This window comes from Amblyraja radiata, chromosome 3 (genome assembly GCF_010909765.2).
Source record: "Amblyraja radiata isolate CabotCenter1 chromosome 3, sAmbRad1.1.pri, whole genome shotgun sequence".
Taxonomy (NCBI): Eukaryota; Metazoa; Chordata; class Chondrichthyes; order Rajiformes; family Rajidae; genus Amblyraja; species Amblyraja radiata.
The window spans coordinates 81,254,110-81,326,198 of record NC_045958.1 but is presented as its reverse complement, the minus strand read 5'-3'; the positions used below and the strand labels follow the sequence as shown (position 1 = coordinate 81,326,198).

Genomic DNA, 72,089 nt, shown 5'->3' with positions numbered 1-72,089 from the left:
CAGCTTCTCGTTTTCACCCAACAAACAGCTAACAACGGCCCATTTCCTTTATCATAGTTTTTTTTGTTGCATATCTTTCATTCATTGTTCTTTATCTCTCTACATCATCGTCTATATCTCTCGTTTCCCTTTTCCCTGACTAGTCTGAAGAAGAGTCTCGACCCGAAACTTCACCCATTCCTTCTCTCCAAAGATGCTGCCTTACTCCAGCTTTTTGTGTCTATCTTCAGTTTAAACCAGCATCTGCAGTTCCTTCCTACATTTAAATGTATGGTACAGCATCTGCAGTTCCTTCTAACATTTATACGTATGGTATATCTGATCTGTTTGGATAACATGCAAATTCCAGGAATTTAATCTATGAGGCTCAGATGACATTTCGGGTTGAGACCCTTCTTCAGACAGTCTGAAGGAGGGTCTCGACCTAAAACAACACCTTTTCTCCAGAGATGCTGCCTGACTGATCCGCTGAGTTACTCCAGCATTTTGAGTCTATCTTCAGTTCCTTCCTGCAGGTCTTCCTGGAGGGATGTGGGCCAAACGCGGTAAGGTGAGACTAGTGTAGCTGGGACATTGTTGGCCGGTGTGGGGGAATTTGGGCCGAAAGGCCTGTTTCCACGCTGTATCACTCTATGACTATGAAAGCAAACTCAATGCTTGCATTTATTTCGAGAGAGCTTGCATACAAAAACAGGGATGTAATGCTGGGGTTCTATAAGGCGCTGGTAAGGCCGCATTTACAAGATACAAGATACATTTATTTGTCACATGTACCAATTGGTACAGTGAAATGTGTGGTCGTTATACAGCCATATGAGTAATAAAGACCACATAACACAAACATCCCCACACAGCGGGATCAAAGTTTCCTACAGTGAGGGAAGGCTCCAAACTTCAGTCATCCTCCTGTGTTGTCCTCCCGTGGTCGGGGGGTCCCAAAACCCCCGCTGTCGCCGCTACGGGCGGCCCGATGTTCAGGCCCGCTCGCCGGGGTGATGAGACTGGAGGACGTCCTCAGCGGCTTGGAAATCCGAATCGGCCACCTCCTAGCGGAGTCTGCGGCTCCCGAAGTCCACAGGCCACGCTGGTCGGAGATTCAACGCTGGCGGCCCTCTGCAAAGGGTCCCAGGTTTCCACGATGTTGAAGACAGCGCCGCCCGCTCTGGAAGCTCTTCAAAACCGCAGCCCCGTGATGTTGGAGCAGCGGCCCAGCACTCCGGAGCTCCAAACGGCGATCCAGGTAGGCATCGCTCGCTCCACGATGTATCCAGCGTTTACAAGAATGATCCCAGGAATGAGTGGGTTAACCTATGATGAGCGTTTGTCGGCACTGGCCCTGTACTCGCTGGAGTTTAGAAGAATGAAGGGGGATCTCATTGAAACATACAGAATAGTGAAAAGGCTTGGATAGAGTGGAGTGGAGAGGATGTTTCCACTAGTGGGAGAGTCTAGGACTAGAGGTCTTAGCCTCAGAATTAAAGGACATTCCTTTAGGAAGGAGACAAGGAGAATTGTCTTTAGTCAGAGGGTGGTGAATCTGTGGAATTATTTGCCACAGAAGGCTGCAGAGGTCAAGGCAATGGATATATTTAAGGCAGAGATTGATTAGTACAGGTGTCAGGGGTTATGGGGAGATGGCAGCAGAATGGGGTTAAGAGGGAGAGATAGATCAGCCATGATTGAATGGCAAAGTAGACTTGATGGGCCGAATGGCCTAATTCTACTCCTATCACTTATAACCTGATGACTTTATATATAAAAGGCTTGTTGCAGCAGGAATCAAACCCTGATCGACTTCCCAGTCCTCATCCATACTGATAGAACACTGTCTCACTGCATTACCTGAAGGGAGGTCCAGCACTCCCAGTATCCTGGGTCAGTGTGGCCTCTTCAGATCTGGTCAATTCCAGCGGCACGGTGGCGCAGCGGTAGAGTTGCTGCCTTACAGTGAATGCAGCGCCGGAGACCCGGGTTCGATCCTGACTACGGGCGCTGTCTGTACGGAGTTTGTACGTTCTCCCCGTGATCTGCGTGGGTTTTCTCCCCGAGATCTTCGTTTTTCTCGGTTTGTGGGTTAATTGGCTTGATAAATGTTTAAAAAAATAGTCCCTAGTGTGTGTAGGATAGTGTTAATATGCGGGGATCGCTGGTCGGAGCGGACCTGGTGGGTTGAAGGGTCTGTTTCCGCGCTGTATCTCTGAGCTAGAGTGTGAAAACAGACATTCCAGACATTCTACAGAATGCCGTTCCCAAAAACATCCCAGGCATTCCTCATTGAAGATAGACACAAAATGCTGGAGTAAATCAGCGGGACAGGCAGCATCTCTGGGGCGAAGGAATGGGTGACGTTTCGGGTCGAGACCCTCCTTCAGGCAAAATTTATTTTTGCCCATCTGATTTTTCCAGTGCAGATGCAGATTAACATCTCACATGAAATATGAAGATGAAATGATTATTATCATCACCAAACCTCTCTGACAAGCTCCCATTACTTCTTACTTGATATTCCTGGTTTCCGGCATGATTAATGTTAATGGCCGCCTATACCACTCCCACGTGGGAATTCTTGTAATTATTATTTCTTAGCTCATCCTGATCCTTTCTGCATCGTGGTTTCCTAAACCTCTGCCTACTTTCTAAAATATCATTCATTATCAAAGCCCTCGAGCTTAATCCTAGCTTCCTGTCCTTAGTAAATGGATGTCCCTTTAATTTTGTCTGAAGAAGGGGCTCGACCCGAAATGTCACCCATTGCTTCTCTCTAGAGATGCTACCTGTGCCGCTGAGTTACTCCAGCATTTAGTGTCTATCCGTTAAATATTCATGTCCCTTCCGAGGTCAACTAGTAGCCTAGTCTCTGCCTCGACTGTCAGATCATGCTTATTTATTTCCATTTGCACCCTCACTTCACCTGTTTTGTTTTGGGCACTGCATACATTCAGAAGCAGAGTCGTCAGTTTTGTCCTTTCATTATTTTTTTAACCTCCTGCCTCAGCTACGCTTAATCTGAGATTTGTACTCTCTATTCTTTCCTGTCTCAGCCGGTTTATCATTGCACATACTAATGCCTTCCTCTTGAGCCCTGTCTCTCCACTCCTTGACTTACCACATCTTTGGAGCTTTAGTCCCTTGCCTTCACTGCTTAGACATGATCTATCAGCCCAGCAAATGGAGCCCAGTGACACCATTGAGAATGTCAAGGCCAAGATCCAAGATAACGAAGGAATCCCACCAGTTGGAAGACGGCCGTACCCTATCCGACTACAACATCCAGAAATAATCTACCCTGCACTTGGTTCTTCGTTTGAGGGGGGCAATTGGGTTTTTTTGTGGGTAGTGTTCTTGCCTCTAGCGTAAAAAATATGTTGATTAAAGTGTCTTCCCATGTCATTCAAAATAAATTTTAATATAAATAAATATTTTAAACTGGATTGAAGGGCCGAATGGCCTACTCCTGCACCTGTTTTCTATGTTTCTATGATAAATGCCAGGGAGGAAAGGAATGGCTCAGTGCTGGAGGGGTGGGTGGAAGGGCAGGGGAGTACACTCAGGGGGCCTTGTAGGGCCTCCACGGGCACAGCCTGGCAGTAGGAAGTTCCAATTGCCCTCTTCAGGTTTGAGAATCCCTCTCATAGTCATAGGGTGATACAGCATGGAAACAGGCCTTTCGGCCCAACTTGTCCACACCGACCAACATGCCCCAGCTACACTAGTCCCACCTGCCTACGTTAGGCCCATATCCCTCCAAACCAGTCCTTTCCATGCATCTGTCTAATTGTTCATTAAACGTTGCGATAATACCTGCCTCAACTACCTCCTCCGGTAGCTTGTTCCGTACACCCACCGTACACCCACTGTGTGAAAAAGTTACCCCTCAGGTTCCCATTAGATCTTTCCCCTCTCACCTTAAACCTATGTCCTGTGGTTCTTAATTCCCTACTTTGAGCAAGAGAATCTGTGCGTCTCCCTGATCTATTCCTCTCATGAATGTGTACACCTCTATAAAATCATCCCTCATCTTCCTGCGCTGCAAGGAATAGAGTCCCAGCATACTCAACCTCTCCCTATAGCTCAGGATTTCGAGCCCTGGCAACATCCTCGTATATCTTCCCTGCACCCTTTCCAGCTTGACAACATCATCACATCATTGCATAAATAATATTTATAGCCTCATAAAAACTGTCAGTGTGGGCCGCAAGCAGACCACTGGTGATAATCGAACAAGCCGTTTCAATAATTGGATCAGGGATGGATCTATCGATGCCTTAGAATCAGCAAAGCTGGACCATGTGAGGGATGGCCTGGGCTCTCCTGCCCAAATGGGCACAGGGCACCTTGATCTCAGGTCGGGACCCATCTTCAGACTGATTGTTGGAGGTGAGAAAGAAAATTGGAGGAGAGGTGTGGCCGGATGAAGCCCGGAGAGTGATAGGTGGATAAAGGTGGGGAGGAGGTAGGGGTTGTGTCGGACAAAGGCAAGAGGTGAAAATGATAAAAAACTGGGAGATAAGGATAGAAGAGGTGCAAATCGTGAAGCCAGAGGAAGGATGATCGGGTGAAAGAGAGAAATGGGTGAGAGCCTTGGTGGGGCACAGGGGGAAGGAAGCTATAATTACAGGGGGAAAGGAAATATATATAATATACTATACTAAGTGGGACCCGGTTGGTCCCAGCTTCACATGGGAGGGCTGGTCCCCCAACGCAATATTCCACCTCTCCATCAATTCAAATATTGCTGGCCAGTGGGGGGGTGGAAGCTTTCTGGAGCACTAGCATGGTGTTGTGGGCTGAAGAGACTGGTTTGCAGAGGGTTAGTATGGACATTGTGGGCCGAATGGATTCATGGGCTGGCAGCTCAGTCACTGAGCACGCGCGCGCACGCACGCACGCACACACGCACACACGCACACACGCACACACGCACACACACACACACACACACGTAAACTTTCTTGAATACTCACACTGGTGAGCGCGGCCTCTCCACTTTGGGACTTCCGCAGTCTGCGGTACTTCTGCAATCAGCGTGACCTCTGCACTTACAGGAAATGATGCAATCAGCGCAACCTCTGCACTCACCAGAAATTACGCAATCAGCGCGACCTGTCCACTAAGCGGAAGTCACAAAATGATCGGGACTATTGAACCAAACACAGTCAGACCTAATAAAGCATTTATTCCTTCCAAACACAGTCGGACCTAATAAAGCATTTCAGTTTCAAGCACAGTCAGGGCAGCAGGCCAAACAAATCATGGCATTGTCATTAAGGGCTAGCAAATCATTTATTGCAAGTGCATTGCAGACTCACAGTTAAGTTGATTCACAGCATAGAATGAGAGTCGTGGCCTCTCCCTTGCGATCTTGCAGAGTGACTGAGTCACATCCAGGCATCCGGGGTTTTATAGTCCCGGCCCCCCCCACCCCCCCCCACTCCCCCGGATTCACAGGCGAGAGGATCTCAAGGTTTTTTAAACACTCATAACTCTTTTATTTTTCATAGATGGGAAAAATCCTCGAGCCCTGCTCAGCAGAGGAGGACTGCGAGTAAGATGGCCAAAAATCATAGTGATATATGGTAGCGTTTTTTTCTAAAATCAATATAGAGCGCAGACAGGAAGTGGTCAAGATGAGACTTTTAATTATATAGATATATATAATGTTGTTTTTCTTCCTTCTCCCTTCTCTGTGCCCCACCTAGACTTGCACCCATTTCTCTCCTCTTCTGCCTATATTTCTTCCGCTGGCTTCATAACTCGCAATTCTTCTATCCTTACCTCACAGTTTTTTTGTCATTTCACCCATGGTCTTTGGTCAGTCATCGACGATACTATGCCCTGCATGGTGTCGAGCTTCTTGAGTGTTGTTCGAGCTTCACTCATTAAGGCAAATAGAGAGTATTCCATCACACTCCTGACCTGAGCCTTGGAGGTGGAGGAGACACTAGGAAGCACAGATGCTGGAGTCTTGAGCAAAACACTAAGTGTTGGAGGGACTCAGCAGGTCAGGCAGCAACCGGGGAGGGAATGGACAGCTGATGCTTTGGGTTGGAACCATTCTTTAGAAAGGATTTAGGGACTTTAAAGATGTGTTACTCGTTGGGTTGCCAACTTTCTCACTCCCAAATTAGGGACAAAATGTCAAAATAAGGGACAAATTCCCGATGGCAATTCGTTGACCGACTCGGCCGTGGTTGGGTGAATGATGAGTTGGCCCGGGTGCCGGACTGCACACAAAGCCAAGCCGGCGGGCCAGCTGAGGAGTTTTGGCCCGGGCCACGCAACGTCGCACGCAAAGTCCGGCACCCCATCCAACTCATGAACCGATGATCGGCCAAGAGAAGGAGGGGTCGGCGGTAAGCGAAGGTCTGAAGGTCGGACAGCTGCCGACTGACGGAGCCACGGGCGAGGCGCTGCTGCTGCTGCACTCCATAGGCTGCACTACATTGGGATGGGTGAGGCGGGGCCACACGCGCGCTCCAACCCAACAGTCCCCTCGACCCGAGTAGTAGCAGTCAAATACGGGACAAGGGCGGTCCCGTATGGGACAAACCAATATACAGGATGTCCCGGCTAATATGGGACAATTGGCAACCCTAGTTACTCACCATAGTAGTTGTAGCTTCTTACCTGCTCTACAACTGCACAGTGCATAAGGGTTCTGACCCAAAACACCAACCATCCTCCTTCTCCAGAGATGCTGCCTGACCCAGCGCTTTGTGTCCATCTTCAATGCATAAAGGTACTCCATTTCAGTTTCTGGTCAATAGTAACCCCCTCTTTTACCCCCAGATCTTGATAGTGGATGGATTCAGTGATGGTCATGCCCCTGAATTTCAGATGGTGATAGCTGGATTCTCCCTGGTACACAAAAATGCTGGAGAAACTCAGCGGGTGCAGCAGCATCTATGGAGCGAAGGAAATAGGCAATGTTTCGGGCTGAAACCGCTCCATAGATGCTGCTGCACCCGCTGAGTTTCTCCAGCATTTTTGTGTACCTTCGATTTCCCAGCATCTGCAGTTCCTTCTTAAACACTGGATTCTCCCTTGTTGGATGTCACAATTGTCTGCCACTTGTGTGGTGCTAATGTTACTTGCAACTAGTCTATTGTTTAATTTACCTGCTGTTGAATCAAAATACCATGAAATAAAGTTTTAAAACATCATTTCACTAAATGGGCTTTATTAATATAATCAACAGACTTTATTGCCCATCTACAGCTGTGTTGTATTTTGGGCCACTTTCACCGGCAAAGCAAGAAACAAATGAACTGCAGATGCTGGTTTACTCCAAAGATAGACACAAAATGCTGGAGTAACTCAGCGGGACAGGCAGCACCTCTGGAGAGAAAGAATGGGTGACATTTCGGGTCGAGACCCTTCTTCAGACTGAGAGTCTGACTCGAAATGTCACACATTCCATCTCTCCAGCGATGCTGCCTGTCCCGTTGAGTTACTCCAGCGTTTGGTGTCTATCTTCAAGTCAATGGGGGACCAGAGTAACAAAAGTAGAGATGGGCAATTGAGTGGAAGCAGATTTAAGGATATCAGCAAAGCTGTTTGGTGTTCACATCAATCTGGCATCTGGGCCTTGTTTTGAAGGCTGCCACTGACTGACTTTTGCTATCAATACTATCAATGAAAAGTAATGCAATCTCCTACCCTCTGCTATGGCGCCAACTATTCGGTGATTTATGTTCGACAGAGCTTAATAGGATTATTCATTCTGCATTCATTCAGATGTGCCATTACATTAAATCAAATGTGACACAACAATGCTACTGCATTAAGAGATATGATATTTATGCAGTTGAACTGATAAATGATCTGATCTTTGGCTATTGCACACACAGTGGTTTGGGATAACAGATATATTCAGCTAGGAATGCGAAGATGTGTAAGAATGATAGAAACATAGAAAATAGGTGCAGGAGTAGGCCATTCGGCCATTCAATATGATCATGGCTGATCATCCAAAATCAGTACCCCGTTCCGGTTTTTCCCCCATGTCCTTTGATGCCCTTAGCCCTAAGAGCTAAATCTAACTCTCCCTTGAAAACATCAATGTCTACAATGTACACTTTATAGACAATAGACAATAGTTGCAGGAGTAGGGCATTTGGCCTTTCGAGTCAGCACCGCCATTCAATGTGATCATGGCTGATCATCCCCAACCAGTACCCCGTACCTGCCTTCCCCCCATATCCCCTGACTCCGCTATCTTTAAGAGCCCTATCTAGCTCTCTATTGAAAGCATCCAGAGAACCTGCCTCCACCTGAGGCAGAGAATTCCACAGACTCACAACTCTCTGTGAGAAGAAGTGTTTCCTCGTCTCCGTTCTAAATGGCTTACTCCATTCTAAATGGCTTACTTTGTGTGCACTTTGCTCAGCTAAAACTATGTAAAGGTTTTACGTACCAAAGCATATTGTAGTGGGAGGCTTCACTATATTATGGGGACATTGCTAGCTTAGGAGATTTTAACAAAAAGATGTGAGTAAAGGAGAATGTGCAGAAGATGAGTGGACAATTTACAAATTAGCTCTGAAGAAGGGTCTCGACCCGAAACGTCGCCTGTTCCTTTTCTCCACAGATACTGCCTGACCTCCTGAGTTAATCATAATAATCATAATCTTAATCATAATCATACTTTATTAGCCAAGTATGTTTTGCAACATACGAGGAATTTGACTTGCCATACAGTCATCATATCATTAAAACACAACAAAACACACAAAATACATTTTAACATGAACATCCACCACAGTGACTCCTCCACATTCCTCACTGTGATGGAAGGCAAAAAAATGTTCAATCTCTTCCCTTCTTTATTCTCCCATGGTCGGGGGCCTTGAGCCTTCCGTTGACGGGACGATCTTGGCTCCCATAGCTGGCGGTCGAGCCCTCCGCGTTCGGGACGATCAAGCTCCCGCGTCGGGGGGGGGAGGGGATCTCAGCTTCCCCGCGCCGGGCGATCTGTCCCAGGGTCGGGGCAGGTTGAACATCCTGCGTCGTTTTCCGACAATGGTCTCTACCCGCGACTGCGAGCTCCTTGATGGTGAAATCGCAGGCTCCGGTTGGAGCGTCGATCCCAGGCAAGGGATCGTAGGCTCCGATGGTAAGTCCACGTCCCCTCGGTGGGGCTCAAAGTCAGTCACGAGCAAGGCCTCCAGTTCCATGATGTTAGGCCGCAGAGCGACTGGAAATACCATCCGGAAAACAATCGCATCTCCGGCAAGGTAAGAGATTGAAAAAAACTTTCCCCCGACCCCCCCACCCACCCCCCATATAAAACAAACCAGAGAACATTAGCACAAACTTTTAAAACACACTAAAAATAACAAAAGAAAGATGAAAAGACAGACCGACTGTTGGCGAGGCAGCCATGATGTGGCGCCCCCTGCTGGTATATACTCCAGAATGTTGTGTCTGTGGGCTGAAGAAGGATCTCAATCCCAATTGTCACCTATTCCTTTTCTCCAGAGATGCTGCTTGTCCCACTGAGTTACTCCAGGATTTTGGATCTATCTTCACAAATTAGTTACAGTGGGGAATCTTAGTTCCTACCGTCCCCAAACCCCCACAAAGAGTGGGCTGATGATCATTAGTGATGAATGATATTAAAGTAATGTTACTCATATGCACTTGACTCTGGTTCAGAGATGCAGGACGTTTGGTGAAAGAGACAATAGACAATAGGTGCAGGAGTAGGCCATTCAGCCCTTCGAGCCTGCACTGCCATTTAATGTGATCATGGCTGATCATCTCCAATCAGTACCCCGTTCCTGCCTTCTCCCCATATCCCCTGACTCCGCTATCTTTAAGAACCCTATCTAGATCTAGAGACCATCTAGACATGTTGCGGTTGCAATGAAATAAGCAAACATTGCTTCTGGACCAAAATTAAGGTGGCTTAGATTTAAAGTAATAGGCAGAAGAATTAGAGGGTGATGAGGAAAAAAAATTTCTCTAAGAGCAAGGCACGGTGGCGCTGGGGTAGAGTTGCAGCCTTACAGCACCAGAGACCCGGGTTTGATCCTGCCGACCGGTGCTGGCTACACGGAGTTTGAACGTTCTCCCTGTGACCCTCTGGGTTTCCCCGGGAGCTCCTATTTCTTTTTGGTTTTGTAGGTTAATTGGCTTCAATATAAATTGTAACTTGTCCCTGGTGTGTTGGATCGTGATCGTGCATGAGGATTGCTGCTCGGTCTGACACAGGGCCTGTTTCCGCGCTGTATTTCGAAACTCAACTAAACTGAACTAGGCATGATGGAGGTGAGTGGGGCAGGATCCCGCAATGTACTTGAATAAGACGTCAAGCTATGTAGTTGAAGAGCCATTATCTGTAGCGCTATGGATGTTGTGCCAGGGAACAGTGGTATAGATAGATGTTCCTTGCTCAGCACGCACAATATGAGCCAAATGGCTCCCTTCCAGATTAGTAACTTTACTATGATGTTTGTGATTCCAATATTGATTCCATCTTTGCCAGTATAGTGCTGTGACCATCAACAGGCATGGTGTGGGAGGCACGGTGGTGCAGCCAGAGATTTGCTGCCTTACAGCGCCAGAGACCCAGGCTCGATCCTGACTACAGGTGCTGTCTGTATGGAATTTGTATGCTCCCCCTGTGACCGTGGGGGTTTGCTCTGGTTTCCTCCCACACTCCAAAGGCATACAAGTCTTTAGGTTAAATTGGTTTTGGTAATAACTACAAATTGTCCCTATTGTTCCTAGTTTCTTCCCAGCTGTTATCAGGCAACTGAACCATCCCACCACAGCTATAACCATAAACCATATAACCATATAACAATTACAGCACGGAAACAGGCCATCTCCACCCTTCTAGTCTGTGTCGAACACATAATCTCCCCTAGTCCCATATACCTGTGCTCAGACCATAACCCTCCATTCCTTTCCCATCCATATAACTATCCAATTTATTTTAAAATGATAAAAACGAACCTGCCTCCACCACCTTCACTGGAAGCTCATTCCACACAGCTACCACTCTCTGAGTAAAGAAGTTCCCCCTCATGTTACCCCTAAACTTCAGTCCCTTAATTCTCAAGTCATGTCCCCTTGTTTGAATCTTCCCTACTCTCAGTGGGAAAAGCTTTTCCACGTCAACTCTGTCTATCCCTCTCATCATTTTAAAAACCTCTATCAAGTCCCCCCTTAACCTTCTGCGCTCCAAAGAATAAAGCCCTAACTTGTTCAACCTTTCTCTGTAACTTAGTTGCTGAAACCCAGGCAACATTCTAGTAAATCTCCTCTGTACTCTCTGAACTACTATCTACCTTATTGGTGACCCTCGGACTATCTTTGATCGGACTTTATCTTGCACTAAACAATATTCCCTTTATCATGTATCTATACACTGTAGCTTGCTTGTAATCATGTATTGTCTTTCTGCTGACTGGTTACTTTTCACTGTGCCTTGGTACACGTGACAAAATAAATCTTTACCCACTCACCTTAAACCTATGTGCTCTGGTTCTTGATCCCCCTATTCTGGGCAAAAGACTCCAATCCAAACTATTCCCCTCATGATTTTATCAACCCATCTTCAGATGATCCATCTCGGAGTCCTCCTGAAATGACCACTGGTGCACTCCCACTAAGTTCAACCAATTCATATCACTCCATGTGATATCAAGAAACGTCCAAGAGTAGTGGATACAGCAAATGCAATGGGAACTGGTCATGCAGCCCAACCGTGGTGAAGACGTCTGCTCCAGAACTTGAAGGAAGGTCGGCAAGTCCCCGCCGGGCCAAAGAAACATAGAAACATAGAAACATAGAAAATAGGTGCAGGAGTAGGCCATTCGGCCCGTCGAGCCTGCACCGCCATTCAATATGATCATGGCTGATCATTCAACTCAGTATCCTGTACCTTCCTTCTATCCATACCCCCTAATCCCTTTAGCCACAACGGCCACATCTAACTCCCTCTTAAATATAGCCAATGAACTGGCCTCAACTACCTTCTGTGGCAGAGAATTCCACAGATTCACCACTCTCTGTGTGAAAAATGTTTTTCTCATCTCGGTCCTAAAAGACTTCCCCCTTATCCTTAAACTGTGACCCCTTGTTCTGGACTTCCCCAACATCGGGAACAATCTTCCTGCATCTAGCCTGTCCAACCCCTTAAGAATTTTGTAAGTTTCTGTAAGATCCCCCCTCAATCTTATAAATTCTAGTGAGTACAAGCCGAGTCTATCCAGTCTTTCTGCATATGAAAGTCCTGACATTCCAGGAATCAGTCTGGTGAACCTTCTCTGTACTCCCTCTATGGCAAGAATGTATTTCCTCAGATTAGGAGACCAAAAATGTACGCAATACTCCAGGTGTGGTCTCATCAAGGCCCTGTACAACTGCAGTAGAACCTCCCTGCTCCTATACTCCTATACTCAAATCCTTTTGCTATGAATGCTAACATACCATTCGCTTTCTTTCACTGCCTGCTGCACCTGCATGCCTACTTTCAATGACTGGTGTACCATGACACCCAGGTCTCGTTGCATCAACGCTTCAAGGACAACATCAAGAACAGTCTGAAGAAATTCCACATCAACTGGGAGCACATTGCACTGCGCAGGGCACTCCTGGAGGAAATCCGTGCAGGAAGGAGCTGCACTTCACGAAATGGAACTACGCCATGTTGCAGAGACAAAGTGACAGCACCGTAAGGAGAGAGAGAAGGGGGCACGACCACTACCAACCACCGCCAGTCTCCACTGCCCACGTTGCACCAAGGTGCGTGGATCGCGGATTGGCCTCGACAGACATCTGCAGACCCACAAGTAGACGGCCCTATGGAGAGGAGAGGACAGTCATGCTCGTTTCGAGTGACCGCCGATGTTGACCCAGAACTGGACACATTTCTCATCGAGAAGACCTCATCAACAAGGATGAGCTCCTTCTCCAGAGTCACATTTCTCATCAAGTTCTCATTTCTCATCTCACCATAAAAAGCCGTTGAAACCTCCCCATCATCGAAGGGATTTACAGGGTTTTTCTGCCTCAAATAGGCAGCCGGGCATCATCAAGAGACTCACACCACCCCTGGCCACACTCTCATTTCACTTCCACCATCAGGAAGAAGGTATAGGAAGAGCCCAAATCTGTAACATTCAGGATTAGGAACAGCTTCTTCCCTACAGCCAGTAGGCTATTAAATACTGCAACCTCCAAATAGGCTCTGAACTACATAGACTTGAGGGGCATTGATTTTGTCTTTTTGTAATATTATTGTTTGCTTGCCTGATGGGAGAGGGGAGAAGTGGGAGTGGCCGGGGTGGGGCAGCATGAAGTGGCAGGTGGTGGCCCAGCGGTATAGTTGCTGCCTTACAGCGCCAGAGATCCAGGTTCGATCCTGACTACGGGTGCTGTCCCTGTGCAGTTTGTACGTTCTCCCTGTGACCTGCGTGGGTTTTCTCCGGGAGCTCTGGTTTCCTCCCGCACTCCAATGACATACAGATTTGTAGGTTAATTGGCTTGGTATATTTGCAAATCGTCCCTAGTGTGTGTGGGACAGTGTTACTGTGGGGATCGCTGGTCATCGTGGACTCGGTAGGCCAATGGATCGAAGGCGACTCCGGATTGTCAAAGCTGCCACAGCCAGACATAAAAACAGCTTTTATCCATGAGTCGTTGCCAAAAATCTGAAGCCTCCCTTTGATCTGGTATTTTGTTGGTTCACATGCTTGATCAATGGTGTTTTATCATGAATGTTTTATTATGATTAATGTTTAGTGTTTTCTGAGTCATTTGTGACTGTCACTGTATGTCATGTTGTTACTTGTGGGTGGAGCACCAAGTCAAATTCCTTGTATGTGAATACTTGGCCAATAAACTTACTTACTTAAAAATCTAAACCAAGTGCACATGGAGTCAATGCAAGGGAGGTTGGTCTGTGTGATGGTCAGGGTCGCGTAAACAATTCTCTTGCGGTCTTGGATGGAGCTGTTCCCAAACCAAGCTGTGATGCATTGTGCACCTTCTGCTGGGAAGCAGCATTCTGCTCAACTTCCTCTCTGTTTATTTCCTGACTGAGATGATTAGTGGGAGCTGATATCATCCCAGAGTGCATTTGCAGAAAGGATTTGCCGAGATTGGCTGCCAGGGACATGAATTAACATCCACGCGCTTAGCCACATACCCGGAGCACTTTAAGGATTAAAACAGCTTTCAGTGTTCTTAATCAAACTCCCTTGGCCTGTCATGTTCGATTATTCACTGCAGACAGATTCACCCTGCTCCATGACTTCATTTGCATTTGTGGTTTAGTTTAGTTTAGAGATATAGCGCGGAAACAGGCCCTTCAACCCACTGAGTCCGCACCGACCAGCAATCCCCACACATTAACATTTCCTTGCACACACTCGGGACAATTTTACATTAATACCAAGCCAATTAACCTACAAACCAACCCATGCAGCTCACGGGGAGAACGTGCAAACTCCGTACAGACAGCACCCGTAGCCAGGATCAAACCCGGGTCTCTACCGCTGCGCCACTGTTCAAAACATTGAACATTAGAGAAATTTGGAGCAATATTTTTAATTCTTACTGATGTTAAAGAGTTTTTAATGATGAAAACATATTTTTACGACTGTGAATTTATACAGTCCCACATATCAGATTAAATCGATATTCAGACGCGTTTTAATGTTGGGGTACAAAAGGGCATGATGCATAATGAATAAAAGAACTACCGTGCTGCATTTAGTCACTAAATAAAGGAAACAAGTACTTTGTATTATTTATTTGAGGAACAATGTGTCACAAAAACAATATATTTTTGTTTTTACCACAAACCAAACTAAGAATATTACCAGGTATGAATATTAAGCATCATAGTTGAAGCAGAGGTCAAGACTATAACTATAATCGCACTTTGAGCTCATTCGTAGCATCTTTGTTTAAAGGATGCTTATTTCATTAGTATTGAACACCCTAGACCATTCCAGTTAATCTAATTATCGCACCATGGTTTATTTTCATTGATACATCGATGTACGTTTCCCTGCGACATTAGCAATTCTGCATCCTTTCCATAACCCTCAGCAATATTTGTGCAGTCTTTGCACTTATCTTCATGAATGGTGCAAGGTACTTGCAGAAATACCCATCAGCTAATTAGGTTTCACATTAGCTACGCAATGTTCTGTGAACATACGTGTTCATTGGCCTTCTCCAGTTTCCCCGAAGGCACCGAGAATCAATCGCAGGGAGTGCAGAGCAGGTGCCACACGTACGCCAGACTGAAGAGAGGTGGCAGCTTTCTCTTAATGAAGGACATTGGAGAGCCAGACGGATCCTGTCGGCTTCGAAGCTTTCATCCAACAGGATGTCGGCACATCGGCAGATTCAATTAATTTAAATTGGCAAATTACCGTAATTGGACTCGAACTCACAATTTCCTAGATTGCAATGGCTAGTATCATGGGCACGGTGTTGCCACAACTGTTGTGATTGTGCAGTTGCCTAGCCTGTGATGATCGCTGATTCAATATCAGGGCTGGAGAAGAGGAAAGGGAGAAACCGTGACACCACATGATCGAACGTAAAGGGGATACAAAAGAAGCCTGGAACCGGAGCTTTTTACAATATCAAAAGTAATCAAGGGTGGTGTGGCGGTAGAGTTGCTGCTTTAAGGGCCTGTCCCACTTTCACCACCTAATTCACGACCTCTGCCGAGTTTGCCCTTGATTCATACTCGCAGCATGGTCGTCACGAGGTCGTAGGTAGGTCGTGATGCTAGTCGTAGGTACTCGTGGCGTTTCGGGTACTCAAGTAGGTCGGGGCGTTTTTCTAGCCTGATGAAAAACGTCCACGAGTAAAAAAAGGTCGAGAATTAGGTCGTGAAAGTCGGACAGGTCCAGAGACCCGGGTTTGATCCTGACTACGGGTACCGTCTGTACGGAATTTGTACGATCTCCCGGTGACCTGCGTGGGTTTTCTCTGGGATCACCGGTTTCCTCCCACACTCCAAGGACGTACAGGTTTGTAGGCTAATTGGCTTGGTAAAAATTGTAAATTGTCCCTAGTGTGCATAGGACAGTGTTAGTGTGGGGGGGATCGCTGGTTGGTGCGGACTAGTCAGTGGGCTGAAGGGCCTGTTTCCGTGCTGTATCTCTAAAGTAAACTAGACTAAACTAATCCCAGCATTTCTGAACCTTTCCAGAGAAATGGAAATGAAAAGCAATGTTGGGGTACAAAATGGAGTTTATGTCTAATTACAGCCCAGCTCTGGAACACAATGCACCACTAGTGGGAGAGTCAAGGACCACAGGCCATAGCCTCTGAATAAAAGGACGTAACTTTAAGAAAGTTAGATGGATGGAGGAATTTCTTTAGTCAGAGGGTTGTGAATCTGTGGAATTCATTGCCACAGACGGTGGCGGAGGATATTTTGAAGGTGGTGATTGACAGATTCTTGATCATTATGGGTGTCAAGGGTTACGGGGAGAAGGCCGGCGAATGGGGTTGAAAGGGTTGGATAGATTAGCCATGACTGAATGGCGTAGTAGACTTGATGGGCCAACTGGCCTAATTCTGCTCCTGTACCGTATGAACTTATGAAGACCCTGATTGCAGGGGTAACTCAGTGGGTCAGGCAACATGTTTAAAAAAGAACTGCAGATGCTGGTAAAATCGAGGGTAATACAAAATGCTGGAGCAACTCAGCGGGTGAGGCAGCATCTATGGAGAGAAGGAATTGGTGACGTTTCGGGTCGAAACTCTTCTTCAGACTGATTGTAGTTGGGATGTCATCTTCTTGCAGGGCTGCAGGGGTTTCTTCAGTAAAAAGAAGGGTTCAGACCCGAAACGTCCATCTATCCATGTTCTCCGAGATGCTGCTTGAGTTAGTCCACCTTTTTTTGCAAACCAGCATCTGCAGTTCCTCGTTTCTGCACCAGAGACTCCCCCCTTGATTTTCCAAGGAAAAGGCACTAAGCATCCCTCATTTTAATGCAAAGGAGGTCGATCGAGGTTTTTAGAAATCAGGATAGTATCCTAACTTCTGTCACTCCACCCCGACTCACAGTTAACTAGATCAATGAGGCACATCTTAACAACAGGAGATAATTCATTTTGAACCATCTGCACACTGAAAACTTAATTTAACTTCAAGTAACTTAATTTATATTTGAAAGAATCATAATACGTCTGCATGATGACATCAATGTTCTATAATTGTGGTACTCATCAGCATTAATTTGACCATATTTTATGATCTCAAACGTAGTAAAGATTACAAATAATTGTTACCTTTTAAAATGCATTTCATTTGCCCGTCAATAATACAGGAAACCAACTGCAGGATTAGATCACTTTTATGCTCTAGTCAAAAGTCTAAAATCTACTATTTGTACCTCCGACTTTGTTCCTGAACAACCACGAACAAGTTACATTTTCTTATTTTTTGGAAAAACTTTCTTTGAATGGAAAGCCAGTGTAATATTAGATAAGGGCACATTCGAATCATAAAACTGAATGAGGGGGCTGCAAAATCTATAGCTTAAGCTGACATTCTTCAGAGGAAAAATACAACAAAGGGTTACTCACCCAGCCATCCAGTGGTGGAGTTTTCTACGCACATATTTGTCTCGGCACTCGGCAGGACAAAACCCACCACAAACACTTCCACTCCATCAGCCATGAGGGACAATCCCAGCACAAGGAAGAGTGCCCACTGGAAGCGGCCATGGCCGCACTCCTGAATGATCAGCTCGTACTGTTGGGCCAGCTCCTCTTCGTCAGCTCTCCTCTCGGCGTCCAGCTCTTCGCGGTCCTTGTAGTCGTCCGAGACAAGTTGCCCAATGGCGACCTGGTTCTCCTTCCTCTGGCTGGTGTCTGGGATCCCCTGGTACTCCCCCTCGTAGATCTCATCCTCCTCGTCGTGCCCTTCTGTGGCATCACTGGAGCCCTCGTCCTCTGGTGGACCCTCTCCGTGAGTCGCTTTGCCATAGTTGTAGCCCTCGTCGTCTTGAAAGTTGGCGTAAGTTGTCTTGGTGTACTCGCCCTGCGCATAGTCACCGCCGGCATTGGTCTTCTTCACCGTTTGCTTCTTAACTTCTTTGGCAATGTCTTTGGCGCCCCTCACCAGGGTAGTCCTGTCCCTGAACGCATCATCCATCCTTCCTCCAATCTTAAACGCCTTCCACCAGCGAACACACCGAGTGCGATGAAACAAAGATTAAGAACCGCTGTCCAAATTTGGAGCCTTGAGTTTGGGGATCTGACATTCAGTTCTTCTTGAACACACACAAAAATCTAGTGCGTTTAGCAGCGGGTTTTCAGTGTTCTCGGTTGGTAATTGGGGACTTTATTTTGTTTATATTCCCATCGTCAGCACCTAGAACATCAAAAGAATGGAGAAACCACAATCAGGCATAAAACCACGATAGTTAAATAAACTAAACGGCAAGTGGAAGATAGTAATTATTACACTAGTTTGCTCAATAGTAATTAAAAATCATGATTGATCGATCGATTGATTGACTTATTGGTTGATCAATTGATTGATTGATTAAAATATACAACATGGAAACGCCCAACATAACCATGGATCAACAATTCACACTCGTTTCATGTTATCCCACTTTCGCATCCACATCCTACACACTAGGGGCAATCTTACAGTAGGTATGTTACAATACTTACCTTCAGCGGCACTGCAATTCTGCCACTGGCCGTGTGCGCGATTTTGGCGCATTTGAGGGGGGGGGGGGGGGCGGGGATAAAACGAGGTTTTATCCGACATGTTCCTGGATTATATTTGTTGGAGTGCAGGTTTTTGCTGAAGAATCGTTCCGACAGCCGTTCTGTGTGTTTTTTTTTTTAAATCGCCCGACAAGTTAATCGCTGGAATGATTTTAAAATCAGCTTCTGAAGCCATCAACGCCGACAACGGGGACGGATTTTACGTAGGGGACAGGTAAAAGAAAGTTGTTTATTTTTATGTATAAAAGTGTTTCTTAAGATGCATTTAATTCACATTTTAAGTAGCGAAACGGTGATTTTTTCCCCCGAACGAACCGGCAGTGTTTTTGCTGCCGATACGGGTTTAAATCCACCGCAACCGCAACATTCCAATTGATCGCGTTCCAGAAAAACCCACTCGCATGCTGATTTAAATGGCCATTAATTTACAGGTATTAAACATTAAATTCCTTCCATTTGACCTATAAACCCATGACAATGAGATTTAAAAATTATGTTATATTCTGAATTCTTGTGTGAATGTTATTTGGACACTTAGGTTATTTAAAAATGTTAATCTATTCTTAAGAAATGGATAGATGTTTAGATCTAGTAATTGAATTTTGTAATTAGCTACAATTAGGTAACTAACTAATTATATGCTTTAATTTCAAGTAATCTAAGTAAGATTGTTTCATATTTGTTTCAGAATGCTTCAATCTATAATAACTGAAAATTTCTTTCAGTTCTCTTAATTTTTAAGAAAATGATGGGATTTTGACTGTACTCGATCACAGCTTTTGTGTTAAGTCAATGAAAAAGCAATAGGGAACAAGATGCCAATTTCCGAGTATGAAAATGGCCATAACTTTTTTAATACTGAAGATATGAAAGTGAATTAGGTGTCAAATTAAACTTATTTTTATGCTTTATCTGATGGGATAAATTACAGACTTGATTTTTAAAATCTCAAAATGTTGTAACATTGCTACTTACACAGGTCAATTAACCCAGAGGAAACACACATGGTCGTAGGGAGAATGTGCAATCTCTGAACTAAAAGAACACTTTGAAGAGCTTTAATCATCATGTTTCTCCTTTGATTTCCAGTAATACAGAATTTGGATGAACTCCCAACAACTGGATAGAAATGAATAGTGAGACTGTTCCCAATATGAGGTCGCCAGGTGCTTCTGTATTCCTTTACGACATAGTAGGAGGCCATTCAGCCCACCAAGTCTAATGCCAATCCTATCCCTCACTTTCCCAATTCTGATATGAATACCCTGAATAAAATATATAAGGTAGGATTAAAGAACAAGGGGAAAGGGCAAAACAGAAGAGGGAAAGACATCTTCATGGAGTGCGCCTTGCCACTGAGTATGAGCTAGCACACTGATGCAATTATAAAGAAATCATTATCATACTTTATTAGCCAAGTATGTTTTGCGATATACGAGGAAGTTGATTTGCCACACAGTCATACCAATAACAAGAGACAGAACACATAAAATACATTTTAACATAAACATCCACCACAGTGACTCCTCCACATTCCTCACTGTGATGGAAGGCGAAAAAAAGTTAAATCTCTCCCTTCTTTGTCCTCCAGTGGTCACCTTCCGTTGACGGGACGATCTTACTCCCGTAACCGGCAGACGGCCTCTTCGTCGGGGCGATCAAGCTCCTGCATCGGGGCGATCTACCCCGGGTCGGGGCTAGTCGAACGTCGTGCGGCTTTTGGAGCTTCCTGATGTCGGTCTCTTACCCGAGACAGCGAGCTCCTTGATGTTAAAGTCCGCAGGCCGCGGTTGGAGCGTCGATGCCAGGCAAGGGATCGGCTCCGATGGTAACTCCACGCGGTGGGGCTCAAAGTCAGTCCCGAGCAAGGCCTCCAGCTCCACGATGTTAGCCCGCAGAGTGACCGGAGATATGATCCGGAAAACAATCGCAACTCCGGCAAGGTGAGAGATTGAAAAAAAGTTTCCCCCTCCCCCGCCCCCTCCCCCTCCCCCTCTCCCACCCCTGGCAGGGGTGAAATGAGTGTGTGGCCAGGATGGTTTGTGTCTCTGATGACACTGGCTGCCTTTTTGAGGCAGTGACTCCCATCGATCCGTTTAATGGTGGGGAGGTCAGTATTTGAGATGGATTGGGCAGTGTTCGCCACTAGGGTTCAGGGTTCCCCTTATTGAATTTGTGAGTGAATTATGAAAATCAAAACACTTTAGTCCATCAGTGCACATGTTCCAACCTAGAAACTTCAAATGAGGACAAAGACTTGACTGTGAGGACAAGACTATTATTGTTATTATTGCACTATTATTGTTTGTTGTGTGTGTGTGTGATATGTGTGTGTGTGTGTGTGTGTGTGTGTGTCTGAGTGTGTGTGTGTGTGTGTGTCTGAGTGTGTGTGTGTGTCTGAGTGTGTGTGTGTGTCTGAGTGTGTGTGTGTGTCTGAGTGTGTGTCTGCGTGCCTGTCTGAGTGCCTGTCTGAGTGTGTGTGTGTGTGTGTGTATGTATATATATATAATATGTGATCTATTTCCTTCGTTGCCTATTTCCTTCGCTACATAGATGCTGCCTCACCCGCTGAGTTCCTCCAGCATTTTTGTCTAAATATGATCTATATATATGTGTATTTGGATTCTCACATGTTTATTATATTGTTTATGGTGTAATATGTTTACATATTCTGTTGTGCTGCAGCAAGTAATAATTTCATTGTTCTATCTGGGACACATGACAAAAAAACACTCATGATTCTTGACTTCAACGGTCAAAAATCAGAATTTTTATCCAAATAAAATGATAAACTGATTTGCTAAAATACTTCAATGCAAGGTTCAATCAATGGTTCATTTGTTCTATCATAAGATCATAAGAGATAGGAACAGAATTAGGCCATTCGGCCCATCTAGTCTACTTCACCATTCAATCATGGCTGATCTATCTTTCCCTCCTATCCACATTCTCCCGCCTTCTCCCCATAACCGCTGACACCCGTACTAATCAAGATTCTACAGTACCTATCTGAAGAAGTCTGAAGAAGGGTTTCGGCCCGAAACGTCGCCTATTTCCTTCGCTCCATAGATGCTGCTGCACCCGCTGAGTTTCCCCAGCAATTTTGTGTACCTTCTACAGTACCTATCTCTGCTTTAAATACATCCACTGACTTCGCCTCCACAGTCTTCCACAGATTCACCACCCTCTGACTAAAGAAATTCCTACTGATCTCCTTCCTACAAGAACATCCTTTAATTCTGAGGCTATGACCTCTAGTCCCACACTCACCCTAGACTTTATTATCATATCTACTGATGTATAGTGACATTTTTTTTCGCACAAGTTCAGTAAATTATAACCATACATAGGCACAATTCTAGATTAAGCACAAGCCAGGTGCATAGAAATAGCCCACTGAGACCATACACAAGGTACACCAAGTTTGACGCCATGTTCTAAGTCCCAGCTGCAGTTGGCCATAAAGCCCCGTGGTCCTGGTGCCAATGCAGGGAATAAAGACCTGATAATGTTGTGATGATGTTCGTTCAGGGTAGAAATTAATCAGACAGCAGCGATAGATTCCCTGCCCACTTCAAGATGGCGCAAACTACCCGAGGGAGAAGGTGGGCCCTTGGTTTTGTATCTCATGAGGTGGCACCACTGGCAGTGCTGCACTGCCAAAGCGCTGAACTAGAGTGTACAGCAAGAAGTGTGTCTGAAGAAGGGTCCCTAGCCCATACAACACCTCCCCATGTGTAGGCAGCACGTCTGGAGAATAGGAATAGGTGACTTTCCAACTCGGAAACCCTTCCTCAGACGTGTTGAGTCAGAAGTTACTGGACTCCGTAAGTCTGCCGAGTTACTCCAACATTTTTGTGCCTATCGCTGAACTAGAGTGTAAGCTGAAGCTCTATGCACCAACCTCCCTACACAGTGGGACTGGCCAGAGGACTCGGAGACTTGAATCCCAACAACGGAGCTATAACCAAACGTATAAATGACATGGCTGGCGTCACAGGAAAATGTTTATATACCAGAAATACACAATGTACACCAGGAGAATGGCTTGGAATTTCCCAAGAAACTAACAATGTTAAAGCAGCATTTTGAGAAGAGCATCTCCAAGTGTCCCAAAGACAACTGTAAGAAAGTGTCCCAAAAAAAAACATTACAATAGGCTGTGATAATTCAAGTAGTCCAATTAAAAAAAACTGAGTGACAACTCCCTTTTATTTCTTGTAGAGTCCTGTTTTCCTTTGGCCCAACTTGCCCACACCAACCAAGATGCCCCACCTACAATAGTCCCATCTGCCAGCGTTTGGCCCATTTCCCTCAAAATCTGTCGTAACAATGTACCTGTCCAAATGTTTTTTAAATGGTGTGATATTACCTGCCTCAACTACCTCCTCCGACAGGTCTTTCCATATACCTACTATATTTGTGTAAAAAAGGTTGCCCCTCAGATTCTTATTAAATCTTTCCCCCCCCTCACCTTAAAATCTGATCCATACTTTATTCGCACAATGTCCTATATCTACGTTGTATTTCTTTTAATTACCATCATCTATGGTGTACCATTAAGAATATAATTATCACTGGATCATATGTGCAAAGCAACACATAAGGTAGACAGGATAAAAAGCACTTCACATATTGTTTGTTTGTTTAAATTAGTTCAGCTAAGAAATACAGCATGGAAACAGGCCCTTTGGCCCACCAAGTCCACACCAAATATTGATCACAAGTTCAGACTAGTTCCATGTTATCGCAATTTCTCATCCACTCCCTACACACTAAGGGCAGTTTTACAGAGGCCAATTAACCTAAAACCCCGCACATCATTTTAGGGTGCGGGGGGAGAAACTGGAGCATCTGGAGGAAACACACGCGGTCACAGGGAGAACGTGCAAATTCCACACGTATGGAATATTTGATATTTTTTCAAAATTAATTAAAATAAAACTGGTACCAAAACCAGAATGGATCATTTTTGGAATATCGGAAGGTATCCCTGAATTAAACGTGTATCAGAAGAATTTATTCAATTACGGGCTAATAATGGGAAAAAAGCTCATACCTGTACTTAAATTCTGGAAAAATGCGCCCACACCAACAATAAAAATGTGGACATCAAATATGTTGGAAACATTACATCTGGAAGAGATGAGATTCCTCTTAGCAGGTAAAGCAGACCAATTCCAAAAGACGTGGTCTACGTTTATGGACCTATTACAAGCATGAGGTGCAACAGTAATTTTTAAAATAAATAAATAAATAAGTGGTATCAGGACCTGGCAATGGGAGGTAAAACAACAAAAACAGACTTGGTTGGTAGTCCCCTTTCTGCGGAGTTTAATGTTATAATAGAGCGAATGTTCCTACTTTCTTTTTCTTTCTTTTCTAGGGTCTACTTTCTTACTTTACTTCCTTCTCTAACTTCTTTTCTAAGGGGCTTTCTTTTCCCAACACTCTCTTGCACTTCACGACTCTTGCGCACTTTCTTTACTTTCCTTACTTCTATCTTTTTCTTAAAGCTCAAAAAAATGAAGCGGTACAAAAAATGTATTAAGATATATGTGTTGTGTATTATTGTAATTTACCGTACTTCTAATAAAAATAATTTTAAAAAAAGAAAGAAAAAAAAAGAAAAAGAAAAAGGAAACAGGCCCTTTGGCCCACCAAGTCCACACCAAACATTGATCACAAGTTCAGACTAGTTCCATGTTATCGCAATTTCTCATCCACTCCCTACACACTAAGGGCAGTTTTACAGAGGCCAATTAACCTAAAACCCCGCACAACTTTTTAGGGTGCGGGGGGAGAAACTGGAGCATCTGGAGGAAACCCACGCGGTCACAGGGAGAACGTGCAAATTCCACACGGACGAGACGCGAGGTCAGGATCGAACCTGGGCCCCTGGCTCTGTGAAGCAGCAGCTACAACAGTGCCAATCTTCAACTCTCATGTCATTTAGTTAGAGCTCAGTTGTTAGGATTCAAGTCGCTGACTCCTCTGGCCAGTCCCACTGTAGGGAGGTTGGTGCAAAGAGCTTCAGCTAACACTCTGGCTCAGTGATGGGCACAAAATGCTGGAGTAACTCAGCAGACTTACAGAGTCCAGTAACTTCTGACTCAAACCAGCCGAAGAAGGGTTTCCGACCTGAAAAGTCAACCTTTTCCTTTTCTACACAGATGCTGATCTGACTGTGTAGCTCCTCTATTGCAGCAGACTGATTAGCTCCAGGATCTGGTTACAATTGCAATAGTTCCTCGATCACCCTAGGTGGCTTTGCACTGTCAAAATATAACTCGCACGTCAAGCTGATAGAGGAAACCCAAGACAGTTTACAACATGCACATTTGACTGTTTCCGCGGTAATACGAGTACTCAAAGTAAAATCCCACACAACCTAATGCAAACAAAGATTACAGGTGCACTGTTGCAGGGAGTACTATGACCATCGGAGATTCGAGTACAAAGAGCAGAGTTGCATCTCTGGAGAGCATGGATACAATGACCCAAAATCTCATCTACCCATCTTCTCCAGAAACGCTGCCTCACTCGTTGAATTACTCCAACACTTTGTGTCTTTGTTTTATTCGTTTAGAAATACAATGTGGAAATAGGCCCTTCGGTCCACCAAGTCTCCAACGGTCACCAAATATTGGGTACAGTTTTGGTCTCCTAATCCGAGGAAGGACATTCTTGCCATAGAGGGAGTACAGAGAAGGTTCACCAGACTGATTCCTAGGATGTCAGGACTTTCATATGAAGAAAGACTGGATAGACTCGGCTTGTACTTGCTAGAATTTAGAAGATTGAGGGGGGATCTTATAGAAACTTACAAAATTCTTAAGGGGTTGGACAGGCTAGATGCAGTAAGATTGTTCCCGATGTTGGGGAAGTCCAGAACAAGGGGTCACAGTTTAAGGATAAAGGGGAAATCTTTTAGGACTGAGATGAGAAAACATTTTTTACTCTTAGTGAATCTCTGGAATTCTCTGCCACAGAAGGTAGTTGAGGCCAGTTCATTGACTATATTTAAGAGGGAATTAGATGTAGCCCTTGTGGCTAAAGGGATCGGGGGTATGGAGAGAAAGCAGGTACAGGATACTGAGGTGGATGATCAGCCATGATCATATTGAATGGCGGTGCAGGCTCGAAGGGCCGAATGGCCTACTCCTGCACCTATTTTCTATGTTTCTACGTCCACGGCGACCATCGATCACCCATACACTGGTTCAATCCTACACATTAGGTATAATTTACCAAAGCTAATTAGCCGACATACATGCACGCCTTTGGAAAGTGGGAGGAAGCCGGAGCACCTGGAGTAAACCCATGCAGTCACAGGGAGAACGTTCAAACAGAAAGCACCCGTAGTTAGGATCGATCCCAGGTCTCTGGCAACAACTCTATCGCTGTGCCACTGTGTCACCCATTGTGTCCTTTTGTGAACCAGCATCTGCAGTTCCTTCTTTCTGCACAACGTCTACACAAATATGTTGTTTTCCCTTCAATAGTATTTGTCGGCACTGGGCCTGTACTCGCTGGAGTTTAGAAGGATGATGTGGGACCTCGTGGAAAAATCCAGAATAGTGAAAGGCTTGGACAGAGTGGACGTGGAGAGGATGTTTACACTAGTGGGAGAGTCTAGGACTAGAGGCCTTAGATTCAGAATGAAAGGACGCACCTTTTGAAAGGAGATGAGAAGGAATTTCTTTAGTCAGAGGGTGGTGAATTTGTGGAATTCATTGCCTCAGAAGGCTGTGGAGGTCATGTCAGTGGATATTTTTATGGCAGAGATTGACAGATTCTTAATTAGTACAGGTGTCAGGGGTTATGGGGAGAAGGCAGGAGAATGGGGTTGAGAGGGAAGGGTAGATCACAGTGGCGCAACGGTAGAGTTGCTGCCTTACAGCGAATGCAGCACCGGAGACCCGGGTTCAATCCCGACTGCGGGTGCTGTCAGTACGGAGTTTGTACGTTCTCCCCATGACCTGTGTGGGTTTTCCCCAAGATCTTTGGTTTCCTTCCATGCTCCAAAGACGTACAGGTTTATAGCTTAAATGGCTTGGTAAATATAAAAATTGTCCCTAGTGGGTGTAGGATAGTGTTAATATGCGCGGATCGCTGGTCGGCGCGGACCAGGTGGGCCGATGGGCCTGTTTCCACTCTGTATCTCTAAGCTAAACTAAAAGGTCAGTCATGATTGAATGGGGGTAGTAGACATGATGGACCTAATGGCCTAATGCTGCTCCTAGAATTTATCAACTGGTGACAAGGAGGAAAACCATCCCCTTGAAAGTGGGAATCCCAGAGGACACTTTAATTTACAGCTGGTAAACACACTTTCTCCTCAGAGTCAATCAGGGAATAATCCACGGAATAAATGCAGTTTCCATATTCATAGAACCTGCTAGCAAGTGGTTCCCTGACCTTCCACCGACAACTAAGATCAGCCATAATTTTCCAATTAAAAGTAACTAAGTGGCTGCAGTATGCATGTACAAATCCTGTGAAATACCAGAAACAAGGAACTAATTAATACACTAATGGGCACAAAGTGCTGGAGTAACTCAGCAGGTCAGGCAACATCCCTGGAGAACATGGATAGGTGACGTTTTGGGTCGAGACCCTTCTTCGGACTGACTGTGGGGGAGGGGAGAAGAAAGCTGGGAGAGGGGAGAGGAAGGACAAAGCTTGGCAGGTAATGGGTGGACACAGGCGAGGGGGGTTTGGATAGGCAGATGGTTAGAACAAAGGCCAGGAAAGCCTGGGAAATACTAACAGTGTACAACCTTAGCAGAGTAGCATGAAAATATCGTCAAAATCCTGCTATCCAAACTATTGCTACCTACAGTGCTTCAGCATCAGAAATTGAAAAGTAAAAAATGGCAGATACTGGTATATCGGAAAAAGAGAGTCCCGGACAATTCTCTGATTGTTTCTTCAATGTTTACAATTCCAAGGCGTAATCATGGTTGCAGTAGTGGCACTGATAGAAAATAAAGTTAGCCAAGTTACTCCTTGGGATTTATATATTTACCTATAAAATTACATTCTGATGGTTCAACAACATTTATTAATCGTGTAGACAAACTCTTTGCTACTGTGGCATGTTAGGTTTAGCCCTCAGGGCTAACGGAATCAAGGGATATGGGGAGAAAGCAGGAACGGGCTACTGATTGGGGATGATCAGCCAGGATCACATTGAATGGCGGTGCTGGCAAGAACGGCCAAATGGCCTACTCCTGAACCTATTTTCTATGTTTCTATAAACCTTGTGCTATGGTGGCAAAATTGGAAATTGGGCTCCAGCAGATGACATGGAAGGGTGACAGCATCTCTATTGAATGGCAATAGCTACATTGGATCTGCCCAGGCATTACAAGGTTAATATATCTAGATTCATAGTCATAGAGCAAGGAAACTTCGGCCCAACTCATTCATGCCAATTGGCCGATATCCCTCTAAACCTTTCCAATCATGTACCTGTCTTTAAAATGATGTTATTGTATCTGCCTCAACTACTCCTCTGATATTTATTCCATATACACAATGTCTGTGTGAAAATGTTGCTCCTCAGGTTCCGATTAAATGTTCCCCATCTCATATTAAACCTACACCGTCTGATTTCCGATTGCCCTGCCCTATCTATTCCCCTCATGATGTTGTACACCTCTGCTAGATCATCCCTTGGCCTCATGCGCCCCCAGGAATAAAATCCTTGTCCGCCCAATTTCCCCTAATTAGCTCAGGCACGCGGGTCTTGGCATCATCCTTGTAAACCTTCTCTGCAGTCTGATGCTGCCTGTCCCGCTGAGTTACTCCAGCATTTTGTGTCTACCTTCTCTGCACTCCTTCCAGCTTGACGTCAAACTTGGATCTGGCAAACTTAGTTCCAGCGCAGGTTTGTAACACCTGGAGGTAGACTCATAGGGTCATGGAGTCTTACAATGTGAAAATAACTCCCTCGGCCCAACTTGTCCACACTGGCCAACAAGGGTTTCGGCCCGAAACGTTGCCTATTTCCTTCGCTCCATAGATGCTGCTGCACCCGCTGAGTTTCTCCAGCTTTTTTGTGTACCTGGCCAACACGTCCAGTCTACAATATTCCCACCTGCCAGCATTTGGCCCATATATCCCTCTAAACCTTGATCAGCCATGATCATATTGAATGGCGGTGCAGGCTCGAAGGGCCGAATGGCCTACTCCTGCACCTAATTTCTATGTTTCTATGTAAACCTGTCCAATCCAAGTACCTGTCCAAAAGTTTCTCAAATGTACCTATCTCCACCGGCAGCTCGTTCTATACACCCAATCATTCTTTGTGTGAAAAAGTTACCCCTCTGGTCCCTACTAAATCTTTTTCCCCCCCTCACCTTAAACCTATGTCCTCTGATTCTTGATTCCCCTACTCTGGGCAAGAGACTCTCTGCATCTACCCAATCTATTCTACTTATGATTTTGTACACCTCTACAAGATCACCATATAACCATATAACAATTACAGCACGGAAACAGGCCATCTTCGCCCTTTTAGTCCGTGCCGAACACTTACTCTCACCTAGTCCCATCTACCTGCACTCAGCCCATAGCCCTCCATTCCTTTCCCGTCAATATACCTGTCCAATTTATTTTTAAATGATAATATCATATAACCATATAACAATTTCAGCACGGAAAAAGGCCATCTCGCCCTTCTGCGCTCCAAGGAAAAGAGACTTGGTCCGCACAATTGCTCCCTGCAGCTCAGACCCTTAAGTCTTGGCAACATCCTCGTAAATCTTCTCTGCATCCTTTCCAGTTGGACGACATCTTTCCTATTATGGTGCACTTGCTGTAACTTCTATCAACCTGAACCCTCTCCAAGTTCGCTGAAATGTTGACAAGCTGAGTGCAGTGCCATTGCACAGCATGGTTCCACTTAAGATGCAGCAGCGAACAACAAAGGCAAAATAAAATCAATAAAGCAGGAACGGTGGAATAAAAAGCAAAGCAATTAAACCAAATTGCAAATCAGCACACAGCTCTAGGCATTCAGTAAATCAGGAAGTGATTCTTTCTATAAAAGATCAACCCTGCTGGGGCCAAGAGGCCAAAAAGCACTGGATTCTTCGCGGACCAATTTAACCACATTTGCATTACATTACAGGGTGTAATGAGGCCTGAATTCCATTTTTATTGTGGCTTCTTAATGAAAATAAACATTTCTCAATTGCGCCAATGTGAATAGCTGGAATGGTGGCCAATTCTCTGATGCATGAAAGAGAGTCATAGCCATCCAGCCTGGAAACGGGGCCTTTGTCCCAACTTGCCCACACCGACCAACATGTCCCATTTACACCAGTCCCACCTGCCTGCGTTTGGCCCATAGTCCTGTAAACTTGTCCTATCCATGTACCTGTCTAATTGTTTCGTAAATGTTGCAATAGTCCCTACCTCAAATACCTCCTCCGGTGGCTTGTTCCATACACCCACCACCATTTGTGTGAAAAAGTTACCCCTCAGATTCCTATAAAATCTTTTCCCCTTCACCTTAACCCTGTACCCTCTGGTTCCCAGTTCTCCTACTCTGGGCAAGAGACTCTGTGCATCTACCTAATCTATTCCTCTCATGATTTTACACATTTCCTTAAAATCACCCCTCATCCTCCTGCGCTCCAAGGAATAGAGTCCCAGCCTGCTCAACTTCTTCCTAGAGCTCAGGCAATTTTTTTCTGTACCCTTTCCAACTTGATAACATCTGTCCTCCGACTGTGATTCAAATATTACTCACATTGTACTTGTTTTTGGTTTCTGGTTAATAATGCATTACGTAATACAGAGGGCTACACCAGAGGTGTAATTCTGACACATTGTGCCTGGCATGTCAGCTAACTCATGTCCTCCATTTCCCGAGAGAGGAAAAAAGAAAAAAAGAAAAGGAAAATAAACTGTGCCAACAAACAAGATGTATTTTGTCCTCCCCGTTTAGGATTCCACCTCTAGTTTATATGGCCTCTCCTCATTCTTCCTACCAAAGTATTACCAGAATTCTGCATTTTCCTGCGTTAGATTTCACCAGCCAATAACCTGCCTATTCCATTAGCCCGACTATCTCTCCTTGAAGACTGTTAATATTCTCTTCACAGTTCACTACACCTCTATATTTTGTGACGCCTGCAAACTTGAAAAATCTGATGCGCCAAAGGCCAAATCATGAATATATACTAAGATAAACAGTAGTCCAAGTGCTGATCTGTAGGGGTACACCACTATACACCTACATCCAAAACCAAAATAAAACAAATGCTCCTGACTGTTCTCTGTTCATTATTATTTTGCCACTGCAGCCTATTTTCCTAAAATGACTCCCCCCCCCCCCCCCAAATTAAACTACAACCCCCCTCTCCCAAAGTAAACTGAACCCACCCCCCACCCCCCAAATTAAACCATACCTGCTAGAATTCCCATTATTTTAGCTGCTATTCAGGATTGTAATCAGTTCTTTCACATCAAACTAAAGACGCTTTTAAATCAATATTGTTTATTTGCACACCAGGGAAACGCTCGGTCTATCCGTTAACTCTTCCTGCGCGTTAGAGATAAGGCACATCGTCATGTGCTCAGCAAGCCTTTCATTAATCATATACACAAAACGCGGAAAATAGGCTTTCTTTATCTTCCTATTTATTGTTTTATTTTGGCCAAAAGTGGTGTCCCTGTTGTTGTCTCTTTTGCTTGATTTTATGACTCTGTCGTCATAGACTGTTGGAGCGTTGAATGAGGCCACAAGGCTCACACCAGCCACCTTGTAGCAAGGGCAATCTTGCCATTCCCACTGCAAAACACAAATGTGCTGGAAGAACTCAGCGGGTCAGGCGGAGTCTGTGGAGGGAATGGACAGGCAAAGCTTCGGGACGGGACCCTTCTTCAGACTGGTGTAGGAGGGAGAAAGCTGGAAAAGAGAGGTTGGGGGGGGGGGGATAAGGTCTGGCAAGTGACAGGTGGAGGAAGGAACTGCAGATGCCGGTTTACACCGATGATATGATGGACAAAATGTTGGAGTAGCTCAGCGGGTCAGGCAGCATCTCTGGAGAGAGGGAACGGGCGACGTTTCGAGTCGAATCTCTTCTTCAGGCTGAGAGCCAGTGCGGAGGGAAACTTGATGTATGAAAAGGTTCAGAACAAGTCAAAAACAGCACCGATGACCAAGGAAAGGCGGAGCCCACAATAGTCCATTGTTGGCTCTGGAAGAGGGATAATTAAGGGATATATGGATGCAAACGGTGGAGCTAGCAAGACGACTAGGGTGGGGGAGGGGTGGAGAGAGACGGAATGCGGGGGTTACTTGAAATGATTCATACCGCTGGGTTGTAAACTGCGCAAGTGAAATACGAGCAGCTGTTCCTCCAATTTGCATGTGACTTCACTCTGACAGTGGAGGAGGCCCAGTATGGGAATGGGAAGGGGAGTTAAAAGGGGAGAATGAGACCCAACGGGTCCCACCTTGTCTAGTGTTTACTATCTACCTCTCTGGTGACCCTCGGACTATCTTTGATCGGACTTTACTGGCTTTATCTTGTACTAAACGTTATGCCCTGATCATGTATCTCTACATTGTAAATGGATCGATTGTAATCATGTATTGTCTTTCCGCTGACTGGTTGTCACGCAACAAAAGCTTTTCACTGTGCCTCGGTACATGGTAATGGCAATAAGCTAACTGATGTCGCCGTTGGTTAATGTTGCTTACACCTCCATGAGTCTGCTGCTCAAAGCTGAAGAAAGCAACTTAGAAATTGGTTACCTTGCACTGACTACCAGGTCCCTATGACCTTCTCCCCCGACTCCATCCGTTCACTATTTTCTTATATATCAAACTTACCCGGTGGGTGGGGACCTACTTAGATCTTGTGTAGAACAGGTTTCCCAAAATCCAGGAAGCCCAGTGCTGCCTGTACTTTTTTATAGTCCAAGCAGGCAAAGGGAGCTCCGAAAGGATTTTTATGGCTCTTATGGTCTATTGCAGTATATAGTCAGGTCTCTTTTATTTCTGCCTTTCGCAACCTACCAGATGTTGCAACTGCAATTTGGAATGCTTGCCACATCATGGCATCATTTTGGCTTCAACGCAACCAGTCATCAAGGAGGAATTAAAGTGGGTAGCCAACATTACAACACATAATGACAAGCAGCTGCCAAAGATGAATTTGCACCTCCAGAAGTCAGCAACTTTTTATTCAAATGTACATCACAACGCCCTGTACATGTGGCATCTGAAATTGTTCACAAGTTCATCAGTGATAGGAGCAGAATTAGACCATTCGGCCCATCAAGTCTACTCTGCCATTCAATCGCGGCTGATCTAGCTCTTCCCCTCAACCCCATTCTGTTGCTTTCTCCCCATAACCCCCGACACCCGTACTAATCAAGCATCTATCTGTCTCGGCCATTAAAATATTCACAGATTCACCACCCTCTAACTAAAGAAAAGCCTCCTCATCTCCTTCCTAAAAGACTGTCCTTTTATTCTGAAGCTATGACCTCTGGTCCTAGACTCTCCCACTAGTGGAAACATCCTCTCCATAACCATTCTATTCAGGCCTTTCATTATTCATATGCGGTTCCCCTCATCCTTCTAATCTTCAGCGAGTACAGGCCCAGCACCGTCAAACGCTCATCATATGTTAACCCTCTCATTGCTGGGACTATTCTCGAAAACCTCCTCTGGACCCTCTTCTGCGCCAGCACATCCTTCCTCAGATATGGGACCCAGAATTGCTCACAATATTCCAAATGCGATCTGACCAGCACCTTTATCCCCATCAACAATATTATACTCTCATTTGGAAGAGAATGGGATAGTTAGGGACAGTCAGCATGGCTTTGCCAACAGCAGGTCATGTCTTGATTGAATCTTTTGAGGAAGTAATAGTGATTGATTTAGACAATAGACAATAGGCAATAGGTGCAGGAGTAGGCCATTCAGCCCTTCAAGCCAGCACCGCCATTTAATGTGATCATGGCTGATCATCCCCAATCAGTACCCCATTCCTGCCTTCTCCCCATAACTCCTGACTCCGCCATTTTTAAGAGCCCTATCTTGCTCTCTCTTGAAAGCATCCAGAGAACCTGCCTCCACTGCCCTCTCTACCTCAGAGAATTCCACAGACTCACAATTCTCTGTGAGAAAAAGTGTTTCCTCGCCTCCGTTCTAAATGGCTTACCCCTTATTCTTAAACTGTGGCCCCTGGTTCTGGACTCCCCCAACATCGGGAACATGTTTCCTGCCTCTAGCGTGTCCAAACCCTTAACAATCTTATACGTTTCATGGAAATAACCTCTCATCCTTTTAAACTCCAGAGTGTACAAGCCCAGCCGCTCCATTCTCTCAGATTGAGGTGGATGTTGTCTACAAGTTTTTAGTAAGGCAGATAAAGGAACTAGTTATTTACCAGGAAGCATGGTGGAGTACATTCCCCAATCAACATCAAATGTGCAGAAGTGGAGATGGTTGTGAGCTTCAAGACTTTTGGCATTAATATAACTAATAATCTGTTGTGGACCAACCACATTGATGCAACAGCCAAGACGGCACAACAGAACCTCTACTTCCTGTGGAGACTGAATAAATGTGGCATGTCTCTAGCGACTCTTACAAACTTCTGCAGTTGCACAATAAAAGGCATACTCTTCACAGCTTAGTTTGGGAACAGCTCTGTCCAAGATCACAAGAATTTCCAAAGAGCTGTAGATGTCCATTACACAGACCAGATTTCCCGCCAATGACTTTGCGCTGCCTTGGAAAAGCAGCCAACATACTCAAAGACTTGTCCCACCCCAGTCATTCCTTCTTCTCCCTCCTCCCATCCGGCAAAAAATTAATGTTCAGAAGCTATAGGAGCAGAATTAGGCTGATCGGCCCATCAGGCCCATCTACTCCATTATTCAATCGTGGCTGATCTATCTTTCCCTCTCAACCCCATTCTCCTGCCCTCACCCTCTTTCCGCAGCCGCCCTTACTAATCAAGAATCCATCAATCTCTGCCTTAAAGATATCCAATTGACGGACTCCACAACCGTCTGGAACAATGAATTCCACAAGTTTACGACCCTCTGACTAAAGAAATTCAATAGACAATAGGAGACAAGAAATTCCTCCTTGTCTCCTTTCTATAGGTACATCTTTTTATAGTGAGGTTATGGCCTCTGGTCCCAGACTCTCCCACTAGTGGAAACATCCTCTCCAGATCCAATCTATCCAAGCCTACCAAAAGATAAAGAAGTTTGAAAATGCATACCACCAGACTCAGGAACAGCTTCTTCCCTTCTGTTATCAGGCTTCTGAACGGTCCTTCCATAAGCTGGGGTAGTTTGATTCACTTCTACCCCACTGACGACATTGGTCTTTGTATATGGATTGATGCACTGTAATGCTGAGAGCTATATTCTGTACACCGTATCTTCCCCTTAGCCCTATCTATTGTACTTGAGTTTGAACTGATTGTATCTATATATGGTATATCTGATCTGTTTGGTTAGAATGCAAAACAAAACCTTTAACTGTACCTCGGTACTTGTAACAATCATAAACCTGAACCTACACCATGGTAGGTTGATTGAGCAGATTAAGATGCATAATACCCATGGTGACTTGGTGGATTGGATTCAGAACTGCCTTATCCATGAAAGACAAAGGGTAACTCTCTGGAATAAGAAACAAAATCCCAGTTTTTCTGCAACCGAATCATGTCAACTTCTTGACCAGGCTCCCAAATCAGACACTTGAATCTCTATCCTTTGCTGAGCATAGAGAAGTAAAATTAAACTTAAAATTGCAAGGAGATATGTTTAGAGATCCAGCATGGAAACAGCCCCTTTAGTCCACCGAGCCCATTGAGACCACCCATTACCTGTTCAAGTCAGTTCTGTATTATCTCGCTTTCCCATCTACACTGACTGAAGGTAATTTTTTTTACAGAGGCCAATTAATTTACAATCCAACACGTCTTTGGGTTGTGGGAGAAATCTGGTGCACCTAGAGGAAGTCCACACAGTCTTAGGGAGAACGTGCAAATTCCACAGAGGTCAGCTCTATCAGCTCTGCCACAGTGCCGCTAATATATTGAGATGTTTATGGCTTTATGGCCATCCATTGATTGAATTTGGAAGTTTAGAAGAATTTTACTTTCCTTTTTCTAATAATCTATGCATTCCTTCATCTATTCATCTTTAATTTGACTTCAACAGTTCAAAAAAACCTTTGAACCACGAATGATAATGGTCACCTTTATAAATGACTATCATGATTGAAACTGTTATGTTTAGTTTAGAACTACGGCACGGTAACAGGCCCTTTGGCTAACACTAACACTATCCTACACACACACGAGGGACAATTTTGCATTTATACCAAGCCAATTAACCAACAAACGTACGTATTTGAAGTGTGGGAGGAAACCGAAGATCTCGGAGAAAACCCTCGCAGGTCACGGGGAGAACGTACAAACTCTGTACAGTCAGGGTCCAACCCGGGTCTCTGGCGCTGTAAGGCAGTGACTCTACCACAACGCCACCGTGCCGCCCGTGTTGTGAAACTAAAGCGCCAAAAACATGACCTGGATAATGTTCTGCATTAAAAGCTTCTTTTTAAATGGAAAGGAGGACACGTTCAGGCTAAAGTTAGGCCCCTTGGCCTGTTCCTGTCTGCTCAATTCTGTGCTCTATATTAAACATTTTAACAAGCAAACTTTGTCTGTCCTTAACAGCCTTATCAGACCTGCATGTTTTTTTACAGATTAGCATTCTGCACCATTTGGATTAATTTCCATTCAGTTTCTCATTACAGTCATCAATAGAAATCAGAAACAGTGGGGCACCAACAGTGAATCTTCAGGTAGTTAATTGAATACTTCTATCACCGCTGTTGCTATATGGCAAACAATTGTTTCCTGTGCTGCTGTCAATTTCTTCCCTAGTTTTAGTCTGAATCCATCCTCCATTCAATTGATGTCGAAGCTTTAACTGATTTAACATTATCCAGGTCTTCTTGGATGTTTTAGTTTTTCAACTGTGAAATCAAATTAAAGCTGAAAAGACAAAAGGTTATTGGAAAAAGAAAAGTATCTTCAAAATTGAATCAATGAATGGCCATAAACATCCCAATATATCTGAAGATAGACACAAAAAGCTGGAGTAACTAAGGGGGGCCAGCCTGCATCTCTGGAGAAAAGGAATACGTGACATTTCGGGTCTAGTCCATTCTTCTGTTTGCATTTAGAACATTGAACAAACATTGAACAGTGCAGCATAGGAACAGACCCTTCGGCCCACAATGTCTGTGCTAACCCGATGCTAAGACCAACTCTGCTGCACATGATGGTAGACACAAAATGCTGGAGTAACTCAGCGGGACAGGCAGCATCTCTGAACTCAGCGGGACAGGCAGCATCTCTGAACTCTGTGGGACAGGCAGCATCTCTGGAGAGAAGGAATGGGTAACGTTTCGGGTTGAGACCCTTCTTCAGACTGATGTCAGGGGAGTGGGTGGTACTGAGATAAAATGTAGTCGGAGACGTTCTTTCTACACAAGTTCTTTCCTACACATTTTGTCATGATCCATATCCCTCCATTCCCTGCATATCCAAATGTGCCAATCCAAAAGTCTCGTAAATGCCAGTATCATATCTGCCTCCACCACCACCTTTGCAGCTCATTCCAAGCAATCACCACCCTCTGTGTAAAATAAATATGCCCAGCACATCTCCATTAACATTTACCCCTCTAAACTTAAAGCTGTGCTCTAGTATTTGATATTTCCATCCTGAGAAAAAGGTTCTGACTGTCTACCCTATCTGTCCCCTCATAATGTTACAGTGGTAAAATGAATTGTATATACTTCGATCAAATCACCCCTCAACCCCTGATGTTCCAGAAAACAATCCAAGTCTGTCCAACCTTTCCTTGTGGCTAATACCCCCTAAACCAGGCATTATTCTGGTAAACCTTCTCTGCACCCTTTCCAAAGTTTCCTCATCCTTCATGTAATGGGGTGATCAGAACTGCATGCAACACTCTAAATGCTGCCTAACTCAAGTTGGGCAGCTTACAACCCAGCAGTATGAATATTAATTTCTCTAAGTGCAAGTAACCCTTGTATCCCCTCTCTCTCCATCTCTCCCCCACCCAAGTTGATGTACTAGTTTCAAAGTCATCTTGTTGAGTCTCATGGTCAGTAACTCGTTCTCACCTAAGCCCACAGCTAACAATGGCCTGTTTCCTCTATCATCGTTACTTTTTTTACATATCTTTCATTCATTTGTTTTATATCTAAATTAATAAATTATATCTAAATTATGTTTTATATCCAAATGATATTCAAACCTGAAAAACATAATGTCATGCATTTTACTAGGAAACCTAAACCAATCCATCATTCCTATACACTCTCTGGACATCAGCTAGAGGCAGTTTCTAGTCATCAATACTTAGGAGTTACATTGTCTGAAATGGAATGGAACAAGCATGTGGAAGGGGCAACAGCCAAAACCAGCAGTGTCATCGGTTTTCTACATCGCATTCGGCAAAACGCACCCAAAGAAGTTAAGATCCAAGCATATAAAAGCCTTGTACAAGCAGCAGAGCTCAGTCTCCAGCATGATAAAGGACCTTAAACTTCATCCACCTACTACTCATCGCAAGTTCATCAGACTGACAACATTCCACAAGATCAAGAGTACCACGATTGATATAAGTATGGAGGACCACATCCAGTTAATCCAAGCACCCATAGGCACGTCAACCAGAAGCTACCAACCTGGAGACCATTTCGTTCCGCACAGCACTTCATTAGTACTTTCTAACTCGGTGTTCTTCAAGACAGCAAGGGATTGGAATACCCTACCAGCCAGCATCAGAGATCTCCAAAACGTCAACACATACAAAGATGCAACTCCAAGAGCATCCCCATCTCAACTAGCATGTCCACCACCATCATATTGATGAGTGATGCTCTACCTAGAGCTTTTCAGCGTACTACACCCAGATCCAGATCTCTCTATATCACTGACTATATCTCTCATTTCCCTTTCCCCTGACTCTTAATCTGAAAGGTCTCAATCCAAAATGTCACCTATTCCTTTGGTCCGGAGATGCTGTCTGACCCACTGAAGTACTTCAGCTTTTTGTGTCTATCTTTGGTTTTATCCAGCATCTGCAGTTCCTTCCTACACATAAAGTACTATGAAGTCACATCGACTTACTGACTCCAATACTCAATACCATGACCAATGAAGGCCAGCATACCACCCATCTCCTTTGCCAGTCAATCTTCAGTGCCTCCATAATGTTTGGGACAAAGACCCATCATTTATTTATTTGCCTCTGTACTCCGCAATTTGAGTTTTGTAATAGAAAAAAATCACACGTGGTTAAAGTGCACATTGTCAGATTTTAATAAAGGCTTTTTTGTACATTTTGGTTTCACCATGAAGAAATTACAGCAGTGTTTATACATAGTCTCCCCCCCCCCCAACCCCCCCCACCCCATTTCAGGACACCATAATGTTTTGGGCAAAGCAAAGTCATGTAAATGAAAGTAGTCATGTTTAGTATTTTCTTGAAAATCCTTTGCATGCAATGACTGCTTGAAGTCTGGGGTCCATGGACATCACCAGTGTCTTCTCTGTATTGCAGCCATCTTTAATGTATGCTTGTTTTGGGGGATAGACCCCTTCAGTTTTCTCTTCAGCACATAAACGGTATGCTCAATTAGGTTCAGACCAGGTGATTGACTTCGCCACGTAAGAATCGACCATTTTTTAGCTTTGAAAAACTCCTTTGTTGCTATAGCAGTATTTAGTTTAGTTTTAGTTTAGAGATATAGCGCGGAAACAGGCCCTTCTGCTCACCGAGCCTGCGCCGTCCACCGATCCCCGCACACTAACACTACCCTGCACACCCACTAGGGACGATTTACATTTACACTAAGCCAACTAACCTACAAACCTGCACGTCTTTGGAGTGTGGGAGAAAGCCAGAGATCTCTGGGAAAACCCACGCAGGTCACGGGGAGAACGTGTAAAATCCGTACAGATAGCACACGTGGCTGGGATTGAACCCGGGTCTCCTGAGTTGCAGGCGCTGAAAGGCAGCAACTCTACCGCTGTGCCACTGTGCCGCCTGTTTGGGATCATTGTCTTGTTGTAGAATGAATCGCCGGCCAATGAGTTTTGAGGCATTTGTTTGAACTTGAGCAGATAGGACATGTATATACACATCAGAATTCAGTATGCTACTACCATCAGCAGTTGTATCATCAATGACGTTAAGTGAGCCAGAACCTTCAGCAGCCATATATGCCCAGGCCATATCACCCCCACCACCGCGTTTCACAGATGAGGTGGTATGCTTTGGAACTTGGGCAGTTCCTTCTCTCCTCCATACTTTGCTCTTGCCATCACTCTGATATAAGTTAATCTTCATCTCACTTGTCCACAAGACCTTTTTCCAGAACTGTGGTTGCTCTTTTAAGAACTTCTTGGCAAACTGTAGCCTGGCCATCCTATTTTTGCAGGTAACCAGTGGTTTGCATCTTGCAGTGTAGCCTCTGTATTTCTGTTCATGAATCCTTCTGCTGACAGTGGTCATTGACAAATCCACACCTGACTCCTGAAGAGTGTTTCTGATCTGTCAGACAGGTGTTTGGGGATTTTTCTTTATTATAGAAATAATTCTTCTGTCATCAGCTGTGGAGGTCTTCCTTGGCCTGCCAGTCCCTTTGCGATTAGTAAGCTCACCAGTAATCTCTTTCTTCTTAATGATGTTCCAAACAGTTGATTTTGGTAAGCCTAAGGTTTGGCTGATGTCTCTAACAGTTTTATTTTTGTTTCTCAGTCTCATAATGGCTTCTTGACTTTCATTGGCACAACTTTGGTCCTCATGTTGATAAACAGCAATAAAAGTTTCCACAGGTAATGGAAAGACTGGAGGAAAGACTAGGTGCTGAGAGCTCTCTTTTACCTGCATTAAGGAGGCAATTAAACACACCTGAGCAATTACAAACACCTGTGAAGCCATGTGTCCCAAACATTATGGTGCCTTGAAATGGGGGGACTATGTATAAACACTGCTGTAATTATTTACATGGTGAAACCAAAATGTATAAAAATGGCCTTTAATATAATCTGACAATGTGCACTTTAATGACATGTGATTTTTTCTATTGCAAATCTCAAATTTTGGAGTACAGAGGTAAATAAATAAATTATAGGTCTTTGTCCCAAACATTATGGAGGGCACTGGACTTAAGTTGCCACTTTCAGGGAGTTATGGGCTTGGACCCCATACTCTGTTTAACTTTACATCTAAATGGTTAGCGAAGGACAGGGACTCAAGTATAATTTAGTAGCCAGGGAAAATGAGATTTTGCTTCTTATTGCAGAGAAGGTTGGGAGGTCATTTAATGGAGATATTGAAAATCGTGAAGTGTCCAAAGAAGGGGAGTAGAGAGAAACTGTTTCCAGTGGCAGAAGGAGTAAGAACAAGATAGCATAAATTTAAAGTGACATGAGGAAAAACACCATGGTCTGGAATTCACTGCCGAAGAAAATGTGGTGGAAGCAAAAAAAATTGTTGTTTACAACAGTGTAGCATAGTTAACATAGAAACATAGAAAACAGGCACAGGAGGAGGTCATTTGGCCCTTCGAGCCAGCACCACCATTCATTGTGATCATGGCTGATCATCTACAATCAGTAACCCGTGTCTGCCTTCTACCCATATCCCTTGATTCTGCTCGTCCCTAGAGCTCTATCCAACTCTCTTTTAAATTCATCCAGTGAATTGGACTCTACTGCCTTCTGCGGCAGAGAATTCCACAAATTCACAACTCTCTGGGTGAAAAAGTGTTTGCTCATCTCAATTTTAAATGGCCTCCCCTTTATTCTAAGACTGTGTCCTTCCTCAAATTAGGAGACCAAAACGGCACACAATACTCCATATGTGGTCTCACCAGGGCCCTGTACAACTGCAGTAGGACCTCTTTACTCCTATACCCAAATCCTCTCATTATGAAGGATTAGCTTTCTTCACTGCCTGCTGTACCTGCAGGTTTATTTTCAATGACTGGTGTACAAGGACACTAGGTCTTGTTGCACTTCCCTTTTTCCTAATCTGACACCATTGAGATAATAATCTGCCTCCTTGTTCTTGCCGCCAAAGTGGATAACCTCACATTTACCTACATTATACTGCATCTGCCCACACACTCAATGTGTCCAAGTCACCCTGCAACCTCTTAGCATCCTCTTCATAGTTCACACTGCCAGCTTTGTGTCATCTGCAAATTTGCTAGTGTTACTTTTAATTCTATCATCTAAATCATTATTATATCTATATTACTAAATCTCTGATCTTGACCACTTTTGGCCGACTGTGCTGCGATTTCCTAGAGAACGCCGCCACCTACGGCCGTCATTTTTGGCCACCTCGCTCAGAGCCCCCCTCCGCCGTATGAGTGCGGAGGATTTTTTCCGTCGATTAAAAATGAGAGAGATATTAATGTTTTTACAAAATTCCCCATTCTCTCTGCTGCCCCCGCTGGCGGCAGGGGGCGGGACTATAAAAACAGGAAGTGTCGTGCCTCACTCAGTCTCTGCCAGACCCAGGAAGCGAGAGGGTCACGGCTCACGGCTCACAGCTCTCTGAGCTGCGAATAACACTGAAGGCACGTCTACTCCACGGTGAGTCCCCTCGATGCGTCTGCAAAGTGGCTGCAGCCCTTTTTTAAACGTTTGTGTTCACAAAATGAATTTTGGTTGTCGGGTGGCTGCAGCCCAATTGTTTGCCTCGCCTTTTTAACAAGTTTGTGTTCCCAAAATGAATTTTGGTTGTCGGGTGGCTGCAGCCCAATTGTTTGCCTTGGCTTGGCTTTAAAAATCATTGCAACAGTTGGATGCCTGCCCAAGCATCCATACGGCCCACAATGTCTATACTAGCCCTCTGGAAACCAGTACCTTCGGCCCACAACACCCTTACTAGCGCAACAGACAGGCCCACCCCACTGGCGAGCAGTATTGGAATTGGTGGAGAGGTGGAATATTGCGTTGGTGACCAGCCCTCCCGTGTGATGCTGGGACCCAACGGGTTCCACTTAGTCTAGTATTGTAAATAGAAAGAACCGTGAACTTTGAGAGAAACAGATCAGGTAAATGGCCAGAGTAGGGGAATCGAGAGCCAGAGGACATAGGTTTAAGGTGATGGGAGAAACCGAGGCGTATTTTTAATACAAAGGGTGGTGTGTGTATGGAACAAGCTGCCAGAGTAGGTGGTTGAGGCAGGGACTATCACAATCCGCTCCAGCATTTGGTGTCTGTCTTCGGTAAAAACCAGCATCTACTGTTCCTTCCTACACAGAAAGAAACTCAGTCCACTCTTACAATGAGGGTGAAATGAACTGATTCTAGCGCACCAAGCATTCTCATGCTCTAAGTAATGTCCTACTTCATTTATCATGGTGAGAACATTTATCAGATCGGCAGTAACTCTATTAATTAAGTGACATGCATTTAGAATGCTGGTGCTAATTTCAAAAGATACGCGGCAGGTTATTTTGCAGCTACATAGGTTCATAAGTGATAGGAGCAAATTAGGCCATTCAGCCCATCAAGTCTACTCCATCTATCTCTCCCTCTCAACCCCATTCTCCTGCCATCCCCCCATAACCCCTAACACCAAACATTCACCCACCATGTGTAGGAAGGAACTGCAGATGCTGGTTTACTCCGAAGATAGACACAAAATGCTGGAGTAACTCAGCGGGGCAGGCAGCATCTCTGGAGAGAAGGAATAGGGGAGGTCTCAGGTCGAGACCCTTCTTCAGACTGAGAGTCAGGGAAAAGGGAAACTTTCTCTTGAAAAAGTACTGTACAAGGAACAAATGAATGAAAGGTATGCCAAAGGACAGCGAGGATGATCTAGAAAGGTGGAGGCCACAAAGGTCCATTCTTCATTCGTTTGTTCTTTGTACCTTTTCATATCTCCACGTTTCCCTCTCCCCTGACTCTCAGTTTGAAGAAGTGTCTCGACCCGAAATGTCACCTATGACACCCTAAGTTACTCCAGCACTTTGAGTCTTTTTTTGTAAACCAGCATCTACAGTTCCTTGATGTCTCTTCAGTGCATTTCATGTTGCACTTTACATCACCGGTCAATACCGAGCCAAAGAAATGGCACTAATTATTTACAGTTGACTTATAATGTCATTTTATTTTCAACAATAAACTGTGGTGCTCGGTTTATTTCAGTCCTCGCCATTAACAATCCCGCTGATATTTCATGTTGGGTTTGGTCTCCAAATCTGAGGAAGGACATTATTGCCATAGAGGGAGTGCAGAGAAGGTTCACCAGACTGATTCCTGGGATGTCAGGATTGTCTTATGAAGAAAGACTGGATAGACTTGGTTTATACTCTCTAGAATTTAGGAGATTGAGAGGGGATCTTATAGAAACTTATAAAATTCTTAAGGGGTTGGACAGGCTAGATGCAGGAAGATTGCTCCCGATGTTGGGGAAGTCCAGGACAAGGGGTCACAGCTTAAGGATAAGGGGGAAATCCTTTAAAACCGAGATGAGAAGAACTTTTTTCACACAGAGAGTGGTGAATCTCTGGAACTCTCTGCCACAGAGGGTAGTCGAGGCCAGTTCATTGGCTATATTTAAGAGGGAGTTAGATGTGGCCCTTGTGGCTAAGGGGATCAGAGGGTATGGAGAGAAGGCAGGTACGGGATACTGAGTTGGATGATCAGCCATGATCATATTGAATGGCGGTGCAGGCTCGAAGGGCCGAATGGCCTACTCCTGCACCTAATTTCTATGTTTCTATGTTGTTGCTGTATTAACATGGACCAACAGGAAAACGGGAGCTCTTGCACCGACATGTCCACAACAAACACCGTACATCACCCCCCTCCCCCAGAACATTTAGTCCATAGACCCGGGAAGACTGCGGGCAACCGTGAGACATGCTCTCCCATCCCCAGACGGAGAGACCGTATTACTGGTGAGTTGCCTGCTCTGGTCGGGTCAGGCGGTGGGAGATTGAGGGGTGGAAATGGAAAGAGGAGTCGGCTGAGATAGAGATACTGAACCAGTGGGATGATCTCAGGGCGAGATGGACAAAAAATGAAATGGCAGTGGGAGTGAAAAACCTGGAGCAAATCATACAATCATACATACACAAACATACCACAGGGCCTGTACTCGCTGGAGTTTAGAAGAATGAGGAAGGACCTCATTGAAGCATACAGAATAGTGAAAAGCTTGGGTAGAGTGGATGTGGAGAGGTTGTTTCCACCAGTGGGAGAGTCTAGGACTACAGGTCATAACCTCAGAATTAAAGGACGTTCTTTTAGGAAGGAAATCAGAATACGTTTCTTTATTCCGAGGGTGGTGAATCTGTGGAATTCATTGTCACAGAAGGCTGTGGAGGCCAAGTCAGTGGATATTTTGAAGGCAGAGATAGATAGATTCTTGATTAGTACAGGTGTCAGAGGTTATGGGGAGAAGGCAGGAGAATGGGGTTAGGAGGGAGATATAGATCAGCCATGATTGAATGGTGGAGTAGACTTAATGGGTCGAATGACCTAATTCTACTCCTATCACTTATGACATTTAACCTTTTTTTTCTGACCCCCTTTAAAGATTGCCCAAAAGGTGTAAAGGTGTATGAAACTAGAAAGCCCCAACTTTCAGGGCACAAGTGTCACACATTCCTGAAGGGACTGAGGTAGTGAAATTGGGAATCATAGAGTCATGCAGCACAACTTGCCGCAACGACGCTAGTCCCACCTGCCTGACCTGGCCCATATCTTCCTAAATCTCTCCTATCCATGTACCTGTCCAAATGTCTCTTAACTGCCATTATAGTGCTTGTCTCAACTACCTCCTCCAGCAGCTCATTCCATGCATCGCACCCTCTGTTTGAAAAAGTTGCCCCTCATGTTCCTATTAAATCTCTCCCCTCTCAAATTAAGACTCTGGGCATTCACCCAATCGATTCCCCTCGTGATTTTATACATCTCTACAAGACCACCTCTTGAATGTATCTATTATATGAGCCAAACACAAAGTGTTCGGAGAACTCAAAGGGTCAGACAGCATCTGGGGAGAGCAAGGACAGGCTACCGATCGGGTCAGGAGTAGACTTGATGGGCCAAAGAGCCTAATGCCCCTGTCCCACTTAGGAAACCTGAACAGAAACCTCTGGAGACTTTGCGCCCCACCCAAGGTTTCCGTGCGGTTCCCGGAGGTTTTTGTCAGTCTCCCTAATGGTCGAAAGTGGTTTCCGCTACTTCTATGTTCCGGCGATTATTTCAAAAAATTCAAATCGGTAATTTTTTAGTCGAAGCCAGTTGCGATGCTTGTTGAAGGTGGTTGGCGGAGGTTGCAGGTGGTTGCCGGAGGTTGCAGGTAGTGGGAGGTAAGACCTGCAACCTCCGGGAACCTCCGGGAACCACACGGAAACCTTGGATGGGGCGCAAAGTCTCCAGAGGTTTCGTTTCAGGTTTCCTAAGTGGGACAGGGGCATATTTCTGCTCTTGGAACTTATGGAATTATGAAAATGCATTCCACAGAGCAGATGTGCTGGGGGCCAGTTATTTGGCTTTGGTTTCTTCCCACATGCGGACTTTTCCCACAAAAACTGGAATTAATTAGTATTTGTCCGTTTAGCTGGCTTCGCACAGTGAGTGTTTGTGCAATAATTGGGCTCGGTCAATAGTTCAAACTCTCTCCAGACCTCCCCCCCCCCCCGGAGAACCCAACGTTGAAATCACTCTCAGGTTTTTACCCCAACGCTGGAAGATTTCATGCAGTTATCTTTGCCACTTCATTCTAACTCGGGGTTTTTTTTATCCCTGATATTTGTGGGGTTTTTTTGCTATGCCACATTAAATTGTACACGAACACTCAAAATGCACCAAAAAGGAACGAGAAAAATACAGTAATAAACTCAAAAATGCTGTAGTAGCACAGCAGGCCAGGCAGCATCTCTGTGGGGGAAAATAGTCAACACATTTCGGGTCGAGAGTCGAGACCCTTCTTCAGACAGAGAGTCGGGAGAAAGGGTAAACCAAACTGTGGGGGTATGAAAAGGAACAGAACGATCAGAGCCGGCACCGATGAGCAAGTAATGGAAAATACAGTGAATACATTGAACTCCGTGTGCAGAGTGTTATTAGTCTCACATCACGGACCATGGGTTGCAGGTGGGACTGTGGACTGCAGTATCTGGAGGAGCTGAGCATTTAGAAAACAGGCAAATGATGGTTTTATTTCACAGTCGGCAGAAGGCAATTTGTGTTGTTGGGAAAAATCCGTGCACGAATACCATGTGGTGTGTTGCTGTGAGCTATCCTCTCGTCAGACGCACTGCGCAGTGGGCCTATCTGTGCAGTGAGATTTAAACGGGGTCGATGGTTTAACATCCTGATCGAAATGACATGTTGGGAACACAGGTTCAATGGAAAGATTCCTCCCCGCCTGGAACCAGCAAAGAACGTCTCTGCTGATGGGACTGGATATCCACGAGAGACGAGGTTTTAAAAAAAAAAGCCATCTTGACAAATTTACTTTTGAAAATAAAAAAAGAACGATGTATAAATGGAATCTTTCAGCTTCCAGCTGTTTAAAACTGAAGCAGAGATGTTTGATTCATTATAATCATACATGGTTTGGATGGGGACCATATGGGAGTTTCTTCAGAACTGAAATCCATGAGAATTCACTTGCTGGGTGATAGTAGAGTTCATAGTCACATGTACCGAGGTACAGTCATAGTCAGAGAGTCATAGAGAGTCATTGCGTGATACAGGGTGCAAACAGGACCTTCGGCCCAACTTGCCCACACCGGCCAACATGTCCCAGCTACACTAGGTCCACCTGCCCGCGTTTGGTCCATATCCCTCCAAACCTGTCCTGTCTAACTGTTTCTTGAATGTTGGGATAGTCCCAGCCTCAACTACCTCCTATGGCAGCTGGTTCCATACACCCACCACCCTTTGTGTGAAAAAGCTACCCCTCAGTGTAAAGCCTTTTTTTTGTTGCGTGCTAACCAGTCAGCAGAAAGACAATGCGTGATTACAATCACGAGTACACAAGTGATAGGAGTAGAATTAGGCCACTCGGCCCATCAAGTCCCACTCCGCCATTCAATCATGGCTGATCAATCAAGCCATCCAGAGTGGACAGACACAGGATAATGCAGTAAAGTTTGGTTAAAGATAGTTCGAAGGTCTCCAGTGAGGTAGATAGTTGTTCAGGGCAGCTCTCGAGTTGTTGGTAGAATGGTTCAGTTGCCTGATGACAGCTGGAAAGAAACCTTCCCTCAATCGGGAGGCATGTGTTTTACACATTCTGTATTTCTTGCCTGATGGGGGAGGAGAGACTGGTCCTTGATTATGCTGCTGGCCTTGCCGAGGCAGCGTGTAATGTAGATGGAGTCAATGGAAGGGAGGTTGGTTTGCCTGATGGCCTGGGCTGCGTCCACAATTCTCTGCCATTTCTCGCGGTCTTGGATGGAGCTGTTAACCAGAAACCATGCAGAAATTCTTGATCCAACCAACCCCAGTGGAAGGTGATGGGATTGTATTCGTCCTCTACCCCGGCCTACTTTTAGAGTCATGGAAACAGTCCCAACTAGTCCATGCTGTTAAAGATATCCATTTGTAAACCTTTCCTACCCATTTACCGGTTCAAATGTGTTTTTTTTGGTGTTGTTATAGTACCTGCCTCAATCACTTCACAGTTTGTTCCATTTTATTCTTAACTGAGGGCAGCACAGTGGCGCAGCGGTAGAGTTGCTGCCTTACAGCAGCCGAGACCCGGGTTCAATCCTGACTATAGGTGCTGTCTGTACGGAGTTTGTAAATTCTCCCCGTGATCTGCGTGGGTTTTCTCTGAGATCTTCAGTTCCCTCCCACACTCCAAAGTGGGAGGGAATTTTATATGTTTCTATATTCTCTCATCTTTCTAAATTCCAGTGAATACAAGCCCAGTCAAGCCATTGGCTTGGTATCAATGTAAAATTGTCCCTGGTGCGTGAAAGGTAGTATTCATATGTGGGGATCACTGGTCGACGCGGATTTTGTGGGCCAAAGGGCCTGTTTCTACGCTGTATCTCTAAACTAAACTAAACTACAACTATTGTATATCTTGCAACTCCATTCTAAAGATGAAGATTTCAAACTGAGTTTAAATGGCTCCCTTATCAACATTCATGAGCAATAAGCTAAGTGATAGTAGAATATAGAATAGAATAGCCTTTTATTGTCATCCAGACCGAAGTCTGAACGAAATTTAAGCAGTCATACATACAATACAATAAAAAACAACAATAAACACATATTAACATCCACCACAGTGAGTCCACCCAACATCTCCTCACTGTGATGGAGGCAAAAGTCTTAGGGCTGCAGTCTCTTCCCTCCTCTTCTCCTTCTGCGCTGAGGCGATACTCCCCGGGCGATGTTAAAACCTGTCCTGCGGCTCAAACACCGCGGCCCGGGGTGGTCGAAGCTGCCGCTCACCAGACCTGCTGACGCAGCCGCTGGCCCGCGGCCGAACCCCGGTCTCAGGCCACCGCCGCCAGAACTGCCGTCCCAGCCCCCGGAGCATCATTCCAGCCCCGAGCCGGATCGCCCTCACGTGAGTACTGCCACCGTCTCAGCCTCGCGCCAGGCCGCCGCTCCTCCCTCGGGCTGGGCCGCCCCGACCGGGCGCCGCTTCTCCCTCGGGCTGGGCCGCCCCGACCGGGCACCGCTCCTCCCTCGGGCTGGGCCGCCCCGACCGGGCGCCGCTCCTCCCTCGGGCTGGGCCGCCCCGACCGGGCACCGCTCCTCCCTCGGGCTGGGCCGCCCCGACTGGGCGCCGCTCCTCCCTCGGCTGGGCCGCCCCGACCGGGCGCCGCTCCTCCCTCGGGCTGGGCCACCCCGACCGGGCGCCGCTCCTCCCTCGGGCTGGGCCGCCCCGACCGGGCGCCGCTCCTCCCTCGGGCTGGGAACGCCGTACCTCCCCGAGCTCGGCCACTCTGACGGGAGCACCGTTCCTTCCTCGGGCCGGCCGTCACAGCCCCTCACGGAAGCCCTGTTCCAGCCCCGAGCCGGGCCGTCCTCATGGGAGCGAGCTCAGTGCGAGTCCTGGCGGGCTCTGCCTCCTGAGCCTCGAGGTCGCCAGCTCCGCCATTAGGCCTCAGCGCAGACGGAGGCAGAGAAGGGGAATACGACAAAAAAGTCGCATTCCCCCGCAGGGAGAGACAGCAAGCCCCGTTTCAACCCCCCCCCCCCCAAAAAACACAAACTAAAAACCAAAACTAGACTAACCAAAACGAAAATAAACAACCCAAAAAACACAAAACAAACAGGACTGCCGGAGAGCCGCTGCAGCCAGAGCCGCGCCGCCACTAGGATAGTAAAGAAAGGCAGCTAAATGTTGGAATATTGAGCAAAGCACAGTGCTAGAGGAACTCAGCAGGTCAGGCAGCATCTGTGGAGGCTATGGACAGGTGACTTTTCGGGTCGGGACCCTTCTTCAGAAGTGCATGTAAACAGGGCAGCAATTTAGACTCTTCCTTCCTTGCAAGATACATGTTACCATTGGCTGATCAGGTTAAATGGTCAGTTATATATTTGTTGTTGGGTTAGGAACAATGTGATCATCTAGTGCCTTAGAGGGGTTGATTTGTTTCATGTGTAATGTATGAAACAAGAGAATAATGTGATACGGAAATGTAAATTTAATTTGCAATATTACTCATAACAAAACAGAAATGAAAGAGGACCCAGGCAGGTGGGGGGGGGGGGCTTCTGCCAAATGCGGCCACAGGCAGTAGACAGAACTGTTCGATTAACTTTTTTAACTTTGCCGATGCCAAAACGTGGCAACACCTGTGTACCGCCTTGGTGAGGTCTGCTGCATTATTTTATTAATCAAAGCATTTCACTGTATAAAGTATCGTAAAGTATCATTGAACCATTGAACAAAGCATGCTGCACAACCATTTTACACATCAGTAGTGGGCCAGTGATGAGAGTAAAAGCAAGGATATCTTACTGCAGCTGTGCAGGCCCTTGGGAAGACCCAATCTCATGTGATGAGCGCAGTTTTGGTCTCCTTATCCGAGGAAGGATATTATTTTTTCACTTTAAAGATACGGCATGGAAATAGGCCCTTCGGCCCACCAAGTCCACGCTATCCATTGATCACCCGTTCACATTCGTTCTATGTTAACCCACTGTCGCATCGACTACCGACCAATTATGCACAATTTACAGAGGCCCAATTAGCCTACAAACCCGCATGCTTTTGGGATAAGGGAGGAAACCAGACCACCACTGTCATGATGAGAATGCAATGAAGGTTTACTAGACTGATTCCTGGAATGGCAGTTCTCATTTTTGAGGAGAGATTGGGTCAATTAAGCCTAAGTTTGGAAGACTGAGAAGGCAGCACAGAGAAAGCAAAGAGATCTTTCTAATAGGATTAGATAAGTTGTCCTCAGTAGCTGTTGAGTCCAGGGCTCAAGGCCTTACTGAACAAGGTTTGCTACATATAACTGGAGAAATATCTTCACCCAGCAGGAGTGAACCCTTCGGCCCACCGAGACCATGCTGACCATCAATCAGCCATTCACAATAGTTCTATGCTGTTCAGTTTAGTTTAATTGTCACGTGTACCGAGGTACAGTGAAAAGCTTCTGTGGTGTGCTATCCACTTTCACATCCACTCCCTACACACTAGGGGCAATTTTTGAAGACCAATTAACCTACAAACATGCAAGTCGAGTTTGGTTTATGAGTTTAGGTTATTGTCACGTGTACTGAGGCACAGTGAAAAGCTTTAGACAGACAATACATGATTACAATAGAGCCATCCGCCGTGTTCAGATACGTGATAAAATAATTTGAATAATGTTTAGTGCAAGATAAAGCCAGTAAAGTCCGATCAAAGATAGTCCAAGGGTCTCCAATGAGCTAGATGGTAGTTCAGGACTGCTCTCTAGTTGTTGGTAGGATGATTCCGTTGCTTGATACGTCTTTGGGATGAGGGAGGAAACCGGATCACCCGGAGTAACCAGTTTCCATTCGACAAGACAGTGGAAGCCAAGCCATTAAGAGGCAGGTAAATACATTTATTAATGGCAAAAGTATATTGAGAGAATGCAGGAACAAGGGGCTAAAGTAGTTGATAAGCCATGTTTGTGCTGAATGATTGAACAGGCTGGATGGGCCAAATGACCCACCACTGTTCCTGTTTTCCCATATCATATGTTGCTAAATAGATGTTTCTTACCAGGCATTAGAAACTATACTGAAACTATAATGAATTACCCTCTCTCTATATGTAACTTTCTTTTCCAGATTAATTATTAACCCTGTTTTTATTCTCGTCATTCAGTCATGACCAGACATTCCCCTAAAATATTCTCCCTTCCTCAACAATTAATTGAAAGATATGGCTTGGAAACAGGCCCATCGGCCCATCGAGACCATACCGACCATTGATCACCTATTCCCACTAACATAGAAACAGAAAATAGGTGCAGGAGTAGGCCATTCAGCTCTTCGAGCCAGCACCGCCATTCAATAGGATCATGGCTGATCATCCAACTCAGTACCCCATTCCTGCTTTCTCCCCATATCCCTTGATTCCTTTAGCCCTGAGAACTAAATCTCTCTCTTGAAAACATCCAGTGAATTGGCCTTCATTGCCTTTTAAGGATAAGGGGGAAACCTTTTAGGACCGAGATGAGAAAAAACATTTTTCACACAGAGAGTGGTGAATCTCTGGAATTCTCTGCCACAGAAGGTAGTTGAGGCCAGTTCATTGGCTATATTTAAAAGGGAGTTAGATGTGGCCATTGTGGATCAGGGGGTATGGAGAGAAGGCAGGTACAGGATACTGAGTTGGATGATCAGCCATGATCATATTGAATGGCGGTGCAGGCTTGAAGGGCTGAATGGCCTACTCCTGCACCTATTTTCTATGTTTCTGTGACAGAGAATTCCACAGATTTACAACTCACTGGGTGAAAAAAAAAAATCCTCATCTCAATCCTAAATGGCCAAACCATATTCTTAAACTGTGACCCGAGAGTTGTATAGAGCTCTAGGGGCAAGTGGAGTCAAGGGATATGGGGAGAAGTCAGGCACGGGTTATTGATAGGGGACAATCAGCCATGATCACAATGAATGGCGGTGCTGGCTCGAAGGGCCGAATGGCCTCCTCCTGCACCTATTTTCTATGTTTCTATTTTTCTATGACACCTGGTCTGGACTCCCCCAACATCGGGGACAATTTTCCTGCATCTAGCCTGTCCAATCCTTTAAGAATTTTATATGTTTCTATATTCTCTCATCCTTCTAAATTCCAGTGAATACAAGCCCAGTCAACCCATTCTTTCATCATATGTCAGTCCCGCCATCCCGGGAATTAACCTGGTGAACCTATGCTGCACTCCCTCTATAGCAACACTAGTTCTATAGTATCCAACATTCTAATCCATCCACTACTCACACTTGTGGGAATTTACAGAGACCTATTAAGCTACACACCCGCAAGTCTTTGGGACGAGGTAAATTGCCCCTAGTGTGTGGGGAGTGGATGAGAAAGTTGGATAGCATAGAAGTAGTGTGAACAGGTGATCACAGGTTGCCGTGGTCTTGGTGGTCTGATGGGTCTGGTAACCTTAAAGCCTGCAGGTCTTTGGGATGTGGGAGGATATCTCTGGTGCTGTGAGCCAGCTGTGCCACTGTGCTGCCCTGCTATCTCCCGGCACATGGGTGCTGTCCGTACAGTTTTACGTTTTCCCTGTGACCGTGTGGGTTTTCCCAGTTTCCTCCCATGCATTGAAATCAAGCACTTTAAAAAATGTTTATGTTTTGGTGTGCAGAACCTGGTCCACCAATACACTAACCATTCTTCAAAAATTGCTCTAGGTGGAAAAACCCATAAGGACACACAGTGCTAGAGTCTGAAGAAGAGTCCCTAACTGAAACCTCCTATCCATGTTATCCTGAGATGTTGCCTGACCCACTGAGTTACTCTGGCACGTTGTGTCTTTATGTCAAAACCAGCATATGCAGTTTCTTTTTTACACCAGCCCATAAGTATTGTAGTACATATTTGTGAGTGGGAGTGTGAAAACACACACCACAAGATTCAGGGACAGTTTCTTCCCAGCTGTTATCAGGCAACTGAATCATCCTACCACAACCAGAGAGCAGTGCTGAACTACTATCTACCTCTTTGGTGACCCTTAAACTACCCTTCATCGGACTTTGCTGGCTTCACCTTGCACTAAACGTCATTCCCTCATCATGTATCTATACACTGTAAATGGATCGATTGTGATCACATATTGTCTTTCTGCTGACTGGTTAGCACGCAACAAAAGCTTTTCACTGTACCTCGAAGATCGACACAAAATGCTGGAGTAACTCAGCGGGACAGGCAGCATCTCTGGAGAGAAGGAATGGGTGACGTTTCGGGTTGGGACCCTTCTTCAGCACTGTACCTCGGTAAACGTGACAGTGAATTTTACTTCGGAGTCACGTGAGTGACTACGTGAAGAAGGCCGTCAGCCCGCATGCGCTTCATTACGTCTAACACATTGCGCAACAACCGACTGGCAGGCGTGCTGCTCCTTCCAGCGGTAAGTGCTTAAGGATGGAAACAAATAAATTCTGAATTTACAGTAGAGAAGAGTGAACAAATACTGGATTTGAAGATTCAAGGCTGGAATGGCTGATTATCTGAAAGTGTTGAATTCTGGACTGAAAGTGGAAAGTGGAATTGAACCAATTTGGAAGATGAAGTGATATTTCATGTATCACCCGGCAACTCAGATTTTGAGTTCAAATTCCAGATGAGTGGTTGGGAAACCAAAACATTGTATCAGAGGACTTTACGATGGGAATAACAGAGCTGATAGAAACATAGGCATAGAAACAAAGAAAATAGGTGCAGGAGGAGGCCATTCAGCCCTTCGAGCCAGCACCGCCATTCATTGCGATCATGGCTGATCGTCCCCTATCAATAACCCGTGCCTGTCTCCTCCCCATATCCCTTGACTCCACTAGCCCCTAGAGCTCTATCTAACTCTCTCCTAAATCCATCCAGTGATTTGGCCTCCACTGCCCTCTGTGGCAGGGAATTCCATAAATTCACAACTCTCTGGGTGAAAAAGTTTTTTCTCACCTCAGTCTTAAATGACCTCCCCTTTATTCTAAGACTGTGGCCCCTGGTTCTGGACTCGCCCAACATTGGGAACATTTTTCCTGCATCTAGCTTGTCCAGTCCTTTTATAATTTTATATGTTTCTATAAGATAACCCTTCACCCTTCTAAACTCCAGTGAATACAAGCCAAGTCTTTTCAATCTTTCCTCATATGACAGTCCCGCCATCCCAGGGATCAATCTCGTGAACCTACGCTGCACTGCCTCAATCACAAGGATGTTCTTCCTCAAATTAGGAGACCAAAACTGTACACAATACTCCAGATGTGGTCTCACCAGAGCCCTATACAACTGCAGAAGAACCTCTTTACTCCTCTACTGAAATCCTCTTGTGATGAAGGCCAACATTCCATTAGCTTTCTTCACTGAATTACTGCAGAAGAAACAATGATGTCCAGTGAATGATGTGTACAACACCTACCTACACAGACATTGTACAGCACCCAAACAGGCCCTTTAGCCAACAACGTCTGTGTCATAGATGATGACACTTATCAGTTTGCATGTGATCCATATCCTATCTACCCAGCACATCCATGTGCCTGTCTCTAAGCCTCTTAAGTTCCACTATCACATCGGTATCACTAGCGCATAAAAGGTTGAGAAGTACAGCACAGGAACAGGCCCTTTGGTCCACAATGTTTGTGCCGAACATCATGCCAATATAAACTGGTCTCATCTACATGTACATGATCCGTGTCCCTCCGTTCCTTGCATCTAGTCGGGTCTCTATGTATCTTCAGATCCGCACTATGTCCCATGGGCATGGAGCAGACTGTGCTGGATCCCTCAGCTATCCTCATTACAGTAACATTACAGGTCAATAACTTTCATAACGTCACCCATCTCTACAGAGATGCTGCCTGCCCCGTCGAGTTACTCCAGCATTTTGTGTCCATTTTCGATAACTTTCCAAAGCCATGGATGAAAGATTCTCAACCTAAAATATGAAATCTGTTAATGGCTCCATGGATGCTGCCTGACCTGCTGAATATTTGCAGCATTGTCTATTTTTATTTTAGATTTCTGGCAGCTGATGTTTTGCAACTTGAAATGACCCAAACATGTCAGTGATAGAAGATCTCAAGAATGAAGATTTTAAAGGCAACAATCATTTTTATTAAAGCTACTTCAAATTTGAATTTTTCACAACTGCTTTATTTCTTAAATCAAAATGTGTGTTCTCTTACAACCCATATAAACTCCCAGCTGAAAATCTGAACTGACTTGAAACAGGAGTGAGGTGAAGATTTTGGCCTAACTTCTTTCCTCGGAGGTTCTAAGAATATGTTGAGCTGGAAATAATCTCTGCCTCCTCTGCAACTTTAGAAAATGTTCCCCCTTTAATTATTTCTGAAGCTAACCAACCTTATGGCACAGCTCGTAATGTTCATAATTTATACGAGCAGAATTAGGCCATTCGGCCCATCATGTCTACTCTGCCATCCAATCATGGCTGATCTATCTCTCCCTCCTCTTCTCCATGGAGTGACACCTTGTCGTGGTGGAGAAGCTTGTGTGGCCCCTAGATCCTGAGAGCGATGCCGTCTGGAGCTATGCTCCTGGTAGGGCCACCCATGACGGTAAGGTCAAGGGGGAGGTCTCTGAGAAAGAGCAATCCAACCAAGACCTCAACGGTGGAACAGGCAGAGGATGGTGGCTGACCTTAGTGGAGCGTCACAACGGCTGGGAAGGCAGATGAAGGCTGCAGCAGAAAAGGGTCTCCAGTCGTCTTGGACTCCACACCACTGAATCCTGACCCAGATCAGTCAAAGACCATGTGGTGTCTGTCTGTGCACCAGTCTCCCCACGTTAAACAAAGTCACGCACTGGCGTCCTCCATATAGGAATCATCCCTACCACCCTAGATTAAGTCCTGTGGTGACCAGCAAATGGCAACAGGGGCAGGATTGTGAGATCAGGAAGCCCATAGTCATGAGCTGGCACATCAGGCGGTGGATGCTAGATTCAGTCGCTGGACTCTTGGAAGGAGGCAGAAGATTCCTTAGGCAGCTGCACCCACGACTGAGCAGTCCCCTTTAGGATCCACTCTGCTCACCCCACTTGGGGTAAGGGTTAGAAATGGTGCCCTAAAAATAGCCTACCTCAAACTTACCGACTGGATTACAGTGTCCAGAGGTATCAACACACGCGGTCAGAAACACAGCCACCAAGGTGTGTGGATCGTGGATCGGCCTTTACAGACATCTGCAGACCCACAAGTAGACGACTCTATAGAGAGGAGAGGACAGTCATACTTGTTTCGAGTGACCGCCGATGATGATGATGATCTTTCCCTCCTACCCCATTCTCCTGCCTGCTCCCCCATAACCATTGACACCCCTACCAATCAAGTACCTGTCAATCTCCTCCTTCAAAATATCCATTGACTTGGCCTCCACAGCCCTCTGTGGCAATTAATTCCACAGATACACCACCGACCTCATCTCCTTCCCACAGGAATGTCCTTTAATTCTGAGGCCATGACCACTGGTCCTAGACTCTCCCACTAGTGGAAACATCCTCCCCACACCCTCTCTATCCAGGCCTTTCACAATTCAGTAAAGGGCCGGTCCCACCAGCATGCGCCTGCATGCAGCAAGCGCGACCAAACCGGAAGCGGGGGCCACGCGGAGGTCGAGTGAGTGACGTGAAGTTCAAGCGAAGTCCGCGGGAAGTTCGCGCGTGATGTACGGCGTCAAGACACTGCGCATGCCCGTCAAGGCGTTGAGGCGGCCGATGCCGCGCGAAGTTTTTGAACACGGTCAGATTTTCGGAGCCCCGCGCGATATCGGGAGCAGCTCCGCACAACTACATACGGCTCCGGCGATCGAAGTGGGACCGGCCCCGCAAGGCCGTACGGCTCAAGCGACCATGTTAGGTCGTGCTTGCCGCATGGAGTCGCATGCTCGTGGGACAGGCTCTTTAGTTTCAATGAGGTTCCCCGAGTACAGTCCCAGTGCCGTCAAACGCTCATCATATGTTAACCCACTCAATCCTGGTTTATGATTCTCGTAAACCTCCTCTGGACACTTTTCAACGCCAGCACATCCTTCCTCAGATATAGGGCCCAAAACTGCTCACATTACTCCAAATGCAGTCTGACTATTGCCTTATAGAGCCTCAGCATTACATCCCTGTTTTTATATTCTAGCCCTCTCTAAATAAATGCTAGCATTGCATTGGCCTTCCTTATTACCGATTCAGCTTGCAATTTAACTTTTTGGGAATCCTATACCAGCCCTGGCAAGCCCCTTTGCACCTCCCATTTCTGAATTCCCTCCCCATTTAGAAAATAAGCTCGCCGATTTAGTCATGGGGAACTAACACAATGAACTCTCCAATACTTTTGTGAAATTTGATTTTGATGGGACATGAAATTACATTTTCAACATCTTTGATGAGGTCAGCTGAGTGAAATATCATTTTAGGGCTGGGTGGTAATGTAGACAACAAGAGAGACGTTGAATGCTGAATCATTCTGGATACAGCAGATCAGGCACAGTGCTGGCTGATGACTGGGCATGGAGAACCTAGGTCATCCTAGAGCATCACAGTGGTGCAGCTAGAGACACAGGTTCGATCCTGACTACAGGTGCTGTCTACGTGGTGTTTGTACGTTCTCCCTGTGACCTGTGTGGGTTTTCCCCAGGTCCTCCGGGTTTCTTCCCACACTCCAAAGACGTACAGGTTTGTAGGTTAATTGGCTTCAGTAAATATTGTAAATTAGGCGCAGTTTCCCTGTGCTAGTGTACGGGGGATCGCTGGTCGGCGCAGACTCGGTGGGCCAAAATGTCTGTTTCCACGCTGTATCTCTAAACTAAACCTAAACAAATCCTCTCAGTTTACATTAGTTTACTGTCACGTGTACCAAGTCACAGTGAAAAGCTTTTTCGTTATGTGTTATCCAGTCAGCCGAAAGACTATGCAAGATTACAATCAAGCTATCCTCAGTGTACTGATACATGATAAAGGGAATAATGTTTAGTCCAAAATAACGTCCAGAGAGCAAGCCCTGTACGGAGAAAGTAGAAAAAGTTGCACGTTGGCCAGTTGGGCCGAAGGGCCTGCTTCCACACTGTGCGAGTATGTTAAACTCGACAAGAATGCGCAGGTCCACGTTCTACACAGAAGGTGCTGAAGAGAATCTATTCTGCAGAGTCTGACTGCGTTCAGCTCTGACTCACACTCTGCAGCAGACTCCTAAGACCTGACTCCATTTTACACCACGGAACAGAGCCTGAAATGTAACTACAATGGCATCGTACAGATGATAGCACCGTGTGGAAAATAACTTCCCCCCCCCCCATTAAAATCACACAGATCAAATTTAAGGAATATCGAACAATAAAACAAAATATTCTTATAAGTGGGGAGGCTCCCATGACTGGTGATTTTCAAGGTGCCCACTAACCAGCACAGTAACGGTTAAACATGGAGCATTGTCTGCTCATCGCTGCCCATTCAGGTATGATCCTCTGCCAGAGATGAATGAAGGCAACAAACAACGACAAACCCATCTTTTCGCCCCATCTTTTAAAAATAACGATTCTATTATTTTTCAAACCGCTTACATTCTTCAGTCTGGCCTCCCCGTCATGAATAGGGCAGGAATCGAACGATTCTGAAAATGTAGTTATTTTCCCCGGAAGGTTTTGTCTTCTACGCTCCATCGCAGTTGTGATATCTCCTCCCACAGAATGTTTCATCCACTTGAAGATGCTAACTCACGTTGCAATATAGTTCTACAAATGTCTGTGTTCCAAAACCCAATCACGGGCTATTTGATTATAATAGGGGTCACAAATACATCTATTTCTTTGTTTCCTGATCTGATATTCAAATTGATGCAGATGCCAGAAATATTCACAACTTCATGTTTTGACTGCTTATTCCTTCCTTGCTGAATGCCAAAGAGGTCCAAGTACAGGCAGGAACATTCGGTAGCCTGGATAACTAATCCAGGAAGGTTTTGGCTAACATTTGAACCCCAAATGTTGTACAGACTGTTCTATGTTCTAACTGATGGTACGATAAGTGAAATTATTTTTTAATTCTCTCCGACATTTTGGAAGAAAGGTACAGTCTCATTGTTAACCTCTGCAAGATGCAAGAGAGAAGAAATCCTCAGCGTGGAAGCTATCTGTGTTGCTGGGATGCCCCTGGCCTACAGTTAGATATTCAAGAATTGAAAAATATACAGAACGATGATACCTGTACATATCTTCAAAATGGCCTTTTTTTAAAAACGTTTGAAGGGCAAAAGAATAGAATGTGCCCTATTATTGTGAGCGCCATGTTCTCTCTGTGTCGTCACCCTGCTAACTCCTACATGGCTGGGAAAGGGATAATCCCATTGTCAGTACTCACTAAATGCAACACTTGCCCTTGATGCAAGTCCTGCATTAAAACATATATATATCTGTGCCTCTTTGCAGCGGTACATGTTTAAGGCTGTTACGAATGGTGCAGTCTTACAGATAAATTAGAGGTCACTATAATTTCAGTGTTAGGGATTCTGCAGTTAGTCCCTTGTACGTAATAAGTTAGTCTGCATTCGCCACACACCTCCCTGCAAGAGAAAATAACCTTGCAACTACCCAGTGGTTGTATGGCTGGAACCAGCAATTGGAATTGTGTCATAAGATTCAAAACATAATTCACTGAAGCCAATTCACCACCAACCGATGTGGTGCTCAATACAGAAATTATTGAATATTAACTGTTTAAAGTGGAGGCAGAATGGAATGAATTTGGTGACTTTTTCTCCCTCCAATATAATTTACAGCTTTGGAGCTTTCTGGTCAATGAAATTAAATGATTTGATTTAAAAATGAAGCAAATACTCTAAACTGATTCTGCAGACAATTATAAGCAAACATGGCCCTTGAAAAAATAAATTCTGATCAAATATTGAAAAAGACAAGTTATTGTTTTCATTAATCAGAGATTTGACAGATCACAAGCATTCTAAATTAATTCATCCAAATACATAGGCATAATCATTATATGTGTTATTTAAATGCATTTTACTAACAATTTGGCAGCCGCCACTGCTAAAGGCTGGGGAAGAAGACGGGCAAAGACAATGTAATGAAAAACAAACTCTACCTTAGACCAACGGCACATGATCAGTGATAAATAAGACATTATACTCCAAGGAAACTTTCACAATTAGAAGTTTAGTCTGATAAGAACACAAAGCACATCGGGGGTTCCTTTTCAAAAAACAGTGGCTTTCCCTCTGAGAACATTGACAAAGAGCACCTTGATGGTGCACAGTCTTAATAAAACCGTACGGAATAAATGTAATGATCCGTTCTGTCCGTCAAATTTGTGACAGAACAGACGTGTCGTGGTGGATTCAGGCGATCAATGGCTAGCATAAGATTAGTTGACACGCAACGTTAGATATTTACGCTTTTGGGTGGCCGGTGGTATTTCAACATTTTACTGAGGTTCTTCGGAAAATAAAGATCCCTCCCAAATATATCTTCAGTTTCTTGAGTTAAAAATTGAAGATTGGTGAGGGGAGGAAGGCGATACCAAATGGAAGGCTCAGCACAATAATGGGACGCCTAAACATTTCATTTTAAGACATTTTACGTTTAAATTGAACAAGCTATATGTCTCAAAGACCATTGCCGGTAGAAAGAATCCGAGTTGCATTGTTTTGAGAGGAACATTTTAAAGCAACTCCATTCATTTCTAATGCAATTTGTCTTTGAGTGTGAGGGGGGGGGGGGGGGGGGGGGGATCAACTCGTTTTATAAAAATGAACTTCCAAGTAAGAGTCCACGACGTTCTTTAACATCGCCAGCTTTAAGAACCGAATCACAACCCCCCACCCCCTCCCCCCCCCTGCAAATAACATTTGAAGCCTCCTCGCAGCACCCGCGCCCCCGAAACAGGCAATACTTTAACCCGCATGTATGCGAACTAGCCTCCCTTAGGCAATTGTAGCGTTCAGTGAAAACGCATAGCGGTCTACTTACTTCTGCAACGCGGTCAAACAAGAGCGATTTTTAAAGTTAATGTCACCTCCCTTTGCACCGTTGTGGCCAAAAGACAAAAGTCAACTTTTCTAAGACCCCGTGAAGTTACACTATCGGATCGCAAAGTCGTTCAAAACGCAGGCTGACTTGAGATTTTTTTGGTGTTTGCCGTTGCGCTCCTGATATTCTGCGTCTATCTGCACGGTGCTGAAATGACAGCTCCGAGATGACTCAGTCTCTCTGCGGCAGTAAGTTAACACAAGACTAACCCGGACCTCGGCTCAATCGGACGTGTCTTGGATACCTAAAACACAAAGCGCGCTGGCCACTGCTAGTTCCACACTGCACAAGCGCCCTTTCCACCGGCTCAAAGACATTCCCCCGGCGAGATGGTCTATGACAACTGCTGATCAATCGCAATCAGTCTGATGTAGGTTCGGGTGACAATCCTCAACAAAAACCACCGCACATTCTGTGTTATTCGGGTGTTATGGGGGAGAAGGCAGGAGAATGGGGTTAGGAGGGAGAGATAGATCAGCCATGACGGAGTAGACTTGATGGACCAATTCTCTCTCACCACACAAGGACATTTACAAATCAACTCGCTGCTTGGTTCGCTTTCAAAAATACATATTTTGCCCCCCTTAAGCTTGTCACAACGTCATAAGGAATAAGAGTAGAATTAGGTCATTCGGCCCATCAAGTCTACTACGCCATTCAATCATGGCTGATCTATCTCTCCCTCCTAACCCCATTGTCCTGCCTTCTCCCCACAACCTCTGACACCCGAACTGATCAAGAACCTATCTATCTCCGATAGATACATCGGATGTCCGAACTGAATTAACTGTAACTAGAAAGTTCACATTGACCAAGTAACCCTTGCCTTCCCTCTCTCTCCACCCCTCCCCCCATCCCAGTTCTCCCACCAGTTTCACTGCCCCCCCCCCCTCCCTGATTACATATTATCGTTGTATGTCTCGTTGTCACCTTCCCCTGGCTAACAATGTTCCTTTCTACATTTTCAATGATGATCGTCCTCTCTGTTCTCTCGTTTTCACACCTTACCCTTCCTTATCTCTGTGTCCCCTGACTCTCAGTCTGAAGAAAGGTCTCGACCCATTCCTTCTCTCCAGAGATGCCCCCTATCAGTCTGAAGAAGGATTTCGGCCCGAAACGTTGCCTATTTCCTTCGCTCCATAGATGCTGCTGCACCCGCTGAGTTTCTCCAGCATTTTTGTGTACCTTCGATTTTCCAGCATCTGCAGTTCCTTCGTAAACATACTGCCTGTCCCTCTGAGTTACATCCAGCATTTTGTGTCTATTACTTGATAAGGGTGACAGTTAGTGTCAGACGTGAACCATTGTAACCACAAAACCATGTGCAAACCCCGGGTGCTTTTTTATTTTCCAATGGCTCACACTTGTGAAAAGTGGCCGAGCTGAACAGATCAGAAAAGGGGATAAATCATCTTGGAATTATTTCGAGCCCGCAGCTAAAAACCGAGGAACAGTTTTCACTACACACAGGGTTTAGTGATCGCTGCAGTTCCCGGGAACATTGATCAGCGCCGATCCATTACAACCGACCACCTAAGTTCCAGGCACTCGTGTTCAAAGTTGACCCTCGTCAACATTTACTCACCAAGCGATGCGCCCAAACAAACTTAGATAAACTACCTGCATGTGTTCCCTGTTAACCGGAGCGTTTGAGCGCCGACATGAATGAACTAGTAGTCACCGCGCAGTAGAGAGACGGCGTGTATGCGTGTGTGTGTGTGAGAGAGAGAGATCGCTGGATAAAGTTAAAATTTCGACTCGGCATCTAACCTTGACCCGCCCAGCTAGAGCAGCGCATCCAGGTAACCCGGCCGGGTGAACTGACCGTGTGAAGATGGTACTGGTTCACTTACTTTAAAGCTGGCTTCTTCGGGGACCTCTTGAGGCACAGCAGCCAGCGGGCGTAATTCGGTCTCTCTGACTGCTCGCTGCTTCTGCCGTTGCCTTGTTTATTTTATCCTGGGTCTCCCCCCTCCCCACACACACACACACACTAAAATGGCTGCAAGTGAGATTGCTTCTGCCGGTGGTGGTGGTGTGTGTGTGTGTGTTTTGATGCTGCAGCTCCGCGGCCACTGCAGTGCTGGATAAGAGAAGCGGGGGAGGGAGGGAGGGAGAGGGGGAGAGCACGATCAATAATCACAGCCCTGGGAGTCGTGTGGGTGAATCCCAGCTAATGGAACAATCCAGCCTCCAGCGACCGAGGGGGTGGAAAACATAGAACATGCAGAATCACTAAATCCGCATTCAATCCCCGCACCGCAAAACATCTCAAGACACGGATAAAACACGACATGTTCACAATGTTGTAGGAAGGAACTGCAGGCTCTGGTTTACACCGAAGATAAACACGAAATGCTGGAGTAACTCGAGCGGGACAAGGCAGCATCTCTGGAGAGAAGGAATGGGTCGAGACCCTTCCTCAGACTGAGAGTCAGGGGAGAGGGGGGGGGGGGAGATAGAGAGGGTTCACAATGTACTTATAGTCCAAGGCACGGGGCAATAGAAGGGGCTGGTTCATCGACTTTAGTTTTAAAAGAGGGACTTTTGATAAGCACCGTAACACCCAACCTCACAATATGTTGAAGATAGACACAAAATACTGGAGTAACTCAGCATCTATAGAGAGAAGGAATATGGGTGGCGTTTCGGGTCGAGACCCTTCTTCAGACCTCGAGACCTTCTCTCCAGAGATGCTGCCTGCCCCGCATTTTGTGTCTATCTTCGGTGTAAACCAGCATCCGCAGTTCCTTCCTACACATTTTTTGGTGGCGGAGACAGGATTGCCCGCAGGACAATGAAACTGATATTTTCTAATCTTCAGACAACAGCATAATGTACAGTAATGGACACAGTGAAAAGGGGTCTCGACCCCCAAAACGTCACCTATTCCTTTTCACACCAGATTCTGCCTGACCCTTTAGGGGTGTAGCACGGAAACAGACCCTTCGGCCCACCGAGTCCGCGCCGACCAGCAGTCACCATGTACACTAGCACTATCCTACACACTGGGAACAATTTACAATTTTACTGAAGTCTACACCCCTGTACGTCTTTGGAGTGTGGGAGGAAACCAGAGCACCCGGAGAAAACCCAGGCAGGTCACGGGGAGAACGTACAAACTCCGTACAGACAGCACCTGCTGTCAGGATTGAACCCGGGTCTCTGGCGCTGTAAGGCAACAACTCCACCGCTGTGTCACCTTTGAATCCGCTGAGTTACTCCAGCATTTTGTGCCTACCTTCAATGTCATGCAGGATAATCCGTTTTTATTTGCAATCGCATGTTGAGTTATTGGTAAAATAAGAAATGTAAGTGCTTGGTCCGGCTCGGTATTTAATCCTCCGTCAGTTTCGTCACTTCCAACGTGTCCTCCGTCAGTTTCGCCACTTCCAACGTGACCCCACCACTCGCCACATCTTCCCATCTCCCCCTATGTCTGCCTTCTGCAAAGACCGCTCCCTCGGTAACTCCCTGGTCAATTCTTCCCTTCCCTCCGGTACGACCCCCTCCCCGGGCACTTTCCATTGCAACCGCAAGAGATGCTACACATGTCGTTTTACATGCCCCTCGACTCCATTCAAGGACCCAAGCAGTTGCTCCAGGTGCGACAGAGGTTTACCTGCATCTCCTCCAACCTCATCTACTGCATCCGCTGCTCTAGATGTCAGCAGGTCTACATCGGTGAGACCAAGCGGAGGCTGGGCGATGTTTTGCCGAACACCTCCGCTCGGTCCGCAAAAACCTACCTGACCTCCCGGTGGCTCAGCACTTCAACTCCTCCTCCCACTCCGTGTCCGACCTCTCTGTCCTGGGTCTCCTCCATGGCCAGAGCAAGCAACACTGTAAATTGGAGGAACAGCACCTCATATTCCGCTTGGGGAGTCTGCATCCTGGGGGCATGAACATTGAATTCTCCCAATTTTGTTAGCCCTTGCTGTCTCCTCCCCTTCCTCAGCCTTCGGGCTCCTCCTCCTCCTTATTCCTTTCTTCTTCCCGCTACCCCCCCCCCCCCCCCCCCTACCCTACCCCAACCCCCCAACAGTCTGAAGAAGGGTTCGGCCCGAAACGTTGCCTATTTCCTTCGCTCCATAGATGCTGCTGCACCCACTGAGTTTCTCCAGCATTTTTGTGTACCTTCGATTTTCCAGCATCTGCAGTTCCTTCGTAAACACGGTATTTTAATGTTACATTGCTTTTTTTTTAAACTTCAGTGTATTGTCAGTGTACCGAGGTACAGTGAAAAGTTTTTGTTGGTGCTATCCAGTCAGTGCAAAGGCAATACATGATTACAATTGAGGCATTTACAGTGAATAGATACACAATAAGGGAATGATGTTCAGTGCAAGATAAAACCGGCAAAGTCTGATCAAGGATAGTCCCAGGGTCACCAATGAGGTAGATAGTAGTTCAGCACTGCTCTCTGGTTGTAGTTGCCTGATAACAGCTGGGAAGAAATTGTCCCTGATGGTGTGTGTTTTCACACTTCTATACCTTTGGCCTGATAGGAGAGGGGAGAAGAGGGAGTGGCCGGGGTGCGACTGGTCCTTGATTACGTTGCTGGCCTTGCCGAGGCAGCGTGAGGTATAAATGAAGTCAATAGAAAGGGAGGTTGATGAGTGTAATGTTTGAATAATTTGTATAGCCTCCGAAAATGTTGGATGAATCTTTTGCATGGTTCATGTATTGTATATATTTATTACCTGAATAAAGTCTATTTTGAAATTAAAAAAATTTCAGTGGTCTTGGCTGGAGCTGTTCCCAAACCAAGCGAAGGGAGATTTGTCTGTAATTCCAACCCCCACTGCCTGGTATCCTTGGAAACTCCTGTAGATTATCTTTCCATTCAACTCTGGTTGAACATCAGCGGGGATTAGATAGGGTGAATACACAAAGTCGTTTACCCAGAGTAGGGAAATCATGAACATAGAGGTTTAAGGTGAGTGGGAGGGGAGGGGATGAAGACTCAATAGGAACCTGAGGAGCAACTTTTTCCACACTGAGGGCGGTGTGTATATGGAAGGAACTGCCAGAATAGATAATTGAGCCAGGTACTATTGCAATGTTTAAAAAACATTTGGACAGGTAGATGTATAGGATAGGTTTAGAGGGATATGGGTCAAATGCAGGCATGTACAGGGTGACACAATGTGAAACTAGAGTGTGGCTGGGCATTGGACACACAACAAAACTGCAGATGCCAGAACCTTGAGCCAACTCTCCCCAACTTCTCCAGCAACTCTCACCAACTTCTACAGATGCGCCGTAGCAAGCATTTTATCGGGATGCATCACAGCTTGGTTTGGCAACAACTCCGTCCAAGACCACAAGAAATTGCTGAGAATTGTGGGCGCAGCCCAGACCATCACACAAACCGACCTCCCTTCCATTGACTCCATCTACACTTCACGCTGCCTCGGCAAGGCCAGCAGCATAATCCTGGATGAGTTTCACCCCGGGCATTCCCTCTTCTCCCCTCTCCCATCAGGCAAACGGTATGGAAGTGTGAAAACACGCACCTCCATATTCAGAGACAGTTTCTTCCCAGCTGTTATCAGGCAACTAACCCGTCCTACCACCAACTTGAGAGTGGTCCTGAGCTATTATCTACCTCATTGAAGACCATCTGACTATCCTTAAACTGACTTTATCTTGCACTAAACAATATTAATTTTATCATGTATCAATACACTATAAATAACTTGATTGTAATCATGTATAGTCTTTTCGCTGACTGGATAACACACAATAAAATATTTCTGCTGTACCTCAGTACACATGACAATAAACTAAACTAAATACAAGTTGCTGGAGGAACTCAACGAGTTGAGTATAGGAGCAAAGAAGTCCTTCAGCAGTTGTTCAGGGCCCCAGTGAGACCACACCTGAAGTATTGTTTGTAGTTTTGGTCTCCAAATTTGAGGAAGGACATTCTTGCTATTGAGGGAGTGCAGCGTAGGTTTACAAGGTTAATTCCCTTGTAAAGGGTAATGGGGAGAAGGCAGGAACGGGCTACTGATTATGGATGATCAGCCATGGTCACATTGAATGGCGGTGCTGGCTCGAAGGGCTGAATGGCCTACTCCTGCACCTATTGTCTATTGTATATTGGGTCAGGCAACATCTGTGGAAGGAATGGACAAATTACGTTTCAGATCAGGAACCTTTTTCAGCATGTCAGGTGGCGTCTGAGGAGAGAATGGACAGGTGACCTTCTGGGTTGGGGCCCTTCTGCAGGTTCTTCCTTTAGACATTGCCCCACTCACCTCAAAGCTGTGCCCTGTAGTCATTGGCATTTCCACCCTGGGGTAAAATGTTCTGACCGTCTACTAAATTTATACATTGACCCGAATTGTCACCCATCCACTCCCTGAATGAATGATGCTTTATACCTTGCACACCCATGGTATGCAAAGAGTTGCCACATAAAGGGCACCGACAAAGTTACAAAGCATCCCACGCCAGCTCCACCTTTGAGGAGGGGAGTGGGAGCACAAGTAGAAGTTACTTGTGTTAAAGTTAGAGAATTCAATGTTAATGTTGTTTCTAATAGCTATGTATAAACCTGGTTCTTCCCAGTTCTGGCTCTATATTGGGCAGCTTATAACCCTACGGTATGAATATAGATATCTCTAACTTCAAGTAACTTTTGCATTCCCTCTGTCTCCATCCCCCACCCACCCTAGTCGTCCAGCTAGTTTCACTGTTGCTATCCTGTCGTTTTCACCTCCTCCTCAGCCAAACAATAGACCATTGTGGGCTCTTTGGCCATCGGTGCCATCTGCTCATTTCTGTACATTTGGATACCTCGAGTTTTCCTCTCCCTTGACTTTCGGTTTGAAGAAGGGTCTCGACCCGAAACATCACCTATTCCTTTTCTCCAGAGATGCTGCCTGTCAAGCTGAGTTACTCCAGCATTTTGTGTCTTTCTTCAATGTTAATGGTGTTTCTACAAGCTCTATATAAACCTGAAGATAGACACAAAATGCTGGAGTAACTCAGCGGGACAGGCAGCATGCATCTCTGGAAAAAAAGGAATAGTTGACGTTTTGGGTCAAGACCCTTCATGTATATAAATCTTGTTCTCCCCACTTCTGGCTGCATATAAAGTATCTAACAACTGGTTCTTGCATGGATAAAGGGCAAGGTTTTGATCAGTACAAATAAAGTTGATGGTAAATTATAGCTTCCACTGAATGGACTTTCTTGAGTATTGGTGATAAATTCTCAGCTGTTCATCTTGCAGCATGCAAATTTGCCCCCTGCGTTTACCCTGGTAAGTACCTAGCGGCTCTGAACCGGCCCTGCTGAGTGCCCCCCATCCCCCCTGGACTGTCTCCCTCAGATGGTCACGTCGCACAGACACATCTGCACTTTAGTCTGTTGAATTGTTTTGACTATTTTACTGTTCTTTTTACAATCCATGTTCTCGGGGTATCTAAATCTAAATTTTATTAGTTATTTATGCTATGACATCGGATGGAAGCTGCATACCAAATCACGTTGCGCTTATGTGCAATGACAATAAAATTTAAAAGAAGATATTATTACTAGAGTCATAGAGTCGTAGAGAGATACAGTGTGGAACAGGCCCTTCACCCCAACTTGCCCATGTTGACCAACATGTCCTAGTTACACTAGTCCACCTGCATGCACTTGGTCCATATCCCTCCGAACCTGTCCTATCCATGTACCTGTCTAACTGTTTCTTAAACGTTGGGATAGTCCCAGCCTTAACTACCTCCTCTGGCAGGTTGTTACATACACCCACCACCCTTTGTGTGGAAAAGTTACCCCTCAGATTCCTATTAAATCTTTTCCCCTTCATCTTGAACCTATGTTCTCTGGTCCTCAATTCCCCTACTCTGGGCAAGAGACTCTGTGGATCTACCCGATCTATACCTCTCATGATTTTGTACACAAGTTGCTGCATTTCAGAGACATTTACTCTCTGTGAAACACTTCTGACGAATGTGATAAAGTGCCATCTAAATATCAGTCATCATTTTTATGGCTGACCAGGGAGCAATTCCTGCAATGTGCCTTAAGGATCAAATGGTTTTCCTAGCATTGCCACTTTGAAGAGGATAGAAAATTGCTTGGCAGTAAAGTTGAAATAATTAAAATACATTTGTCTGAATACCCAGTTTTACTTTCAGCTGAATTCCAAGGTGGAAAAGAGCTTGAGAAGTGATGTTAATTTTTAAACAAACCAGAGATAATTCCAATTTAAAATGCAGCGTATTTTGCTAGATGTCACTCCTCTACTGCATGTAAACTGCTAGATAGATACGTTTGCAACCTTGATATCGCACTGTCATACACTTCACCGCTACTGATGTAAGAACAAGCAGATCCTAGAGGTTAGACAAACTTGGATAGTTTTCTCTGGAGCATTGGAGGTTGGGCTACAGGTCTCTCCGTTGCCAGACCAGCAGGTCCAGGAACAGCTTCTTCCCTGCGGCTGTTACACTACTCAACACTGTACCTCGGTGATTGCCAATCACCCCCTCCCCTCCCCCCCCTGGACACTCCTTCCACCAGGAAAAAATAAATAAAAATAATAATAATTGCACTACTATGACTGTATGCAAGTAAATACATTTATTTATTGCTCATATTCTATGTCGCTCTTCTGGGGAGATGCTAACTGCATTTCGTTGTCTCTGTACTGTACACTGCACAATGACAATAACGTTTGAATCTGAATCTGAATCTGGAGGTTGAGGGAAGACCTGCACTTACAACTGGGACTTGAAAATGGCGCCAAACTGGCGACTCTGTATACTGCCTCTGTGTACCCCTGCTACGCACTTGTACTGTATCTGAGATGCTTACCTAAGACGTATCTATGTGCTTATGTATCGTGATACTTGTACTGAACAAAAGTGAATCCCACTGACTGCACCTCGGTACATGTGACAATAAAGTATCCTACCATAACTGATAGATCTATATCAAAGTATGAGCAGCATAGACAGTCAGAACCCTTCTCCCAGGATGGAAATGTTAAAGGGCATAGCTATGTGAAAAGGCAATGTGTGGGGCAAGCTTTTAGTTTACGACACAGTGGTGAATGAATGGAAGGAGCTGCCAGGGACAGGGGTGGAAGCTGATACGACAGTGGCATTTAAGAGGCTTTTAGATTGGCACACGGAAATACAGGGAATGGAAGGATATGAATAATGTGCAGGCCAAGAAGATTAGTTTAATGTGGCATCACCTTCAGCACATACGTTGTGGGCCGAAGGGCCTGTTTCTGTGCTGTCCTCTGTTCTACAATCTATGGTCAGACAAGTTCACCATGTGTGTCACTACTTTAAACAGATACAGGATGGTGTTGTATACTTCCATGGTCTTGCTTAGGGCATTGGCAACTCATATGAAGCTGTCAAAATGACTATTCATCATTGCGTCCCTACTTACAATTAAGGCTGCCCTTCACTTTTACCATCAGTGACAGTTTTCTGTCATGATGAAGATAGAAAATGTCAGAGGTTGAGGGGAGACCTGAGAGAAGTCTATAAAAATATGAAGTAACTCTGCATCGCTGGAGAAAAGGAATAGGTGACAATTCGGGTCAGTCTGAAGATGAGTCTCGACCCAAAATGTCATCTATTCCTTTTCTCCAGAGATCCTGCCGGACCCGCTGAATTACTCAAGCATTTTGTGTCTATCTTCAATATATCATAGAAATATAGAAACATAATAGGTGCTGGAGTAGGCCATTCGGTCCTTTGAGCCAGCACCGCCATTCAATATGATCATGGCTGATCATCCAAGATCAGTTCCCAGTTCCTGCTGTCTCCCCATATCCCTTGATTCCATTTCCTGTAAACCAGCATCTGCAGTTCCTTCCAACACAGTATATAAAATTGTGAGTGGCATAGATAGCCAGGCCATTGTACCCAGGTGGAAAGGTGAAACATTAGAGAGCATAGCTTTAAAGTGAGTGGGGCAAATTTTAAAGGAGACATGCATGGCATACAACCCAGCTATATTTATACTGATTTCTCTAACTTCAAGTAACCCTTTCATCCC

The 72,089-nt window shown here is 45.3% G+C and overlaps 1 protein-coding gene across 1 annotated transcript; it reads right to left on the bottom strand.

Moving 5' to 3' along the window:
• Positions 1-17,527: 17,527 nt before the first annotated feature.
• LOC116971226 (synaptic vesicle glycoprotein 2C-like) lies at positions 17,528-62,302 on the bottom strand. Its single transcript, XM_033018211.1, has 2 exons — positions 61,989-62,302; positions 17,528-18,364 (listed from the first exon to the last, which is right to left on the bottom strand). Exon 2 carries the CDS (start codon positions 18,143-18,145, stop codon positions 17,567-17,569), a length of 579 nt encoding a protein of 192 aa, XP_032874102.1. The 5' UTR covers positions 18,146-18,364; positions 61,989-62,302; the 3' UTR covers positions 17,528-17,566.
• Between the last annotated feature and the right edge of the window lie 9,787 nt (positions 62,303-72,089).

Excerpts from the sequence above, each read along its gene's own strand:
- LOC116971226 (XM_033018211.1), bottom strand. The coding sequence starts at position 18,145 with ATGGATGATGCGTTCAGGGACAGGACTACCCTGGTGAGGGGCGCCAAA.